This window comes from Gymnodraco acuticeps, unplaced genomic scaffold (assembly GCF_902827175.1).
Source record: "Gymnodraco acuticeps unplaced genomic scaffold, fGymAcu1.1, whole genome shotgun sequence".
Taxonomy (NCBI): domain Eukaryota; kingdom Metazoa; phylum Chordata; class Actinopteri; order Perciformes; family Bathydraconidae; genus Gymnodraco; species Gymnodraco acuticeps.
In genome coordinates, this window is record NW_022992193.1 from 2,694,838 (window position 1) to 2,755,785 (window position 60,948).

At 41.7% G+C, this 60,948-nt stretch overlaps 3 protein-coding genes across 7 annotated transcripts; 2 read left to right on the forward strand and 1 right to left on the reverse strand.

The window, feature by feature from the left end:
• The first annotated feature begins 33,036 nt into the window (after positions 1-33,036).
• LOC117539309 (cyclic AMP-responsive element-binding protein 1-like) lies at positions 33,037-39,338 on the forward strand. Of its 5 annotated transcripts, none has more exons than XM_034205428.1 (8): positions 33,037-33,213; positions 34,217-34,310; positions 34,437-34,583; positions 34,897-34,997; positions 35,148-35,287; positions 35,447-35,614; positions 35,729-35,885; positions 37,437-39,338. In XM_034205428.1, exons 2-8 carry the CDS (start codon positions 34,224-34,226, stop codon positions 37,579-37,581), a joined length of 945 nt encoding a protein of 314 aa, XP_034061319.1. In that variant the 5' UTR covers positions 33,037-33,213; positions 34,217-34,223; the 3' UTR covers positions 37,582-39,338. The 5 variants fall into 5 exon arrangements, with proteins under 5 accessions (XP_034061319.1, XP_034061316.1, XP_034061318.1 ...); XM_034205425.1 differs by having other exon boundaries at positions 33,038-33,213; positions 34,404-34,583; XM_034205427.1 differs by having other exon boundaries at positions 33,074-33,385.
• Positions 39,336-40,517, reverse strand: mettl21a (methyltransferase like 21A). The gene is made up of 3 exons (XM_034205430.1): positions 40,307-40,517; positions 40,112-40,223; positions 39,336-39,810 (listed from the first exon to the last, which is right to left on the reverse strand). Exons 1-3 carry the CDS (start codon positions 40,451-40,453, stop codon positions 39,410-39,412), a joined length of 660 nt encoding a protein of 219 aa, XP_034061321.1. The 5' UTR covers positions 40,454-40,517; the 3' UTR covers positions 39,336-39,409.
• A 1,102-nt stretch (positions 40,518-41,619) lies between these two features.
• LOC117539272 (cyclin-Y-like protein 1) lies at positions 41,620-47,336 on the forward strand. The gene is made up of 10 exons (XM_034205311.1): positions 41,620-42,450; positions 42,566-42,640; positions 42,739-42,773; positions 43,920-44,020; positions 44,407-44,442; positions 45,424-45,475; positions 45,554-45,673; positions 45,880-46,046; positions 46,143-46,305; positions 46,680-47,336. The coding sequence occupies exons 1-10, from the start codon at positions 42,291-42,293 to the stop codon at positions 46,794-46,796; spliced, it is 1,026 nt and encodes a 341-aa protein (XP_034061202.1). The 5' UTR covers positions 41,620-42,290; the 3' UTR covers positions 46,797-47,336.
• The last annotated feature ends 13,612 nt before the right edge of the window (positions 47,337-60,948 follow it).

Below are 60,948 nucleotides of genomic sequence, written 5' to 3' on the forward strand. Positions count from 1 at the left end.
CCTTGCCTTGCCTTGCCTTGCCTTGCCTTGCCTTGCCTTGCCTTGCCTTGCCTTGCCTTGCCTTGCCTTGCCTTGCCTTGCCTTGCCTTGCCTTGCCTTGCCTTGCCTTGCCTTGCCTTGCCTTGCCTTGCCTTGCCTTACCACTTGTCATATGAATCCAGCTTTAGGGTATTACCACTGTTACTAATACAATTATAGTATAGTATTGCTGTTAATACTACTATTTCTATAACTCCTACTGTTACCTCTACTCCTATTACTTTACTAATACTGAGCTGTAGGCCTACAACTATTACTGCTTCTTCTACTCCGATTGTCAATTCTAAATAATGCTGCTATTATTACATCTATGGAAAATACTTCCCTAAGGATTGTATACACTGTACACAGATGCAACAATGAAGGCTTCCTGATAGCAAATACAAACTAATATAAAGGTGCTATTCTTTACTTTTGTTTATTTATTGTAATACTGACAGTTCAATTCTGCTTGTCAAAGTCTTATTGAGTATTTTCTGCTTTGTGGTATTGTTAATTTTACATAAAATATATGACTATTCCTTCCTCCACTGACTAATATTACACCTGCTAGTACCACAACAACTCATTTAAGCACCACCAGCGCCGCTGCTACCTCTCACTGTGAATGAAGCAGACAGGAGGTAATGCATTATGTAAAAATATGCTTTAGGAATGATTCAGAAGAGGATGCATTGGTTATTAAATTCAGTAACGCAGCAGAGCCGTTAGCTAACCAAACAGACAACAAAGACAACAAAATGCCAAGACTGTGATACAAATCTGTCGTGTTGTGTCTTTGTGGATGAATTGTTTGCCCCCCCTTCCTCGTCATGCTCCCCCCCCCTCCTCATCCTCTTCATCCAACTTGAGAGACAATTCCTCTGTTCCTTAATGATGTCTGTGTGGGAGGGGCTTTTTTTTTTTTACAGCATCAAAGACAAAACACTCAAAGGCGAGTATAAGAAATGACTTAATCATTGCAGCAGCATTCAATCTCTCTGTCTCTCAACCTTTCTCTCTCCGACACACACACACACACACACACACACACACACACACACACACACACACACACACACACACACACACACACACACACACACACACACACACACACACACACACACACACACACACACACACACACACACACTTCTCTCTTTCTGTGTAACTTTGCTAGAGGCGGCGGCTTGGCACCTTCTCTCTTTCTTTAGAACATTCTCGCACTAATCAGTGGATTCCATGTCCTCGCCCAACACACAAGGGGAGCATGTGGGGGGGGGGGGGCATGAATAAGGCACCAGGCTCACAGTCATAGATTCAGGCATGTTCTCTCTTTCTCACCCTGAAATAAAAAAAGACAAACCCCTCCCCTTTGAGCCCTGGGTGAGTTTTTTTCTTCTGGAGACAGCACCCTTCTTTTTGATGTTTGACAACTGAGAGAGAGGAGAGAGGAGAGAGGGGAGGGTTTAGGGGAGGTGGGGTGACGGCACCTTTCATCCAGCGGATGCTATCCTAAAGGGAAAAGAGGGGTGTGTGTGTGTGTGTGTGTGTGTGTGTGTGTGTGTGTGTGTGTGTGTGTGTGTGTGTGTGTGTGTGTGTTGTGTGTGTGTGTGTGTGTGTGTGTGTGTGTGTGTGTGTGTGTGTGTGTGTGTGTGTGTGTGTGTGTGCGTGCGTGTGCATATTTTGGGTTGCTACTGTGCAGGCCAATGTAAAAATGACACAGGTACACTTTTAGTCCAAACTACAAACCACACAGTAGGTAAAAATTGATCTACTTTCTCTATTTTATTTAAGGGTAATTTCATCAGAATTGCATAAATGAACTGCTACTCTGGATGTATTTTCATGCAGGGATTTTTTGAGCACCATAGCAATAAAATGAGAGAGAGCAATTTGGTTCCAAGTGGCAACATCCGGTAATAAAAAATGCCATAATTGCCAAAGCGGGTTTATCCCCATAAAATACCCAACTTTACAGCAGAAATAAACCTGTTTTACGTTCACAGCCTGGTACGAAATACGTTTTTGCTTGCTAATTTATCCCTTTTTATATAACTCAGGTGGGCTGAGTGACAGGTGGGCTACATTTATGCTTAGTGTTAGCTGTCTGCTCTACTGCGTTGCCCTAGCTCCAACAACACTCCACCTCTTTGCCTCTTTTTGAATGAAGTTAGTGTTAGATGGCACTGCCAAGATGTCCACAGCTGGAGCCGCCCACATTAGGATTTGCAAAAGCTCATAAGAATGCTATAGGTGAGGTCACAGGAGCTACTTCTTTCTTCTAATTCAATATGTATTACACGGCTTGGTCTAATACTTGATTCTTATTGGTCAATTTGGACATTTCAGACGTTAGTGATACTCGCAAATACACAGCTGCTAAGGATAACATGACCATTACCGTTACTTATATGGTATATTGGTACAAAAAATGTATTCTTCGTCTTTATCCCAATATTGCCATAACAAAACACAAAGGCCAACATAAGAATGACTGAGAAAAGCCTGAATATATCAAAAACATCAATTGATCTACAAACAAGTAGTGCCAAAAATAACCAGAATTGATACCTGCAGGGTGCTCACAGCACATGTTATGAAACCAGGCTAATACATGTGTTTGAATGTGCATGCATGCCCACGTGTGTGATGCTCTGAGATGAGATGTGCAGTAATGAACCACATTCCACCACGCTCTCCACACAGCAGGGGTTAAGATGCACGGGCCGTGTCCCTTCAGTAGCATAAAGCGGGACAGAATTTAAGTCACATGTGCCCTTGTCCCCGCGTGGAGGCTCCTGTCATTGTGCAGCAATAGGCCTATGATCCCCCCTGCGCGCTAGCTCACTAACATAAAGCCCCCTCAGGCTCCTTGCTTTGCCCACCTAAGGTTTCAAGGTTGTCGCTCCGCTGTCACATTGTGACAATTCGTTTCTCTTTTCTCCCTTCCTTCCCTGCGCTGTGAATAGACTATAATCACATCCCCCTCACTGACTTCACTGTGCGCTTATCATTATGCCCGGATCAGGCTTTGGTAATGGAGTATTAAAGTCAGTTTATATATACAGCACCTCCTACTACTGTTTATTTCCTTGACATAGAGTATCCCCACTTCTAAGCTGTAAGCATGTAGCATTCGTCTTCTCTTATTATTATTCAATATCTCTGCTTACATGTCATTCTAAAAGCATATCAGTATGTGCATGATTCGGTCAGGATGTATTTCTATTCATATCATTTACATACATTTACATAACTGTACATTTAATTAAGATTTTCCCTCAGCTTTTAAAAACAAATAAATAATAATAATAGCTCTGTTTCTCCATTTTTAATCATCCAATCTCAACGCCAATTGTGTTTTTGTATGGACTTTGTATGTAAACTGCACGAAAATACGCTTTGAGTTTGGTGTTTTGCTGTTTCATGAAGAGATGCGTCGTAAAAGTATGGTTTTTTAGTCATTGTCTGAATCAAAGACAAGAGCCTTTTTTCAAACCACTCATTTCACACCAACATCCAACACTTAAAAAGCAGGAAATGCTTTATAGAGAAATAAAATTGCGCACATCAAAGAATGAGGCTGTGACATTTTTTTTCACAAAATAACTCCCACATGCCTCAAAGATCGCACAGTCATGATTTATTGCTGTATGAGTGTCTGAGGGCAGATCTGTCTTTTAAGACCCTCTTAAAATATCCGTGTATTGCTCCTCACTTAATAAACCCGGTGGAAATTGCCAGTGTCATTGCATTGAACGAATTCAAACACAGCTTTTAGGAGTTTCACAAGGTCGGCAGTGGAGTTAGGACTTGTAGTCTTTCACACACACACACACACACACACACACACACACACACACACACACACACACACACACACACACACACACACAACACACACACACACACACACACACACACAACACACACACACACACACAACACACACACACACACACACACACAGGGCCACGCACACTCTCATGTTCATAAATCCAAGCATGTCGGCCTTGGTGTAGTAAACCCAGCAGTCTCTCTTTTCTGTCTCTTTATCATTTCTTACAGAGTCGTCACACACCTCAACACATTCGTCCTCCATCTCTCTTTTTGCCCACTCCCTTACCTTCAGCTTCATTCAGCCTCGCTCAGACCTTGGAGAAGTCGTAATTGAAAGCATTCAGAAACGTCTAAAAAAAGCACAAGGTGCAGTCAAGTCGTCTTTTCATGGATTGTCCTGCATGACTCTGAGAGTGGTGCAAGATAACCAAGCGCACTTCCTCAAACTTCAAATATTGGAGGTCACATTTTGCGTGGTATGAAAACTTTTCTTTGAGAATGTTTCAAAAGTCCAGAGGTGTTGCCAATTCTCAAGCGCATGGAGGACAGTTGCTGAAAAACGAGGGCCCGATGTCATGCCATAGACCAACTCTAGACTGGTTTGCAGGCCAACCCTAACCCTAACCCTAAGGTAAAAAAACATCATGTCCTGCCTCCTTCACACTTTATCCAGCAGCTCAACTCAACCAAACACAGTATTTCAAGGAATGAAACGCCTAAACAGTGTTACTTGTGTGCTACAAGGGAAACTACGGACAATGTAGACCTAATTTTCCGGATGTTGTCCCAAGAAAAAGGCTTTAGACTTACCTCTTTTGTCAAGCTGGGGACGTTTATCCTTTGATGGTCTTGGGCTTCTGGGAGATGGAGTTGAGTGAAGAAATATATATATATATATATAAATCAGAAATATGGAATTAACAACAATGTATCCCATTGGAGTCCAACTAATGTTGAGTAAGGTTAGATTTGCATTGTAACAAATGTCAACCGGAATTTTTACGAGGTTTTGCAACACTTCCACCCCTCTAGAGTCACCTATCCTCCCTTTCTTCTTCACATATCTCACCCCATCCCTCTTGTCCACACTCGTTCAGCTTTATTTTTTACGAGGACATTTACAGGCAGGATGACATACTGCCAGTAATTGCCCATCGTCCCATATCACAGCATTCCTGCTGTTGTTGGCCAGAGTGGTGGTACTCCAATATCTGTCAGCTAAAAAAGGATTTAGGGTAATGTTCGCATCATGAAAACTGTTTTTTTTTGTTTCAACACTTGCGAAAAAATATCACCTGCTTCTGCAACACCTGCTCTGTCAGAAAAAGTGAAGCAGGCATGGTGCAACAGGACAGAAAAACCGAGCGCGGAAGAGCTTGAAGAAGGGGTTTATCTGTGTGTAGTACATGATATTTTCTTCACTTTAAGACTCTTGAGCTGTGCTGCTGTCAACATGATGGGTAATGTTTTAAGGCTAGGTCTCCTGGGAGTGATCTGTTGTCTGTATCACGGACTGTGGAGAGCGGAGACGGGAAGAGAAAGAGAGAAGCTGACAGAGGGCGGCAAGACGGAGAGAGCAGAAGAAGGAGCCCTCATTACAGACACATCCTGCTGGGGGTTGACCAAACTAGGGCGATTTGAAGTTTAAAGTTTAAAGTATTTCCATGCCTACTATCTCACAGTGCTTCTTTAACAAGGAAAAGACACACATGCACCTTCAGACAACACACACACATTTGGCGCCCTATCTCCAGCCTATGGGAACTCATTATCTGACGAGTGTGCCACGAGTTGCCAGGTTGGGCTCCTGCCAGGGTGTCATGTTGCACCGTTGGGATCAAACATCTGGATTGTAGAGACACTTGGGTGAGAGGAGACAGAAAGAAAAGGGAATGGTGGACACATGGGACCCAGCATAGGTCTTTGGGGACTCTCATGGTGCATTCGGTAGAGGTTTGGATGAGTCAGTGTTTTAAAATGCCAACAAACTTCTAACTTGAATCTATTTTTCTGCTATCTCTGGCGCAGCAGTGAGCGTTAATACGGTGACCCTGGATGGAGGTTAGCAGGTCATCCACTCACCTCCGAGCGCATGATCTACGCACCGCCTCACAGAAATAGGTCGATGGCATAAACTAAATCCAATAGGAATATTGCTTTTCATTGATTTTTTTATCCAGCTTGTGATAATACACGTATTTCAAGGAATGGTACGTGCGTGTGTGCATAAACACATGATGGATAAAACCGCTGATGATTGGTCGTTACAGTATGTGTTGACTAATGCCTCCATCATGGGCGTGAATGGAAACGTAACTCTTCTCAGGCATGTAGGAGACATAATACAGTATAAGACTATAACTAAGAGCGAGTGTGTTATTATTAGTGTGCCGGGGCTCCGACAGAGGAGAGTTATTTGTTAAATGCCACTACGACTGTACTGGGGTCCTAATTGGATTTCCTCTCTCGCTCAAAATGTCCCCTTCACTTTTTATGGGAATGACCTCTGAGTCGGTCACACACACACACACACACACACACACACACATACACACACACACACACACACACACACACCACACACACACACACACACACACACACACACACACACACACACACACACACACACACACACACACACACACACACACACTCTTGCACAAGCACTCATACTGAAACACTCCTATTCAAATACACACATATTTCGCAAATGTGTTACTTATTCAAATGATAGAACACATCCAGACAGAGTCGTCACTCGGACTTTCTTTTCAAATATCTAGGAAATAAATGACATTATGCATAATCAAGGTCACTTATTATTCTTTTTGTTCATGTGCATTTGTATGGGACTGAGAAAAGGAGGAAGAAGATTAAGGTAGAGATGATTTCGTTTCTATTATTCTTTGCGCACACATAAGACCGCATGAATTCCAGATAATGAAAAGAAAAAGATTGACAGGAAAGGTCAAGAGGCTTAGGCAACTGACCTCCCTCCTACTTAAGAATACAAAAAGAATAATACAAATAAAAGGGGGGGAAATATAAGCATTTAAATAAATAAGAAAAAGAGAAAAAAAAATAAATGACAGAAAGCACAATGAAAGCCAACCAAACATCGGGAAATATCCAACAAAAATAAAATAAATATAGAATAATTAACAGAAAAATAATTAGGAAATAAATGTGTGAGTATGAGTACAAGCCATGTTTTGTTTAAAAAAAATGATATAGATATTACTCAGACTAAGATATTCTAGCATCTATAGTACTTATGCAATTATTACATAATGCTACATCTGGCCAAATTGCTATAATAGCCTGCTTTTGGCCCAGTCAGTAGTGTTGTGTTGTACTGCAGTGCAGCTAGACTTTGGTCAAACAGACATAAATACATTATGTTCATAGTGTTTCAAAGATATATCTATTATGTCAAGATGAATTTTGGGGGGGAAATGTTTTTTAAGTAGCTAAAATGGTGCAGTTGCCATTAAAAAACCTTTGAATTATTCAGCCCGTGTCAACATCATACAGCTTGAATGAAGAGCTGGAAAAAGATATGGAATCTATAATACTGTCAGACAAATGATGAACAACCTTTAAGCTGTCTATATGTGTTTGTGTGTGCTTCTGTGGGCGTCTAAAGCTGTGCAAACAATATGTTCTTGCAAGCTGGAAAAGAAAAGAATGCTTTTTGTTGTTCGGAAGTTTTATTACTATACGGCACCAACACTCGAATAGCTGCATTATGCTGAGGTTTGTGTGCCAAGTTCACACAGGCCATTCAGGTATACCTGCATAATGTATGCCCAAGCTCCTAGGGCAAAAACACAGAGAATGCAATCGGTCCCACTCTCTTTCACACATAAAAAGGAAAGACTCTTCCTTTCTTACACGCAAACCCATAACAACAGCAAGAAAAACAATCCTCATTTATAGCATGCTGACTTTAAAATGTTTATTTATGCTGTGTTCTGTCTCATCATTGTGGAAACAAACCTGTCCGCCTGTTTACAGATGGCAGAGCTCAAAATAATCCTCATCCACACCCACACACACACCAGGCTCTTTTTTCCCCCCTGCCGCTCATACATTTTCTACACCTACTTTAATAACTGCTTCTGTATACAGGCCTCTAAACACCCACACATGTGAATGTATATGTTTGCCTATGCCTTTTATTATAGAATTCATTTCTGTGCAGCGAATAGTGAAGAAACTACAGGTGTGATAGATCGCTTTGTTTTCCTAATTAGACTTAATTAATGCTAACGAGCGTATCAACGGAGAATCATGTGTGTCGGCACTGTTTAATCACCGTATAAATAAATAAAGTGAAACGTTAACACCAAGTCAGCATATTGTTTACTGTTTGTATTTGGCCAACATGGATCCGGCAAATGTGTTAATTTACATACATGATAAGAAAATTGCCCCGCATGGCTATTAGCATGTAAATGGCCTCATTCACCACCTAGCCCATTGAGGCACCACTCAAACCACTCAGAGGATGTAAGGAATAAGCTGTTTTTCAACGCACGTGATTTAAATGCAGTTTTTTGTGCAGCACATTTCAACCACGACTCAAGAAGGAGAAATTAAAATGCTACAAAGAACGATATTATCTCCAGTGGAAGTAAATGGTGGCAGTTTTCACGTCAAATTATTACTCCCTATCTATCTTTTTCTTCCTCTCTGAAAGGCAGAATGTCACATTTGATATTCACAACAAGCTCCTCGCCCAATCCCCCAGAGTTCAGCGGTGCCAGATGACGAGCAGGCTGCCAGGGGTCACCCGGGAAACGGGTCGCTCTCTAAACACCCGCCGATTCTCTGCGGAAGTGACCTAATAACGGTGCCAGAGCCTCACTGCGCCCTTCCATCTCTGCGGCCACAGATCGTGATCTCGCCCACGCTGCCATTGAGGATTACCCCCCCCCCCCCTCCTTCCCTTCCCTACCTCAACCGCCTGAAGGAATCCTCACTTCTCAGATCCGCTCAACAGTTTTACGAGTTAGGGTTTTATGAGCTTCATCTACTTATTTTTTGCTTCTGTTTTTTTTCTTTGTAACAGACGTTCCTGCACAGCCTTCTCAGCTCATTTCCATCGGATGCCCTACAGGGAATCGCCGAGCGTAAAGTTGTGTCTATCCCCTGCCACCGCTCAACTCCTGCGCCCATAAAGCAAAATAAAAATGCGCTTTAGTGATTTGTCAACTTCTGTCCTCGGGGAGATATAATGTGAAGATGGGCTATCCTTGAAATCTCTTGTTCGGAACCATCTTTCAAAAGTGTTTGTGTGCTGAGACACATGTAATTCTGTTTGTGTGCCCCTGTGATATGATCTATTAAGTTGTTGCCATTCATCTGCAGACAACTTATCCATATGTTTTCACACTTTGTCTTTTGTCGCATTCGAAATCAAACCCCCCTCAGTCCCACCACTCCATATCCTTTGTCATTCAAACACGACTCTCTTTATCCTTAACTCTCTCCAAACATGCATCCGGATGAAAGACGGCTTCCGCGTGACCTCCCGTTATCTTCCATCCAGTCCTGTTTCCCGGACCCGCCCTCACATTCACACCCAGCCCGTTCCCGTCACACAGGCCGCCACGTGTCGCTCCCCCCCTGTCCCTCACCGCTCTGACGGGCGGCAACAATAGAGACAGGAGAGCCAAAATGGCAGCCGTCTAGCATGTCCCGGGGGGCCAGTCGCATATCGGCCAAGCCAATCTTAATGCACGTCTTCCGCAACAAATTGGCCAGTTTACTTAAGAGTCTGCTGTGGCCCATGAATATTTGATGCGGTCAGGGCTGTGGAGTGGAGGGATACAATGACAGGGTCTTATCTTATTTAGCCAGACAGAGGGGGTCGGTTCCTGGCCCGACCCAGAACACTCCAGCGAGATCTGGAAGAGCCCGATCCAGGAGAAGTCAAAACATCTTTTTTTTTCATTCGTCCACACCTTTTGAAGTCTTGAAACGGTACCAATCATGGCATTTGGATGAGAACCAAATTGAGAGCCGGCTTTCTTTTCACCGTGATTGACATTTGGGAAATGACACAATGGGCTTTTAACAGGTTTAATGGACCCAGGAGTGGTGTAACACACCCCGGAGAGCTCACTCTACTCACTTAAATAAAAATGTAAATCTCCAAACAACAAAAAGAAATGCAGTGCTCATGTTCCGGTGTCTCATTAAAGATGTGGAGATTCCAGTCAGTGTTGTAAAACGAGACCACATTGTTCAAAAGGAAATGCGAGAAGAAATTGTGAAAAAATCTAAGCATTGAGGTGGGTAAGGCACGGAGAGGAAACAAAATAAGGATAGTTTTCCCAATTATCCGTCCCCACCATCCCCCTCTTTTCTCTCTCTCTGTCCCTCTGGGCTCGGGGTGGCTGTGTGATTTAAAAAAGGCCTCTCATATTGCCTTGGCTGTGATGGCTAGTAATACTGTAGCCTCCAAATCAATGGAGCCTCTCCTAGATTTCGCTGCGGTCTCAACTCTCTCTCTATAAAGGGATCTGGAGGGCACTCTATATTTTTATTACCTGCAGAGAGAAATGGAGAGGCCGGGACCTGGATCTCATTTCACACAAACACACACACACACACACACACGGATGCAAGTACATGCTCAAAAGCAGGGTTGCATGCATGCAAACATAAATAATGTCACACTTGCATACACACACACACATCAGGCGTTCAAGCGTGGAGCGGCACACACACCAACTGTCCACCTACTGCACCTGAGACCCCTGGTGGCCGGTATAAAAAAAAGGGACCCCAGCAGAGACTGTCTCTCTTCATTAGGCGCTGAACACACACACACACACGCACACGCACACACACGCACACAGGGGCATGATGCAAATGCCACAGTGGGTTACGCTGACTACTCTGCTGACTGTGCACATTGGGAGGCTGCAGCAGGAAAGGTTGCATCCACTTTCCAGAGCGAGGGGAGGATGAGAAGGCTAGGAAGCAAAGGAGTGAGATGTGTCGTATGTCGTGTGATAGCATACCAAGCATCACCAACACACACAGAGACGATCTCCCTTCTTCAGCAGCAACAATTTATTAAAGACTTTAAGGAACGACAAATTATGTTGCTATAGTTAATAAGGCAAAACCACGAGAATAAAGACACACAGTGTGTATGTTTATGTTGTAGAAGTATGTGGACTTCTCTGTAACATCCTGAAAACAGTATTGATATGCCACATTTGTGCATTTTAAGAATAGTAACTTTCGCCAGCGAGGATTTGTATTTATTCTCCGTTTGTTTGATTGTTAGCATCTTAAGCATAGCATAGCATTGGCCTATTCTCCATTGCAGCATAGGCCAATGAAGAACCCCTTAATATTGGTCTGTATCACAGGGCAGATACACAAATTAAGTTTTATCTTCAGTTGAAATTTGAAGAAACGGGATTCTTGTTATTTCGGAGGAGAAATGTGTTTCCGGCTGGGACAATTCACGTGAACGCCTTCTAGGAAAAACAACTTGTAAAAGATATTAATGTGTTAAGAACTAAACTACCTTCTTCTGCAGCTTCCATTCTATGTTTACATAAAGCTCATTATCACTTTCCAACTTGGGAAAAAGGACCACCTAATGAGTGCGCTACCATTGGCTTTAACGGAGGTTTGCACTCTCTGAGTATCACACTAGTCAGTTGCTGTAAGTCTTCCTTTTATCCATAATGGCCATGAAGAGCTCCACGTACACATGGGTATGTGAGAAGTGTTTTGAGATTGACTGGAATCTATCCTTAAGAAAAAGATGTTGTGAAACCCTGAGTTGCACAAGCTGAATTAGTAAATCATATTTCACACACAGTAGCAGCGCATGCAAAACCTTTGCCAGCTCATCAGCTAACGCTCCTCACCCCTCGACATCGTGGGGGTGAAGGGGAACAACGCTCGTCTCCCCCCATGTGCCCCGGCGCCCCATCAGCCCACCCGACTGCCAGGCAGCCAACCTTCGTCAGCTGCTAATTAAATCTACCGCTATTCATTTGGCCCTAATGTGCTTTTAATTGGATTACAGGGCCGGTCATGGGGAGGGTTCAGGAAGGGGTGAGGAGGAAGACAGAGAGCAGGGCGCGAGGTGAGGGTACGAGGGAGGAGAGGTTGTTTGACATGAGCGTCAGTGAGCGAGGTAACCTTATTACTCCGTCCGAGGAAAGGAGGGAAAGATGGATGGGCGGGAGTAGGAGAGGAAGGATGGAGCTTTCATAATGATGCGATGAGTGTTTGTTTTTCGCAGTCAGCAGGATTTGGGCTTTAAGAGAAAATCTGCACATCTGTACCCGGCGGGGGGGACAGAGAAGGGCAGAGACGGGGGGCTCGTGCGTAGAGAAGAGACAAGGCTTTGATGTGGTGATAAGAAAGTTACAGTGTGTAACTGCACCCAGGAAGACAGCACCCAGTGATAGCCAGAGAGGGAGGAAAAGATCAGAAGAGTGCGAGGAGTGACGAGAATACGAATGGCGGAGAGAGGAACGGAGGTTTTAGCGCGGCGGTGAGAAATGTATGAGTTGTTTATTGTCAGAAGTGGAAGTCCTAAGGGTTTGGGAGATGCAGCAAAGCGGGAGCTGCAGAGTAGAACTTTTAATAGTCTCGCTTTTGAACTCCAAAGCGATAGGGAAGAAAGATGCTTTTTTTTTGCACTGTTCCAGAATAAAAAGGTCCCCACTTTTTTGACTCCTCACTTGGTATTCATGACACCGCGTCGGACGAGATTACAATTTCCAAAGAACGAGGTCAATGTTTAATTTTTGGTTGAATTGATAAATAAATTACAGTTGGATCGATGGAGTTTTAATCTGCGGGTGCTGTTGACAGGCAGCCAAGTCTCGCCCCTCCCCTTTCCCCTCCACGCTTACCGCTTGCAGCCCGTGTTGGATGCCTGATTATGGATGAAACTTATGTCCAGCAAGATGACCCTTCATCTCTGCTGCTCGGCCCACTTTCAGCATGATGGTATTGATTCATTTGCTTATTACTTCTGTGTTCTTTACACTGTTACGGAGGCTGACAGAAAACACCTACATGAGGAGAAACGCGCTGCACTTTAAAAAACAATGATTCAAAACACAAATGTGCAATATGAAAAAAAAACATCTTCACAACCTGGCAACACATGAGCAGCATTTAGAAAACATTTGCCAACTTGACGAAACATGGGTAGGGTTTACAAAAAGCGCAGCATAAACAAAAATGCATCATCCAGCGCATTTCTACTAATGTGTGTGTTTTGGGCCGCATTTGCCCCCGTACAATGGCCAACAATACAAATGCCATGTAGAAGCTGGTAATTGGTTCCATTTGTTTACAGTAATTAAATGAATGCCTCATTTAATCAATGCAGCACTGATTTATAGATATTTAAAGATATAGCAGTTTAATTTATTTCCCTGTGCATGGAGTATACGGTATGTCATAAGCCCACCAATGGTTTTGCTGTGTGTTCCTCTGCAGGATTGTCTTACCCCCCAGAGCTCGCAGCCTCCCATTGTTTCCAAAAATCCATTAATGGGTACCTTTTCGTGTTTTCTATTACAGTGCACGGTTACATACTTCTTCTGGCTGCAATGAAGTGTCAAAACAAAAACTTCAGGCAGAGTGGCAGGCAAATTTAGGCGGAGAAGTGCATTGATTTCTTTCACTTGCAGTTCCAGTAGAGTGGAGTTACTTTCAATACAAATGAAATGACTTTGTTTTTATGGAGCGACAAATCCATGTTTGGCTAAAAAAAAATTAAAAGGGTTATCATCCATCAAGTGATGAATTACATTTGCCAGTGCGGTAGCAACTGCTTTAATGCACTTTTGAAAACAATGGGAGACTGTGACCCTCTGGAGTGGAAGGAGAACCTGCAGCAGAACAAACATTAGTAGTCAGACATTTTCCTGCTTTGTTAAAGGGGAACTGACAGTTTTCAACATTAGGATCAGACTACACAAACACAGTGTTCTCTGTGGATGAAGGAACAGTTTTAGATTGGTTTGGTTGCTTTTCTCACTGGTTTTAAGAAAGCCATGCTCAATTTGAAGTTTGTTTTCTGTTTTTAACTAATCCATTCTCCCCTTCCACCTGACTTGTCTTGCTCTTAAAGCTTAAACATTTGCTCTGACTATCTAATAATGACATGGATGGTTTTACATTGGATTTGAAAGCCTGGTGCTTAACGGTGCCTCGGACAATCTGTATTTGTTGGAACTCGAGTAGGGTTAGAACAGGTTGTGTGAGCACCATGGACAAAATTCCATTGTATTTGGGTTAAATTAGAAACACCAAAACCTGCTATCACCGAACTCAGGCAAATAAAAACAGAACTATTTCCCTGACAGCTCGAGTAAAACCCATTTAAAGCAGGAGCATATACAATCATACTTTCTATACGACATTAACATAGTAATGTTAAGCTCATGAACGCAGAGTTGGGACCTTGGTGGCCCTTTAAGCCTACTGACACAAACAAGGTGACACTTTGGTTGCCTTGGTTTAAGACCCGGGCCTCTAAAGCACATCCCAAGCAGATGATGTCAAAATCAATATGGCAATGTCATCAGGTCGGCTCCAGGAGTAATGATGGTTCCTCAACCTGCTCGGAAGTCATGCACATGCACGCACTTAAACACACCCACATCACTCCCCCACTTCTTCATCATATCATCAAGCCCATCAGCAGTCTTAATGGGGATGCGATCAATACATCGCAGGGGTCGAGGTGAGGAGGCGAGTACAACGGCGGCTCGTGACACTCGTACTAATAGCGTCGCGGGCGGACACCACGCCACCAGTCACTGTCAAAGCAACCATCCCGTACGAGCCGCCCATTGTCCTTATCGCCGTCCCGCTTAAGCCACTCGCCGCCACGACGGGTGACCGATGTGTCGGCTGATAACGGGGCGAAGGTCAATCCCTCTTGATACTACTAAGTTAAGTGTAGGAAAATCTTGACATCCAAATTGGATCACTAGATTCTAGGATGGACGGAGCATGCCCAGTTCGCTTGTTGGCTCGAGTGCCGGTTTACGTTTCCTCGCCATAACCCCTCATTACAGCCGGTTTATCATGCCAAGAAGAAAGTGGCAAAAACAAATTAGTCCACGAGAGGGGAAAATAGCCGGGGATATCGATTTAGCCTTTTCATGCCAGAGTGGAGCACAGAAAATATTGGGCTATAAAAGGGAAACAAGGATATAAAGCCATTACAGTGCGCACTTAATTGATCCCACTTCCCATAACAAATTAATTGAGCGGAAAATGGCAGATGGCTTTGATGAATGTCATAAAAAAGGCTTGTCAGCAAGCCCGGTGTGTGCGACCCCCTTGCTCACACACTGCATCGCATGAAGGAGCTGCTAAGGAAGGAGGCTTGTAGCGAGTGTGTGTTTCTTCCAGTATTTACATCCCAGTGATCCTGATGTTAATCATGTTGACTTACTGACACCATTGCTAATTGTCTTCTTTCTTTTTTCCTTTCCTCATTGTCTTGTTTCATTCCTTCCACGTTCCTTTACTGCAGTTTGTGTACAGGTGCATGTTTGTTTGCCCACGTGGGAGTGTGTGTGTGTGTGTGTGTGTGTTTCACTGTATGTTTATACTGACAGGCTGCTGCCCCAGTAGCAGAACAAATGCTAATTTAATCAATTGGCCATAAATCCTACTGGCCGCTGACTCATGCGTCTTCTGCCCTGGGGACTCCAACAAAAACCCTGCCAGTGCAGTTTGTTCAGCATACACACACTCGTCTGCACACACACACACACACACACACACACACACACACACACACAACACACACACACACACACACACACACACACACACACACACACACATCACACACACACACACACACACACACACACACACACACACACACACACACACACACACACACACACACACGCACACACACACACACACACAAACACACACACACACACCACACACACAAGTACAAGCATCCATCTTCCATTCTCATGTATCCCCTATTCCATCACTGCAACATTAGAATCATTTAAAACACACATGCAGATGTTGACACACTAAGGTAATTTATTCTTCCTTCAGCTGTGCAGACAGATTAGAAGCTGCAATTGATCCATGTTAGGACTCTCTCACACACACACACACACACACACACACACACACACACACACGCACACAACTTTCCTGTTAGCCATCTTAACCAGAGAATTATTTATCGAGAGCATATTCCTCCTCATTTTCGCCCACACACACGATGCTGACACACCTGCAGTTTCATGACATCCAAATCTGCTAAAGCTGCTGAGACAGCGTCTTCAGCCGGAGGGGGGTGGGTTTGTGAGACTGGTTGTGGGGGGGGGGGGGGCACAGTGGGGCGATAGAGTGACAAAGAGACAGAAAAACAGGGATGCAGAAAGCGGCAGAGTGACAGAGTGAGAAAAAATGGCAGAAAGAGCAACAGAGCGATAACGAAAAGTCAGAAAAAAGAATGACAAGAGAGCGAGCGGGGAAGGAGAGGAGCTGCTGTCTGCTAGCAGCATGGCTGGCTGCTACCCACAGGCTCTGCTCAGAATTCTGCAGGGCCTCTGTGGCCCGCGTGTTCCCCATCAATCTCAGCCGGCTGTGGCAGACGCCAGCGGCTGCATCTTAATCTGCTGGGGCCGGACGTGAGGACGGACAGGTCGCCTGGGCCACGCAGTAAATAACCCTTCTCCTGACTGTCCCCTTCTATTCCCCTATGCATACACAGCCATGGAAACACACACACATTCTGGCTGCTCTGCCTCTGCACAAATATTTCTGCAAAATCCGGATTTTGGAAAGACAGCGGAGTGAGCGCCGTGGCAAGTTTTGAGCATACAAAATGCACGCTGCATGTTTGCAAAGTCAAATTCCTGCAGTCGAGAGGGTAAAAAGTTGAAAGTGAAGCATTTTATTCACATTTGTTTGGAATAAACACTGCAAGAAGGAAATGTTCTATTAAATCAAGTGTTAGGATTATGGATTTGTCTGAGCATAAGGCGAAAAAGCGTTATTTTGACACCCGGACTAAACAGAGCAACTTGATGAGATACTTGTTTTTCTTTAAGAAAATGAGCAGTATTTACTAAATGTAAGACAATATGTTGAGCATGAAAGTAAGATAGTAATTCAACACAATGTTCTAATCTCTTGCTCATACGTACAATCTTTTTCATCAACTATCACTATTGAAATTGTCTCCATTGGGGGATATAGTGTGTACAATATTAAACAAATGTTTAAAAGTGGTTAAAAGCTATGGAAAAAGCTGGTGAATGGACGAAAGAAATCTGATTTGACTTTACTAAAGATCAACTGGTACATTTCTGTTGATTTAACCATACCTCTGATAGCCTCACTGGATAATTTCTCAAATATCCTGACACATCTAGCATAAATATTTCAAATGTATGATATTTGCGACATTCCCTGCCCCATGGGTTTTTTAGTGGATGGGGGGGAAGGGTTTGTAAAGGCACGTCTCTCATCTTTCACTATTTTATGTGTTTTTCTTTTCTGTGCCTCTGTCTCACACACACACACACACACACACACACACACACACACACACACACACACACACACACACACACACACACACACACACACACACACACACACACACACACACACACACACACACACACACACACACACACAAAGCCGGCATCATCCTTACAAGTCGCCGTGGTGACAGCTGCAAAGATCGGACACAAAAGATGCACTATCAGGGGAACACGGAGGAGGCAAGGTGAGAGAGACTCGCGGATTAGAGGGTCGGCTATCTCGCGCGCCCAGGGGTCTCTGAAATCCAGGAGGCAGCCGGCACGAGTCTCCGGGCTCAGGAGCTAAAGGCCACTCCGCCCACAATGCCGGCGCGAGGATCAGTTGAATTTACAACCTCGGCGCGGCCCTGCTTCGCTAACCCCCCTCTTCTCCTCTCTGTTAGCGAGACCTTGACGGGTCAAAGGTCACCGTATCCTCCCCACCTGCCACACAAGCTTGCTCCGATGGCTCCGGGGGCAGAGCACACTGTGTTCCCACTGGGATGCCGGTAGCCATGGCAACCTTTGAACTCCACAAGCGAGAGGAGGTGAAGGATGAGAGTGGGGTTTGTAAACTGACGGTGTTCTGCCTGTGTGAATGACAGCTTCCCAGGGTCTAACACACATATAGCCTATATATATATATATATATATATATATATATATATATATATTTAATATATCTAAAAACAACATATATAACATATGTAATCACAAGCCCATGGAGGAGATATACGGGTGTGTTCTCGAACTGCACGGACACACACAAACACACTTGGCTTCTCTGTTTGACAGATGACCTTATACGTTGTGTGTGAGTGAGCGGCAGTCGGCCTCTGCTGGGAGTAATAGTGTCCAGAATGACATGTTATGACAGGAAGTAGCACTGCGGCAAGTCACACACACACACACACACACACACACACACACACACACACACACACACACACACACACACACACACACACACACACCTAGCCAACAATGTGTGTGGCTTGTCTTGTCTTTAACACCCTCATACCAGCTCGCCAAAGGAAGAGAAGGCATTGAGGATTTGTTTTAAGAAAGAAAACATGCTTAAATGTAATAAATTCACTATTTTTATGTTAAACTTGACACATGTCGTCAATGAGACCTTAAAGGTCACCTGTCATGCTATTTTTAGGCAATAGCAGGTCATATGTCTGCTCATGCGGGAGATTCTACCGGCAGATTCTACCGGTAGATACTGCCGTGATGAAACGCCATATTGTGGATTATCAAGGATTATGTCTGAAACAGTATGGAGCTCAAAGGCTTTCTCTCTTGCCGGTTATACCACAAGGTGAGTTACTTTTTATTTCCTGCTTCTTCCCACACATGCTCTGTGCAGTACAGATTAGCTCTGAGTGTTAGCGATGCTAATGTAAACACCGACCATATTACGTCCAAAACAGTCGGGCATTGTTTCTGATCAACCCTGTCTCCTAAAAATTACGTTCCCACAGAACTGAACTGCATTCTCAATTACGTTTAGCTAGAAACTTATTTTCTCCCACGTTACGTTCGTTATGAACGTATCTTAAAGACGTTTATTTTCTACATATCTTTGCCATTTATTGTCTTGCTTATGATAATGATAATAGTCATTTATAAATATCATTTTAGAGCACACATTTAAAATCAGTAGGCGAGGCTGTAATTTTGTCAGCTGTTACTCTCATGAGCGAGGCAGAAAATAATAGTTTTAACATGCCAAAAAGCTTCTGTGTCGTTTATTGCACCTCAAACATTAAAACAAATCCAGAGTTACGTGTTTCTGTACTTCCTCTAAGAACAAAGGACAGTAACAGAAGATCTCTGTGGCTTCAGGCTCGATCGCCGTTCAAATGACAGCGTTGGTTTCCCCAAAAGTGGGCGGGGCTGTAAAGTGACGTAGATTTCACTCCCAACCCGTCACATATTGACGGACGGTCAGGGCCCCTCCCCGTCACTCTATTACGGACAGGGTACCCCTTGGAAGTCATTTTTCAACGGGCAGGGCGTCCCATTGACTTGCATAGAGCTCCCTGAACGTTTGTAATAGAGGAGTTGGGATCGCAGCGAAATGCTCTCCGCAGATCCATTCTCACAGCGTTTATCAACCTTTTTCTTACTCAATATCAAGCCACACTTATTGTTTTTACTTCTTTATTTTAATTGAATAATGTAGGACTTTTGTTGCCGTCAGTTATGGGGAGAGTAGGGGCTCAGAATACTGAAATCTGTATTGTTTCATCCTTCTAATTTTGTATTCTCTAAACCACACACTGTTATTTACTCAACAATAACACATAACCCTTGTGTTTATTTATTTGTTTGATAAATAAACACAAGTTGGAGTCCGTCAGGACCGAGGGTCGGAGCAGCTCATAGTAGTTGCTTTAGAAAATGTTACATCAAGTAAGTATTCTCTCCGCTTCGCTTGACAAACCCTGTGATAGTCCTCAAGCTCTGCGATTGGATATTTGAGTGTGCTCCGAGGGTTACACCGAGCGTCGAACAGCACTTGAAATGGGATGGAACCACGGCAGACTGTCCAAAACTGGATTTGAACGGGTCCACCCCGTCCCCCCCTCCGTCCCCAGAACTACACATGCTGGCTATTGTGTTTCGCAACATGTTCTCTATGGCACGTCTCTACTGGGAGTTGTAGTTTTAAAAGACGTTTTCGTATTTCCCATCATAAGAAGTTGCCAGTATTAAACTGTGTCCATCCCTGGAGGTTTAGGGATAGGAAACACTCAAATTTAAAACATATAATTAATAAATGGGTGAAAATTGCTTGTGCCCATAATGGGCAGCATTAATATATATACACATGACAGCTAAGGTCAGAAGAGCTTTATTTAACAGCTGGTCTTATGTCTGTGACCCCTCCTGTTGTTAATTGATAAGCCTGAAACATGCACTTGTCAAGGTTCAGAGGCACATATGGCATAGCCATCGATCATCTTACATTACATTACATTGCATTTAGCTGACGCTTTTATCCAAAGCGACTTACAATAAGTGCGTTCGACCAACAAGATACAAACTTGAAGAAAACAGAATCATATAAGTACATCAGGTTTCATAGAGCCAAAACATTTCAAGTGCTACTCAACTGGCTTTAGATAAGCCAGTCCTTTATTAGTATATAAGTGCTTTGTTAGTAATTATATCGCTCGAAGTGGAGTCGAAAGAGATATACTTTATTGATCCCAAGTTGGAAACATTTGCGTTACATCAGCATGTGTAACAGTTGTAAATATGCAGTGGTGTTTATTTGTAAATCATTTAGTATAATCACACAAATTCTGTGTTTTATATTTAATAATTCTGTGTTCTTTATTTATTGATTGTTCAATACCTGACAAGGTCGGAGATGAAAAACTTGGGTCGCAGATTCCTCAACAGTGCATTACAAGACATCTATCAATATGTGTGTATACCTCCACCATTAAACTGTCATATTCTGCACATTTATTATACTATCTACATACATCTTACAAGAGTATAATACATATGTATAATATCAGTTAAAATAAGTGCTTAAACATACAGTAGTTAACATTGCAGGAAAGCAATATATTAGTACTTTGTCAGGCTTAATATTTATACCCCCAAAGCTTTTTTCTTATTCAAAATAAGACCTTAACCTAAAGTATTCTTTAATGTTTAAATAAAGCCTTATTAGTTTGTCTGTCTGTGTCTCCTATTAATATCTAATAATAAAAATAATACATTTCAATAACGTGCTTTAACCACCAGGTGTCCCTTTCTATCAGTTGTGCACCGTTATGGTGTACATATACCAATATACCGATTGGATCAAATATAAAAGTCAGCCGAATTAGTATTGATACTGCAAGGAGACGTATTGTGTGAAGAGAAATTGAAGAGGTTGTTTGATTGCTGATATATTTATGATCCACGTCACATATTCAGTTTCGGCGGCAGTTATTCCTGTTTGTCTAGAAGTCCTCTCATCAGGGCTCTATAAATAGCGAACTACGGCAGATATGTAATATGTAATGCAGCCGAACCGTGTATTACAATGCCGTTATGTGATGACCTTCAAAGAGAAAAGCAAGCAAACTTGGAATAAAGTATTATTTTTTTTTTTTTTTTATATTTTCGGATTTCACATCAACCCCCAACCCATAGATCCGCGGTTGAATAATAATCACCACATTACACACATCCCTTCACATTGAAATTGAAATTTACATTACAGTATTTCGTGAGGCCTTCTAAAATGTTTTTAAATATAATTAGGGTTGTAGTTGAAGAGTTTGTAAATTATTGCGTTGCGCAATCGCACAACGGCACGTCCGTTAATTCCACATCCACACACATGGATTAACATCGATTTAATACATTAATGTAGCCTTTGTTTCTGCTAAAAGAGGTGTCAACCAGCTGGGGCAACAAGAAAATTGGCGAAATCGAGTGTGACTATTCAAAATTATTATATTAATATTGACCATAACAACCGACCGTCGGGGTAGCATTTGCCGGGGAGCGTTCTCATGGCGTCTATTATCAACGCTATGGGAGGTCTATGAAGGTCTATGGGCCCGTTGAAAACTGACTTCCAAGGGGTACCCTGTACGTAATAGAGTGACGGGGAGGGGCCCAGACCGTCCGTCAATATGTGACGGGTTGGGAGTGAGAACGTGTTGTCTCATATTATTCAAAACCATTCTATTTATTCTAACGTAAATTACATGCCAGTGTTTTATCTTTTTATTACTTATATTTTTATACTTTATTTGCTATGAGTTATATCCGAAGCAAATTATGTTTCTGAAGATGTGTAATCAATTCCACCCTTCAATGTAGCATAAATGTGAACTCTCATTACAGGAACAATACCGGAAACAGACGTAGGAAAGATCCTCAGCTCGCTGATTGGATGTTTTAACAGCGAAGCACGTTTTTAAAGATATTACTGATTTTCTTTGAATATAAGAATGTAAATACTGAGTTGAGAGAATAGTCAGGGGATTTGGGTGATGGGAGACACATCTATGGAATCACAATTTCAATAGCTTACCATTAAATGACGGACATACCTTTCTGTCTGTGATGTTTTACAAATCAGATATTAATGTGTAGAAGTAAAACATGAGAAATAGTTTAGCAATATCCTGTAAAATTATGTAAAAACATGAATACAACTAAATATCTTCAGATGTTATACATACATAAGTGTCCTACACTAATAATACAAAGTTATTATTAGTATGCTGTGTGTACCTTGTGTGCACCGCCTAGTGGTTAAAGCACGTTATTGAATTATTTTTTGTTGAATAATGTTATTTGATGAAAAAAATATTAAGAGTACATACTTTCATAGGGGAAAGTAGAAGGTCAATGATAGAAATATAGAATATAAAAAATCAAGAAGATACTGTAAATGATCTCTACAATAAAACAGTACAGTGCACGATGTACAAAGATATTAATATGAGGATGTGCAAAACAGACAAACTAATTAACCTTTATTAACACATTAAAGAATACTTTAGGTTAAGGTCTTCTTTCAAATTAGAAAAAAGCTTTCGGGGTATCTATCTACAGATAAATATTAAGCCTGACAAAGTACTTAACGTCTAATATATTGCTTTCCTGCAATGTTAACTATGTTGAAGCACTTATTTTAACTGATATTATACACATCAATTATACTCTGATGTATGTAGATAGTATAATAAATGTGCAGAATTTGACAGTTTAATGGTGGAGGTATACACACATATTGATAGATGTCTTGTAATGCACTGTTGAGGAACCTGTGACCCAGGTTTGAAAACCTTGAAATCTTGAAAGGGATGTGCAAAATATCCATATACAGTATTTAATTAACTAGAGAATAACGATTAATGAATATACTTTATAGAGATCTGCAGATAAATGTTTAGTCTTCTCAAGCACCAACAATCAAATATCTCATCTAACTTGCTCAGGTAATTGGCAGGTGCATTCATATATAACAAATCACCATAATCCAGCACAGGTAAAAAGGTCACAGTGACTAGCCTTTTCCTGGCCTCAAGCGAGAAACAGGACTTGTTTCTGAAAAAGAAACCTAGCCTAAACCTCAGCTTTTTAAGCAGGTTATTGACATGAAGTTTAAAAGTGAGACAGTCATCAAGCCAGATACCCAAGTATTTGTAACAGGTAACCACTTCAAGTTGTATTCCTTGCGTAGTTACAATATCCAAAGCAGTCTCTGGTGTATTTTTAGCTTTAGCTTTCGAAAAGAGCATTACCTTGGTTTTATCCACATTTAAAAGAAGCTTAAGCTCAGAGAGCTGAGTCTGAATAATGTTAAAAACAGCCTGTAATTTAACAACAGCCTAGTTAATCGAGGGACCTTCACAGTACATAACGGTATCGTCCGCATAAAAATGTAAGGTTACTCCTTCGACATCTTCACCTAAACTATTAATATAGATAGAGAATAATAGCGGACCTAAAACTGAACCTTGTGGTACACCATTAGTGATGTTTAACCACTCAGAAGACAGCCCATCAAACTGAACACATTGGGACCTTTCAGAGAGGTAGTTTACAAACCACCCCACTGCATGGCTGGATATGCCTATACTGACCAGCCTTTGCTTCAAAATGCGATGATCGACAGTATCAAAAGCTTTGGATAGGTCAACAAATAGAGCTGCACAACTCTGCTTATTATCTGAAATACTCGTAATATCATTTACCACTTTCATTGTGGCAGTGATGGTGCTATGTTGCTTTCTGAAGCCTGACTGATGTTTAGACAGGATGTCATTGTTACATTAAAAACACCTTTACTTGTTCACTCACTAGGCGTTCAAGAACCTTGGCCAGAACTGAGAATTTAGAGATGGGTCTATAATTGTTTAATAAGGTGGCCTCCCCTCCTTTTAGTAGTGGCAGGACATAAGCTGACTTCCATACTTTTGGGATTTTGTTCGTGCTGAGGGAGAGGTTAAAAAGAGTAGTAAGAGGTGGAGCAATAAAATCTGCAGCTATCTTTAAAAAGAAAGGTTCTACGTTGTCCGGACCAGCCGGCTTTTTAGGATCTAGCTTGGTTAAGACTTCACGAACAACATCAACAATAAAAGGAGTACAACTGAAAGGGTTTTCCAGACCACATTGTTCTGAGTCACCGACTGTGGTGTTCACAGAAGCAGAATTAGAAACAGAATGAAACAGAGAGCCACAGGACACAAAATGCTCATTAAAACAATTTAGTATGGTGGCCCTATCCGATATAGTGCCAGATACTGTGGTAAGGCACGGAGGTAGCTCATTACGGATATCACCGGTGGATATCGATTTTATGGCTTTCCAGAATTGTCTAGGGTTGTTCAGGTTCTTTGTGGTAACTGACAGATAATACTTAGATTTAGCACTTTTGACATGTGAAGTGAAGCTATTCCTTAGCTGCCTAAAACGCAGCCATTCTACCTCTGAGCCTGAATTCCTAGCCTTTGCCCAGGCCTTGTTTCTCTCATGTAGGAGAATAAATAATTCAGCAGAAAACCAAGGATTGTCTCGTCCCTTCACTCTAAATGTACGCAGGGGTGCATGTCTATCTATAATTTCCATAAAACCAAGATAAAAATAAGACCATGCAGTCTCAACATCAGCACACAAATCGATTTTTCCCCAATCAAACCCAAACAGATCATGTACAAAACCCCGCTCCACAAAATGTTTTATGTCTCTCTTGATGATAATACGAGGTTTAACCTTTTGGTTTAACCTGTTGTTCTTCATGTAAATCAGAGTAGAGAACGCCAACTCCAGAGATGGGGTCGTTACTAAAAAAATGTAATATATTACATATTACTTAAAAAAAATAAAGTAATATATTACACTACTTCGTTACTATCTACATAAAGTAACTCGTTACTTTACTCGCCGAGCACGTACGAACTGTGCATGCGTGAGTGGCAATAACTTTCCTTACCAGCAGGCGGCGGTAGTGTGTATTTGTCATTCAAAACAGGCAACAACCAGAAGACAGAGAAGAAGAACAGACTATGTGATATAAACAAACAACAAATAGCGTGTGTGTTAGCTTCACCTTAGCATGTGTTCTTTGCAGACCGCTTGTTGAGGTTTGACGTGGTGTTTACAGCAGTGGATAACAGCTTCTGGCCTGGACACAGTTTGCACCTCACCGTCACATTCCTCTCTATTCTTCGGACGAACTCAAAATAATGGGCATACCTCCACTCCTCGAAAGTTATCGCTGACTCAGCCATGTTTATGCAGCACTGCACGTGGAGATGTGGACGCACAAGTCGCGCAGATTACGTACATATAAACCAACAAAGTAGCCTACTGATATAGTAAATTAAATAATTATTTTTGTGTAGTTGTATATTGCAATAATAATGTATGGTTGTCACAAAATTCCACGGACACACCCGGACTTGGCTCACGGCACACCAGTGTGCCGCGGCACACCGTTTGGGAACCACTGCCCTAGGGGACATGGAGAAGATTCATAATTAAACAAATAAATAATAATAATGCTTCTGTGAACACCCCAATCCGTGACTCTGAACAATGTGGTCTGGAAAACCCTTTCAGTTTTACTCCTTTTACTGTCAATGTTGTTCATGAAGCCTTATCTAAGCTAGATCCTAAGAAACCGGCTGGCCCGGACAACGTAGAACCTTTCTTTTTAAAGATAGCTGCAGATTTTATTGCTCTTCCTCTTACTACTCCTTTTAACCTCTCCCTCAGCACAAATGCAATTCCAAAAGTATGGAAGTCAGCTTATGTCTTGCCTTTGCTAAAAGGAGGGGAGGCAACTATTTTAAATAACTATAGGCCAATCTCTAAATTGTCAGTTCTGGCGAAGGTGCTCGAACGCCTAGTGAGTGAACAGGTAAAGGTGTTTTTATGTAAAAATGATATCCTGTCTAAACATCAGTCAGGCTTCAGAAAACAACATAGCACCATCACTGCCACAATGAAAGTGGTGAATGACATTACGAGTATTTTAGACAATAAGCAGAGTTGTGCAGCTCTATTTATTGACCTTTCCAAAGCGTTTGATACCGTCGATCATCGCATCTTAAAGCAGAGGCTACTCAGTATCGGCATATCCAGCCATGCAGTGGGTTGGTTTGTGAACTACCTCTCTGAAAGGTCCCAATGTGTTCACTTTGATGGGCTGTCTTCTGAGTGGTTAAACATTGCTAATGGTGTTCCTCAAGGTTCTGTTTTAGGTCCACTTTTATTCTCCATATATATCAACAGTTTAGGTGAAAATATGGATGAAGCTACTTTACATTTGTATGCTGATGATACCGTGATGTACTGTGCAGGTCCCTCCATTAAGGAGGCTGGTGTTAAATTACAGGCTGTTTTTAACATTATTCAGACTCAGCTCTCTGAACTTATTTTAAATGTTGATAAAACCAAGGTAATGCTATTTTCAAAAGCTAAAAAGACACCAGAGCCTGTTTTGGATATTGTTACTATGCAAGGACAAGTACTTGAAGTGGTTACCAGTTATAAATACCTAGGTATCTGGCTTGATGATTGTCTTACTTTTAAACTTCATGTCAATAACCTGCTTAAAAAGCTGAGGGTTAGACTAGGTTTCTTCTACAGGAACAAGTCCTGTTTCTCGCTTGAGGCCAGGAAAAGGCTAGTCACTGTGACCTTTTTACCTGTGCTGGACTATGGTGATTTGTTGTATATGAATGCACCTGCCTATTGCCTGAACAAGTTAGATGCCGCCTATCACAGCGCACTGAGATTTGTCACAAATTGTAAAGCACTTACTCATCACTGTATGCCAAGGCAGGTCTGCCATCACTTACTGTAAAGAGGCTCAGTCATTGGTACACGTTTATTTATAAAGCTTTGTTGGGTAAACTCCCATATTTATCTGCTCTCTGATAACACAGAGAGTTGCAAGCAGCTATTGTCTGAGATCGCATGATGTAGTATTGTTAGATGTGCCAAGAGCAAGGACTGTCTTAGGTAAGACAGCTCCACTTGCTTGGAACAGTCAAGAATTCCTCTGCATGTTTTTAAAGCTAGGCTAAATGAAATGCTCGTTGATACTATGGCCACTTGTAAATGTCTATAACTATGTAAATGTATCCTGTAAATATAATGTATAATGTCCTTTATTGTTTTATGTTTCATGTGGAACCTATATGCTGCAGGTCTCCCTTGAAAAAGAGATCTATGATCTCAATGGGACCAATCTGGTTAAATAAAGGTTTGAAATTAAATTAAATGAAATAAAATGTTTTGCGAGATCTCGCAATACTTTTGCGAGATCTCGCAAAACCCCTTTGCGAGATCTTGCAAAACCCCTTTGCGAGATCTCGCAATACTTTTCATTTATTACTTCCTGGTCAGTTCGGCTGCTACGGCAACACAGAAACCACAACAATGGAGTGGTTCATCGATTTTACTTTGAGCTTGGCCTTAAATATAAAGATATAACATCAGTGCTTGGCAATAGGCACGGGTTTCACACATAGACTGTATATAGACTGTATATATAAAGGGTTTCACATAAGTGAAGACACCTCAAGAGAACACTCAGAGCGAGGGGACATGCACGTCCCTCTGAGCTGAGTTATTGACAGATTCGAATTTCGCGGATCAATAACTCATGAACATAACGTTGTAAAAATACAAACAACATGACTTTACAATCATAGCAAGGTAGACAACGAGCTACAGAGTTGTTTTTATCAGAACAGTTCGATACGCGCCGTCGTCCGAGCTAAACATCAATAATTGGTCACAATCTGCAGCTGGAGGAGGGAGAGGAGTGCTAAGGGACCGTCTACAAACTGCAACGGGGTTTTACGAGATCTCGCAAAAGTATTGCGAGATCTCGCAAAGGGATTTTGCGAGATCTCTCAAAGGTTTTGCGATATCTCGCAAAGGTTTTGCGAGATCTCGCAAAGGTTTTGCGAGATCTCGGAGATTTTAATTTTTTCAAATATTTTTTTTTTTTCTTCTCCATGTCCCCTAGGGGGCTCCGTAAGAATGCAGTTTAGTTCTGTGGGAACGTAATTTTTAGGAGACAGGGTTGTTCTGATAGCAACGTTTCTGATAGTGCTGTGGGTCTGCATTGCCGATATGACGTCATATCGGACGCATATCTGGATCTGCTCCGTTGTACCCCCGTTTTTAGAGATTTGGGTACAGAGGAAAAGAGAGAGGGTTTTATTTTCTGATGCTGCGTGAGTTCCCTGACACACCGGGGACACATATTTATTTATGTATAAAAGACATCAAAAAGTGCATTTTGCATGATAGGTCCCCTTTAAATCGACTTGCTTGGCTGCATCATAGAGTATTTTAAACATGTAATATCTACGTTGAAGAGCTTCTTAGGTGTTTGTTTGAATACCTGAATGAGCAGTTATCTCTCTCCACAGAAGCCCAGTATCAGCCGGCACTTCCTCACCAGACGAGATGGCTTCAGAAGTCCAATTTCTTTGACGAACGTGGCAAAGAGTGGGAAGAGCCCGTCTACCTGTGTGAAGACAAACACGGCCGATAAAGAAACACCTGAGACCAGCTTCAAACTCTGTGGCAGTCAAAGGAGAAAACTACACATGCTGCAAAGCTGAAAATATTGAGAGTGACAGGATGAACAATTCAAGTTTGCACTCTTCACTGCCAAGTGTCTGTTAGGCTTCTTTTTTTTCTTAAATATATGTTATTCTTATTTGCTATTTGTATCTGAGATGTGTTGGAAATATCTTAAATTAGAGTATCTGCCAATACCGACACCTATTGTGGTCATTTTCAGGTTCATATTTGTATTTAGTGTCACTACTGTGACATGTCTCCATGTTTTAATGTTCAAAAAGCTCTTTATTTTTCTCATACTACCTGTGCTGGTGGATTTGTCAGGGCATCTTTGTTCTGAAAATCATGAATAAAATACCCTAACTTCGGAAGTGTCCCTCCTTATTTGTCAAACTAAGACTGCAAAAGTTTCATATTCGGCAGAATTAATTTTTGCACAGAACAAGGACTGTGGATTTAGTTGGAGGAGGAATAATCACAATGACCAAAAACGATTTGCAATGTACTTAAGGGCATGTGTACAGAAGGGCCAGACATAAGGAGAACAAAGTGAAGAGCAAGATTTTGGTTATTTTGCACTTGGAGAAGAAAGTTTGAAAATTAAGTTTACATTTTTTTTCAAAGAAGAAAGTTAAAATGAATGTTAAAACATGAACCGTTGGAAAAGAAAAGAAAATACTACGTAAGCCAAATATAACTAAAGTTTGACCTAATACTTGACATTTTGTCTGGTGAAATGCCAATATTAAAAAAAGTCTCCATCCCCTTATTTTCCCCCCCTTATGCCTGGCACAAATAGCCTTCCGTACATGCGGGTATTGTATCAAGAAAACACCCTTAAGTATAACCTTTGAAAAAGAAAGGGGAAGAGAAGGCATGGTTGGCTGGAAGGTGCAGCAGGGGGAAGGGAGCGGGTGAAAAATCCTTGCAGGAGGCAGAGATAGCGAGGGGAGGGTGGAGCTGACACCTTGACGGATTGATTGAGATCGCCCAACACACGGTGTTGCCTCCAGCCAAGATTAGCAAGAGGTCTGGGTCAGCACAATCTTGGTGTATTAGATAACTCCTGCCTCGCAGCTGCAGCTCCATACTGCACCTCAAAAAATTTCCCTAGATATCTCAGAAAACTTCAGGTTTGAGAAGCACGCTTGTGTGTGCATGATAGAGAGAAATAGACACACTGTGGGGGCCCGGTATCCATGGCAACGTCTGCCAGGTGCACTGGTTCATATGCGATTCAGGTAATTCCACGTACAAAGAAAAGCATGCATATAAGGTCAGTGGTATTCAAATGCACTGCATGTTTTCCCCCCTCTGTATTCATATTCCCTCCTGCACATATGAACCCATATCTCCCATAATGCCCTGCTTGAGTGGCAGGTATGATATTTCCACAGGGTTTGATTGAAGACTGCATTTAAATGTTGACGGAATATGTCATGCATGTTATTGTGTGTGCTTGTTACACACACCCAAGATGATGATTTAGACAAGGTCGTGATTTAAAAAAAAAATTGAAACATATGGAAAGAGAAAATAGGACTTGAAGTGAAAAATTGGGGGAGAAGAAGTGTCATAGGGCTTGCTGTCGATGGGGTTTTGGAGGCTTGTGTTAAGCCAGGGGCTTTGACAGCTGGGTTTAAGGGGAAAGGAAAGGGCTATGGATTGGAGTCAGGTCTCTACTTCATATTCTGAAGATTAAACTCCTATCCTGCTCCTCCTCCTACACCATTTTGGACGTCTGTGGCATGATTTTTACTCGGCTGTTTGTGGGTGTTTTCTGCAGTGATTTACAGCCAGGGTTAGTTGCTGCTGGTAAAGCGTGCAATCAGATATTCCGTGCCAGAACTCGCCAGCATTAGCAGTCCGAGTCGTACATTTGCTGTAATCACCAGGCGCGCTGACAATGTTGATATGCACTCCAATGTGATGGTGATGTGATAAAGAAGTGAATAATGCAAGCACGGGCTGATTGTGTTTGTGCGTTCATGTGATTTCAACTGAGAAACATGAAAAGATTTGGATTTAGAGACAGAATTAAAATGTATTTATACAATATTCATTGCGGAGAAGATTAGTGGATACACAGACAATTAATGGACTACATTTTAAATAAAACACAATGGCCAAAATATGACAGATATGTGAATATGTTCTGTTTTTTTCCATCTTTTACATAAATAATGATAGCAGATGTACATTAATGAAAAATTGCAAAAGCTTTTTAGATTATGGTATTATTATTATTATTGCGGGCAACCTTGATATAAGTGTATCTTGGGAATAAGAATTGTGCAAAATTGATCAAATGTGCACAACATGCATATAGATTGAAGACTTATTTTCACATGGGAGGGAAAAGCAACACTGCAAATGATCTGAATGTGCACAGCTTGCAGAGCCAAGTGCACATTCAGTGATAACTAATGACACCTCCCCACTCATAGGCTAATTATGGTCTGCCTATAGGCTATCCTAGCTGCTGGTCATTATTAAGGGGAATCAATGTCCAATCAGGTTATTGACATGGACTCAGAAACGGATAAGAAGGCTGGATTGCAACACATATATATGATATTTGCTATAAAAGGGTTTTAATGACGAGAAGACGACTGCACGGTACATTATTGGTGCTTTACTTTGATAAGAAAATAGCAAAATGTAATACTTTTGTTGCCTACACATCCAGGTTTTATGGTAGAGGACACAATATTGGTTGGGTCACCAGTGAGTATGCTTGCACCAGTGGTGTAGTCAATCACTCGATAGGTGAAGATGGGTATGTTTGACTTGTGTGTGTGTGTGTGTGTGTGTGTGTGTGTGTGGTGTGTGTGTGTGTGGTGTGTGTGTGTGTGTGTGTGTGTGTGTGTGTGTGTGTGTGTGTGTGTGTGTGTGTGTGCGTGCGTGCGCGTGCGTGCGTGCGTGCGTGCGTGTGTGTGTGTGCGTATTAAAAGGCCTCCGAAATGACCTCGTACATAGAGATGATGGTCGTAAATTGGGTTGAAGTCTCATTTTCCCCGCAGGATTTTGACCAGCTGCCACAGCTTAGAACCCATTTGGCTCCTACAGCACTGGTCCTCCTCACATACACCAAGTGACACAGTTAATGAGTACATTTTATGGCCAGCTTCGACGACCAAGGAAAAGCAAATGTAATGTGAATCACGAGGGCAGTAAAGAGAACACATAATAAGTAATACAGGGCTGTAGCCCACTGGTTTGTCATTAAAATCACAATATGGTTTGGTGGGACAAAGCCAGTGTCACAGTTAAGATCAGTGCCATTCACAGATCATATCAGGCTGGGATAAATGAGACATGTGCCAAGTGTAACATAATGGGGCAATGCTGACTATCATGGAATAAATAAAGAAGGATTTTGCTGCCACCATGTGGATTATAAGATAATTGCAATTTCAACAATATGCAAGATATTTACAGAAAATAAAAATGTTTTAAAATCGAACATGTGATCATGTACACGTGACATGAATTGACCTATTAAAAGAATAATTCTAGGTACGATATTTCATGTAATTTTGAAATGAAATGTTAGTGTATTTGTAAACGTAATGGTACATTAGTTGTTGAAATCAATATGGGTGTTTAGGTGCCTCTGTTTCACATCTCTTGATTAACAGTATAGTCAGAAAGCTTTATATGTTTGAATTTCAGTAAATCATTTTTGCAAGGTTTTAAAACATTCGCATTGTTTAAAAATCTATTTGCACACAAAAATCATTACATTATTATAAAAGTATAGTTTCTCATATCACAGTTAAAAATGATAGCAGTGAACTATGTATTACATGTCCATGGTTCTCCAAAATGCCTTATATATAGATATATGAGTTATTTTGTTTTTTAAAATAGATTTATACTTAAAAACTTGGCGCATGCTCAGATGAGTTGCACAAACTCAAGCACTTCTCTCGGCTACCTCCGTGGTTTTTCAGCCTTACCTCGGCAACTTCCGTGACTTTCCGGATATCTCCGTATCTCGGTCGGGTCCTGTCGACAAAGCTGATTTTCGCTGTCGTCGTCTCCCTCGTCCTCCTCTCCGTGTTGTTGTTCTCGGTGACGCGACGGAGGTGTAGCCTGACGCGGTCTCTTACGTGTCGGTCTGAATAAAAGTGGAGCTCCGTAGACCCGGGAGTGACGAAGCGAGTCTGTGTTGGTAAGAGGATACGCATCCGATGTTTGCTAAACAGATAGATGGCTGCCCAGAGAAGTTATTTTCGCCTAATATCCGCTCAATGCCAACAAAGAGATCATGGCGGCGGTGTTGCAGAGGCTCTCAAAATGAGTCAGTCTCTCTCTGCAAGGCTCGCAGCACAACTGAGACATAGGTATTAATATGGGAGTGGGCTTGAATGTTCTTTTCTTTTAATACATTGTTTATAAATAAGTCACAGAAGCAATTATTCAAGCAAATGCATGTATTCTAATACTAACCTTACGTGAACATATTCCAACCACTGGTAAGTGAAAGTGGGAGAAAAAATCTCTAGTTGCAAACATAACTGGCATTCAATGCATGCACACATTTCCCTCCATAAATGTTCACAGCTAGCAACCTAACGTTATTAATTAATTCAATGTAATGTTAATTTGAAAACCTGTGTAATTCCACAGCAAATTGCCATATTGCAAAACAAGCTGTTAAAAATGGAAATAAAGAGTTGCAATAGAGCCTTGATTAATGTTTAATAAATGTACTAGCATCCAATGCACTTCCATTAGCTAGCTGGTTAGCATGCTAACAGAATCAATGAAGCTCATACTGCTGAAGCTAGCTAGCTACATGCTATCTGTACATTGGTAACACTCGAGAACATGGCTAGTCAGGCACTTAGCTTTAGCATTCTGTGTTTATGGAATGTGCGAGCCTTATTAAAATGTTGTATCATGTTTAAAATATGCACATGTATGTTATATTGTTGATGAACGTCAATACAACATGCGACACATTATTTTACGAAGACGTATACGATGTTTTACCTATGAATTGTATGCTAGCATGTTTAGCTAAGCCACACCCTCCTTTACATCATCAACAAGCCTGGTGGACAGGGTACAACCTCCTGAGTGTTTTCTGTACACCAAAGACCTCTTTCTCACTGTTTGTGCTGCACAGTCCTATTTAAACATGATGACAAGCAGTTTCTTACTTGTTGCAGATTTTAAATGACAATGGAGGCTGGTTCAGACACACAGCAAAGTGGTGACACAGTTGTCTCGGAGTCTGAGACCCAGCATATCACTCTGGCCCAGGTAAATCTTTACAAAATAAATGTACACGTTTCAATATAAGAAACATAATACCTGATGTAAAATAATTGATTCTTGTGAGAATTTTGTACACAGATAGGGAATGACTCAGGGTTGTCATGGTTGCAGGCTTCTATAGCAGCTGGCCAGGTGACAACCAGTGGTCCTACAGTGACTCTAGTGCAGTTACCGAACGGTCAGACAGTGCAAGTGCACGGGGTGATCCAAGCTGCTCAGCCCTCAGTCATCCAGTCTCCACAAGTCCAGACAGTACAGGTGAGAGAAAACCCCTATGCATTGATATTTGATTTGTTACAGTTCATAATCATTTAGCTTTAAAGAATGTTCACTATTTTCTAACATGTTTGATCCGAATTCTAAAAGTTGCTTTGCACCTGAAAACATTAATTTGTATGATTTGAAAAGCGCAAATATGGACTTTTTGCTATTGTTTTTAAAAAAAGGCGCTCAACACTGTGCATTGGTTTAACAACGAGTCAGTTGTTATTAATGACAACTGTTCAGGTAACAATGTCCCAAAAAAATAAGCTGTTAAAATAAGACTTTAATGATTATTGTTTGCTTACAGATCTCAACTGTTGCTGAGAGTGAGGACTCTCAGGAATCTGTTGACAGCGTGACAGATTGTCAGAAGAGGAGAGAGATCTTGTCCAGAAGACCTTCTTATAGGTCTGTGTAACATCTTATCTTTGGGGTTTTTATGTCTGAATTTAGAAAGATAATAACTGATGCTTTTTAATTTAATCCAATTATTGTTGCATTTATGCAAAAACCTTGAAAAGCTTGTTGATATATTTCTGCGATTGTGCCGTTCCACAGGAAGATTTTGAACGATTTATCGTCGGACCCTCCCGCAGTGGCTCGAATCGAAGAAGAGAAGTCAGAGGACGACTCAGTCCCTGCCATCACCACGGTTACAATGCCCACTCCCATCTATCAAACCAGCAATGGCCAGTACAGTGAGTACTTTTACATACTGAGAAAACAGGAAGTGGTTTGTGTTGAAATATGCAAGCTTCCCTGCTATCAGGCGCTGCCCTTTCTCTATCCTATGCAGTGGATTTGTTGAGTTTAAGTTAATTTGAGACTGATTCTAACACTATTATGTCCCTCTGCAGTTGCCATTACCCAGGGTGGGGCCATCCAGCTGGCCAATAACGGCACAGATGGCCTGCAGACGCTGACCATGTCCAACACGGCCCAGTCGGGGGCCACCATCTTGCAATACGCCCAGACCAGCGACGGGCAGCAGATCCTGGTGCCTAGCAACCAAGTGGTTGTACAAGGTGGGGAAACTATTAAAAACATGTTCTGCTGAAGCATTATAAAGGAGAATTCATGAGTTTTGAAAAACTGTCAAAGTGGGGTTTTTTTTTCTTTCTGTGACTCTTCTCTGTCAGCTGCCTCTGGGGACGTCCAGGCCTATCAGATCCGCACAGCCCCCACCAGCGCCATCTCATCGGGGGTTGTCATGGCGACCTCGCCTGTAATGGGTACAGGAGGAGGCGGCACTGAGGAAGTCACGCGAAAAAGGGAGGTCCGACTAATGAAAAACAGGTAAGGGTGTCACGAGGTTCACTTAATACTAGGGATGCACGATATTGTTTTTTTGAAACCGATACCGATAACTTCCTGCTTCTCAAGACCGATACCAATAACAAAACATTTTTTACGCCACTAATTATTTTACCGCGATTAACGCATGTGTATTTTTTTCCCTCGGCCGCCCCGTAGTTTCAGAGCGCATCGAGTTTAAAATACCATCTACAAGCTGATGCTGACAGCCCCGCTCCTGCTGCCCGCTTGTGGCAGACCACACTTCCACGCTCACCGGCAGGCACCGACCGGCCATCTGGAGGACCGGGAGGGTGTGTGTATGTGTGGCCCGAGCGAGCGAGAGAGAGACCTTACGTGCATTGTTGTTGTTAGCATCTGGTGCTAGCTAGCTGCGCTAATGGATATATGGAGCTGCTTAAATGAAAACAGAGGAGCGACATTTCGCCACAACTGCGCCGAGCACTTGACTTTATGCAGGAAGCCAGACAGTGGGACATTGTACGAAAAGTCAGCACACTCAGCTCGGATAGTGCGCAACATGATTGCAGCGTCCAGGCAGCTCCGGTTCGAGCATATGCCTTGAGTTGCACATAGCTCCAACGCCCATACCACCGACAACATGTTTGTTTACTGTCCTGGCTTCACGGCCGCACACCATTTACGTCACAGCCAGGCATGAGTTAGGGAGCGCTGGATTTGTGAAAAACTCCCCTCTTCCTACACCACTAATACCACAGTACTGGCAAAACGGGAGGAGCCGAGTGAAAAACAAGCGCCCCTCATCCCAATCCACCCACACCGCAGTATTTTTGTCTTTTTTTTTACCCAAAAAATATATTGTATATTATCGGGGCTATTAATACTGTTATCGGGATGACGTCATAATTCCTAATATCGGACCGATAATTATCAGGCCGATAATTATCGTGCATCCCTACTTAATACTTTGTACTTTTCTTTTTAACGCTGTGTTGTCTCCAGGCAAACGGTTGCAAGTCCTGAGATGCTTCAGTGTCACATAACCATCTTTAGGACAGGTTTCAGCTGACTGTCAATGTTGGCTCAGTAAATGAAATGACACCAGGTGCTGCTCTGTAAACTATTATTGTCAGATGGTAAATGCATTGTAGTTGGTGTGATTCATTCAGGATGGTGTGACAGTTAGGCCTGTCACAGTAACTGCTTTTGTTGGACGATATCTTGTCCCAGAATCAGTTTCGATAAACAATTTTATTGTAATTTCTAGACAATTACAAGCCACGATCATTATCTATTTATAATCATGAAGCAAGTACACCCTATTTTGAATTAAATGTGGATCTTAAATACATTATAATACGTCTCACATCCACATAATTGCAGCATTTGGAAATAAATTCAATATCAGCAAGTTTATTTTATTCAATTTTATTTGTATTTCATGTAAATATTGCTTTGTTTTACTGTTATAGCCAATGCAAAATATAAGAAGCTAGGCCATACAGGTCATTGTAGCTTATGTTTAGACCTTAACCACAGAAATAAACTCACACATATCCTACTGTCACGCAGGGAGGCAGCCCGCGAGTGCCGCAGGAAGAAGAAGGAGTACGTCAAGTGTCTGGAGAACCGTGTGGCCGTGCTGGAGAACCAGAACAAAACCCTCATAGAGGAACTGAAAGCCCTTAAAGACTTATACTGCCACAAATCGGAGTAGAAACATCAGCAAGTGCCTGCCAGAGGGGGGGCGCGGGGCAAAAGCAAGCGTCTGTCCCCATGTACAGAGACTCGGCACGGGAGCCATGCATCTCGGTGCCACGCCCCCTTTTTCTGCTCTTGTGCTTTCTTTTTAAAAACTGCAGTAAATTGACTCGCCGGGATTAGAAAACACACATGAAAAGTCGGAGGAATGTTCAGAAAGGCAACAGGGTCCTTGAATGAACAATGAGGATGTTCCTTTCTTATTGTTTGCGATGTCACCAAAGGGAAGCATTCCAGTCACCGGTGCCTGGATACACACCAGCAACAGGGAGCGGCTGCACTACCATCGCCAAGGACCTTTTCACAGGTGAATCTCCCCAAGACTGTTTGGGAGAAGCGACGTTTGAAACCGAAACCGCTCTCTATCACTCGCATTAACGTCTGTTACTTACTAACGCTTTGAAATGTAGACGGGCCAGGTCATGGGACATTTGATATTTTTTTAGCTGCGTTTTGTTTTATGCATCAGATGATCTGCTTGCATAATGCCATTTTATTTTTTAAATGGACTTTGCCTTGATACGGGATGAACACAAAATGTAACCAGTATGTTTGGGTTGTAACGACACATTGCAAAGTAGTCAAAAGCTCTCATTTAAGGTTACAGATTTCTTTCTGATGCATGTTCACAAACATATTACTGAAGGCTCATTGTTTTTGATTTCGGGACAGATTAATTAAATCGAAATGCAGCTCATGCAAGTATGTCAACCAACAAATGGTTAAACTACAGTTTGTGATAAAACTGTTTTCAATAATGTTTTTGTATGAAGGATTTTTTACAGACTAATGACTTTAAAAAACGTGCCTGTTAAGAATGGGCATATCATCCGGGTTATTTTTAGACCACTTAATAGGGCTTTCCCCCCTAATACACTAGTGTTCATAACACTCAATATATTCTGTAATCCTAACCAAGTGTCGGAACATCATCGGAAAACACCGCTTTTTTAAAGTTTGATTTCATTCATTCCTAGATTCTTTTTTAGTGCAAATCAAAAACAATGAGCCTTACTTCTTTACAAAGAAATAAATACTTTGTCTCCATATTTCTTAAACTCATTGCCCGTCACTGGAATCAGAGATTGCTTTATATGTTGGTTTATTATACTGTCTTTGAACATGTAATGTCACATTGAGAATTCTGTATAATTGAAAAGTCCTGGGGTTCAGGTTGGTGTGTAATAAGAATATCTGGACCTGTCTATGTACAGTAGCGGGTCCAGGTCTCTGAAGGAATAAGCAAGAGGCTGTCTCCAAATTCTGTTTACAGGAAGTGGGATGCACACTTTCCTCGCTTAAGCAATCCTACCACATTTCACACCAGGAAAACACTGCTAATCACAAAGTGTACATGGGTGTTTTGCTGCTTATGAATGATCAAGGCGTTATCATTCATTTGATTGGACGGTTTTAGTTATGTGGAGCTTCCAATCTCATCAAAAACGTCTGGATTGCACCTATCAAGAAGAGGATTAAGTGCGAGCAATTTAAAAGGACTTCTTCACCGTGAATAAATGTCATCACAATGGAATGCCATGTTGTATTATGTATAGTCATGACATAGTATGCTTTTTTTTTATGTTGCTTATCATTAATTTTGTATTCACACTTTCTAAATGTCAGCACCAACTTGTATAAAACAGTGCATTATGTTAGAGCTATTCAAATATTGACATTGTTGGCAGCTCTTAATAAATGTGTTTCTGGTAATATTTGAATATTTTATTGGATTATTATGCAAAAACAGCAAATTATTACAAATGAATGAGTGAAAACTCATGTCACAAATCCCTCCGAGGTGGCACTTTCCAAGATTTATACACATGGATGTCCCTCTGTTTGTCGTAGTAGACTTCTTCTACTGTGAAACGCTGCTTCAGCATGCTCAGAAAGTCTGTGTCTCGCTTGTAGCGGATCTTGCAGGCCAGTAGAACCACAGAAGTGTCCGAACACAGGTGCTCCAGAGTCTGCAGCAGCGGCACAAAGGTGTCCTCCAGGTACACGATGTCTGCTCCCAGCACCACATCATACCCCCCTGCTGTGTAACGTTCAAGGCCCTCTCCCCAAGTCAGCTCAGACACAGCCACTGATCCCTGGGTGTCTTGGGGTAGGTTTGCCTTCACATTTGCAGACAGGAAGTCCATGGCCTGCTCTCTGTCAGTGATGGTCACTATTTTTGCACCTAGAAAGGTTGCACAAGAAGAATAACGATTTTAGAAAAGGACAAAGTGCAGACTTAAGGGTTGTACTGTCTCTGAATAATACATGACGTCTCAATGCAATATGTATTATTGCTATATAATGTTTATTGTCTCGGGCCCTATTCTCAAGCTTCCTATAGCTTAGGGTGTCCCATTTCACATGTCTCCATTATGTCTTATAATTATACTTGCATCTCATTTAAAACGTGAATAAATGATGATTTAGGCTAAAAATGGGACATTGAATGACCAGTATTCATATTTCCTGGACAGTGAACTCACCAAGCAGTGCTGCAACAATGCCCACCAATCCAGTGCCAGCTCCGAGTTCAATGACCTCCTTCCCCTTCAACTCCACCTTCCCCATCTCCAGATAAATGCACATAACAACAGCCTGGGAAACAAAACGTAATATACTTGTAGTCAAATAATAAAACGTTAGTAGGCTATTAATGTTAACACCAATGTGTCACTTACCGCATCCCAAACAACCGCTGCTACCCCGAGTTTCTTCCAGTCCTGGGTAAGATGGAGGTCATGGTTAGCAAAGCGAAACTGTGCTGATGAATTATGGAGTTTAGAAAGCGCAGGTAACGGATTTTCTACGTACGGAACCAGAGCCATGCTTTTATAAAAGGGGTAGAAACAAAACAATGGTGTATTTTACCGACTTCACGCATGCGCACTATGGTTCTTCTTCTTTTGATTTTTATGGCAGTTGGCAACCAGCGTTAAAGGTGCATTACCGCCTTCTACTGCATTGGAGTGTGGACCAGAATTATCAACCTTCAAAAATAAACAAATGTATTTTTATTTTATTTTTATTTTTTACTTGAATAATGTAATAGTCTCCCTGACCCAATTTCTAACATTTCATTTGAGATTCGGTTGTTCAAAATTCCAAGCTTCCTGATTTCTGACTTTCTTTGGAAAGGCTTCTGGCACTTTTACTCAGTCAATACCTCCATCTTCTGGTGGTTTGCATGTACTTCAGTGCCAATTTAGTTTAAATAATTCCGTCGTCTGTTTCTTCTAAATCATCATAACATTTCCTGTTTCTTTTAGGAACAAGCAACTTCAGAGGTTTTGCGTTATTAAACATTGTAGCGTATTTGCAAGACTCATTTCCCAGCCCACTCCTCATCAATGAGCAATTTCAACCAATCATGTAACAGCTTTGCTAAAAGTGACCAATGAGCAAGCCTGGTTTTAAAATGGGCGTACACGCAAAGGATTTTCTCAACGGCCGTGTTTTCTATTTAATTAAGGGGGCGGTGCCTGCAAAGCTCACAACCACAACACATAGCACCAACACAGTTTCCGTTTTACCTGCGTTCCTGTACACAAAATAAAAGCATGGCAATCTGGAAATAAAAGCTTCATCACATAAACACTTTTGAACCTAACATGAGGGGCGTTTTCTATTCAGAACCATGATGCATATTGTATTGTATATATTTTTTTACAGGTTTTTAAGATAAGATAAGTAATACTATTCTGAATTAATGTAAAACTTGAACAAAATAAGCAAATTAACTTAATTAAAAGCTGGAGAAATCAGGATTTTTATTTTAAGTATAGTTTTTTTATGAATAAAATGTCCTTGCATGAAGTTAACGGTTTTAATTTTGAACTGAATAATTAGCACACACATTACCAGATATAAAATATACGTCACTCACTAAATAAGAATGTTAAGACCATGACACCATCAAATACAAGAGGACTTTTACTTTGAAAATCAGTAGCCGGAAGTTATATCTGAACTTTCAGTGCTGCGTTGAATTTGACATACAAGACGTGTCTCCTGCAAATGCGACGAGATGAGAGCTAACGTTGGCTACCTCTTAAAAATTCCAAAACTCGTTATCTTTTCACGTATTTATTGATCCAAGGAGTTGTTTCCAGTTGGGTAATGTAAAGTGTATTCTTGTAGATAAGCCTTTAAGTGTGACAGGGACTGTAACTGCAGTAAAATATGAATTATTCCATGCAAGCCAGGAATGGATTGAGCTGCGGAAGCTAGCATTAGCCGGCTAGCTATGGAGGGAGCTAGAGGAGCCTGTGACTTTGTATGTTAGCTTTTATTCAATAACATTAGCTAATATTAGTCATTTAACGCCCAAAAAGTATTAAGTTCACGCGTGTTGTTGTTATTAAAGTGCACCAGTGCTATGCTGCGCACACGCCCTGAAAATGTCAGCTGTCCTGCACATACTGCAGACACCCAGTTGGCTGTCATTAAATCCCATTCAACTCTGAAGCAGAATTCTTCACTTTGCTGCCAAAAATACAGGCTAGATTGGGTCCTAGTAAACTAAATGCTTTATCTGAAGAGTCAGTCAGCTTTAGATTGGGGTTTCTTTCATTGACTGCCACTTAGAGGATTTAGATTAAACCTAAGCTGCAGGAGTTGTATGGGAAACATTGCTGGCTGTAGCAGGACTGTTGTAGGTCAAAGATGGGAGGTTCAGTGTCTTGCTGCATCTCTCCTGGAGAGAGTCCCAAGATCCACAGGAGGGAGGTGGAGCTGGAGGAGTGTCCCATCACCACCACCGAGGACGTGAGCGAGGACACTGGCACCTACCTGCAGCACATCAGCGACAGGGAGCTCCCGGACGGTGGGTGATGAATCATTTGGCTTCTTTTTTGGGACACTTGGCAACATAGCATCATTATGGAGACTTTTGGGACAAACCGAGTCAGTATTTTAATGCTTTCCACTTGTTCTTACAGAGCTGGCCCAAGAGTCAAACCCATCAGACCACCCCAGAGCCAGCACCCTCTTCCTCAACAAGTCGCAGACAGACGGTCAATATTCCCTGCTAAAGCCATCACCAATAGTCTGTTTTACACCCTCTGAATCTCCTAAACCCACTGACTTCTTATTTTATTTTTTAATATTTCAGTGCGTGAGAAGAGGAAAAGCAACTACTTGAATCATGTAAGTGACAGGTCTGCGTGTACTTGATGCTTACGTTTTTCTTACACTTGGGCGAAATTTGAACCAGAAATGCCATTCGCTTAATTAAATGTTTAAAAGGATGTATTGCTGTGGGGCTCTTTAAGGTACTTATCCGTAATCTGAAGCTAAGTAATGTAATTTGTTGGGATGTAACGATATATCGAATATCGCGGTAAATAAATATCTCAATACCATTGTGAGACTGACAAAATCTACCGCAATTTATTTATTTATTTTTTAAACCTTTATTTAACCAGATGGTCCCATTGAGATCATCGATCTCTTTTTCAAGGGAGACCTGTCCAACTTGGCAGCAAGTAGGTTACAACATGAACATAACACAAAAGGACATCGTATTTACAGGGCTACATGTACATACCTAGAGACATAGACAAGTACCAACAGTATATTTATATCTCGCCCTGTCAATAAGCCTCACCTTCTTGACAAAAACTGTATTGTTTTTGAAGTGGTGGAGAGACAATGCACAGTTTGACCCACTGCTGTCACCCATGGCCAAAGCATATCTCTCTGTCCCAGCAACATCAGTACCAAGCAAGAGAGTTTTTCCACAGCAGGGGATATTGTAAACGCCCAAACATCCCATCTTCTACCTGAAATGTGGACATGCTCATATTCCTAAAAGATAACCTTGATGATGTGTTAGTGAGTTAGAATTGAGTTAAAAACTAAAGTGAAACTTGATTTATTCTATTGCAGGATCTGATTATTATATTGTTGACACTTTAAAATACTACTATTCTACTAAAATGCTGTACAAATCAGATTTATTATTTAATAAAGAAAAATAAAATCAAGAAGATTTTTCCCTTTATTTTTCAATATCGCGATAAATATCGTACTTTTTATCGCGATAAATATCGTACCGTGGACTTTTTATCGCGATATTATCGTACCGTGAGTTTTTGGTATTGTTACATCCCTAGTAATTTGTGATGGTGGGAGCAGCAATATCAAGACGCAGCACATTCCCAATTCCAGCATCTGTAGGTAAAACACTGAATAGGGTAAAGTACCTCATACAGCCCCACTTTAAAACATCCAAACTTTAACAGGTATCCCTCCACTCATTGTAAGCATGCTCCATTCCCTCCTCCCTTGCAGATGTCCCCTGGGCAGCTGACAAAGAAGTACAGTTCCTGCTCAACAATATTCATCGATGACAGCACCGTCAGCCAGCCCAACCTCAAGAGCACGATCAAATGGTAAGTGACACTCCCTCGCCTCTGAAATATCTTCACAGTAGTAGTTTATCTTTTGTAATTTAGTTTGCTGCTTTCCTTTTGAGCAAATTGTGGTCATGGGACAAGGAAAGAGTCATGGGCTTTGTCCCTCACTTCTCAAAACATTATTATTTCAGCTATTCTGCTTCGAGCTGACACGCTAACCCGTTGTTAGCAATGTCTTACATCGGCCTCTTTACTAAAATGCAGATAAAATATCAATATGTGCTTCAGTCCCATTCCGACAAACGTGATACATAGCAGCCGGTAAAGTTACGGCGGATATTGGAAGACATTTCAAACGCAGCCAGGCTGAAATCACAACCAGTGGTTCTCTGCTTATCAATGTCGGTTTCTCTTTGTTCCAGTGTCGCATTGGCCATGTACTATCACATAAAGAACAGGTAAGAACAGTTTGTTATATATCATACATTCCACTGCTGTTGTGTTTTTAATACTGTTTCATCTTCATCTCTATCATAATGGGACCATTTTGTTAGGAGCCGGCTAGTCAGTGAGGCAGGTAGCTAGTCAGTGAGGCAGGTAGCTAGTCAGTGAGGCAGGTAGCTAGTCAGTGAGGCAGGTAGCTAGTCAGTGAGGCAGGTAGCTAGTCAGTGAGGGCAGGTAGCTAGTCAGTGAGGCAGGTAGCTAGTCAGTGAGGCAGGTAGCTAGTCAGTGAGGCAGGTAGCTAGTCAGTGAGGCAGGTAGCTAGTCAGTGAGGCAGGTAGCTAGTCAGTGAGGCAGGTAGCTAGTCAGTGAGGCAGGTAGCTAGTCACTAGGTAGCTAGTCAGTGAGGCAGGTAGCTAGTCAGTGAGGCAGGTAGCTAGTCAGTGAGGCAGGTAGCTAGTCAATGAGGCAGGTAGCTAGTCAATGAGGCAGGTAGCTAGTCAGTGAGGCAGGTAGCTAGTCAGTGAGGCAGGTAGCTAGTAAGTGAGGCAGGTAGCTAGTAAGTGATGCAGGTAGCTAGTCAGTGAGGCAGGTAGCTAGTCAGTGAGGCAGGTAGCTAGTAAGTGATGCAGGTAGCTAGTCAGTGAGGCAGGTAGCTAGTCAGTGAGGCAGGTAGCTAGTCAGTGAGGCAGGTAGCTAGTCAGTGAGGCAGGTAGCTAGTCAGTGAGGCAGGTAGCTAGTCAGTGAGGTAGTCAGTCAGTTTGAAAACAAAAAATAATTTGTACCATGGTTTATCAACCTATAATGGTTTTCCGATAAGCCATAGGCAGTCAGTAAGTTAGATAGATAGATGTGTTCATCATATAATTGAAATGCCATTTAGTGTAAGGCTGAAGTGAGAAAACCAAACACATTTAAACCCCCACAGGTATGCCTTTTGGTACAAGGGGAAAACAATCCTATAATATTTAACTTTGCTTTATGTCCTTCTCCTGCAGAGACTCCAACCGCACGCTGGACATATTCGATGAGAAGAAGCACCCGCTGACGGTGAGTCGAGGCGTTTGATCAGACCGAGAACATTTACCGTTTGCTCTGTGCCGATTGACTAATGACTCTGCCCAACAGCGGGATAAGGTTCCAGACGACTACTCCGTGGTGGACCCCGAACACAAACTCATCTACCGCTTCATACGAACGCTCTTCAGCTCGGCGCAGCTCACTGCTGAGTGCGCCATCGTCACTCTGGTGAGTTTACAGCAGATTCAGAGCCTCTAATCTCCATCACTTTTACTGCAACCCTGAAATTATGCAGACATTACCCAAAGGAGCTGCATGTGAGAAGGCAACTGCGCAATCAAAATGTTCCCTGCAAGCTTCCTTGTACAAAGTCCATTCAATGACCACTTCTTGCCCGGATCATTCACAGCAACTGAGCATGTGTTCTGTGTTAGGTATACCTGGAAAGGCTGTTGACGTACGCTGAGATGGACATCTGTCCCTGTAACTGGAAGCGGATCGTTCTCGGCGCCATCCTGCTAGCCTCCAAGGTCTGGGACGACCAGGCTGTGTGGAACGTCGACTACTGCCAGATCCTCAAAGACATCACAGTGGAGGACATGTGAGTGTTTTCTTTCAACCATGAATGAACCATTCTGCTGCTGCAGTCCAATGCAACTAAACTCGAGGAGACTCATTTAATGTCTATTCTCTGCAGGAACGAGATGGAGCGTCACTTCCTGGAGTTGCTCCAGTTCAACATCAACGTCCCGGCCAGCGTCTACGCCAAGTATTACTTCGACCTGCGCTCGCTGGCGGACGAAAACAACCTCAGCTTCCCTCTAGAGCCGCTGAGCAACAAGCGGGCACAAAAACTGGAGGTGAGGATGCCCAAGGCTGCATTCCAAATCTGGCATCATGTCTCCTTGTTTTGTATAAGTAGTAACCAGGGTTGGGAGGGTTGCTTTAGATATTATAATGGATTACATATTTGGTTACATATCATCAGAAATCCTTTTAGTCCCACAGCTGGGAAATGTTGTTACAGCAAAAAGGCATAGCAGGTTAAAAAAGCATGCAGTAATGAAGATTCATATAACTTATGAAATATAGATAAGAAAAGCACACATGAATTAAACTGTTAAAGACAAATGAGTGTGCAGCCATGGCTAAAATGATGAGCAACAACTTAGTGGCATAGGTGTTGAGACATTATAAACAATTTTCAGTCATTACATTTGTTTTCTCTCTCTAGGCTATCTCCAGGCTGTGCGAGGACAGGTACAAAGACCTGAGTAAATCGTCTATGAGGCGGTCTGTCAGTGTAGACAACATGGTCGGAATCAAGAGCTCCCATGCTGTTCTGTCTTAAGCCTCTGGAAGTGGAGCAACGAGCGGAAAGTCAAGATGGAGGATGTCATTGCACATTCAAGAGACATTTCCAAAGTATATCACTAACTGAAAAGTGCCATTACAAAACTTTTCGGAGCTTTAACATATCCCTAAAGTATAATGAATCAAGTCTGTGTTCATTTCAAAGAACTTCAGCTATCCACCTTCAAAGCATGATCATTTCTCGAAACATGTTGTCGCGTTTCTTTCAGAAATAGACTTTGGAAGGAATCTGCATGAAAATGCCTCCTGAGGTCACAAACTGAGGACCTCATCTAATTCTTTTCACATCAGTCGATCTTTGGAGGAGTACTTTTTTTTTTGCCCACAGCTCTACCCCCTCACCTATATTCACATGACTGTCTTGAGCTACCCTGTGGAGTGGTTCTGCACACGGACAGAGAGTAGATTTTGTTTTGCTTACTGTGTAGGCACCTATAGCTGTGAAATGTACAAGACTTTATTTAATTCAAATAAAAATATCAGTCGCTGTTTAAATCTTGAGGCTGCCTAGATGGTACAATGTGTTGCTTTTCTTTGCTCTATTTTTTTGTCTTTGCAGGAGCTTTTTGAATTGCGATGCTTGGAAGAAGAGTGCAAAAGGTCAGAAGTGCTATGCCATTTATGCCAATTTGAGCACTTGCAACCTCTTTTTACATGTTCTTTCATGAGAAATCAGCAGTTGCGTTTAAATTACCTTTCTTGTACAGATCCATTTAATGATTCTGTGACTTACTTGATTTCCTCACAGCATGAAAAGTCACAGAAATGAATGACATTAGAATTGAAGCCGAACAAATATATGTCAATTTTCATCAATTCAGATGCAATGTTCTGGTATATTCAAATGCATGACGTACAATAATTTCCATATGTCCTTCAATATGATGCTAATGCACTTTAGATGCCTATGTATAATTCAGGGAACCAAAGTAAACCATCACTACAAAAATATGCCTTTCCATTATATTTGAAAGCTAATGACAGGTATTTGGTAGGAAATCACGATTATACCTTTTGAATATAAAGGTCAAAAAAATACTTATGATGAAGGAATTTTTTTAAGAGCATTTTTTTCCGATGACATAATTTAAACATGCTCTCCTCAACGAGCTTTGATTCATTCATGGCCCCCTCCTCACAATTACTCCGTTGAAGACCTCCATCCTCTCAAACAGCAGCTTGTGTTCTACCTTGAGTGATGGCTGAACCTCTGAATTCCTCAAACGGCTCTATCTCCAATACATCCAACGAGACGGCTACAGTCGGCTTTAATGAAGACGTGGATGAAATGTCCACCTGTCTCTCCTGGGACTTCTCTTTTTCAGACAAAACTTTCCTGGCTTTTATTCTTGTCTTTCTTGCAGCCAACGGATTCCTCCTTTTTCTGACTGAGATTCAAGCACCTCTTGTGACAGCCACAGTTCCTTCTGCTGAGAAACATATCGGCTTGTGGCATAGGGCTAACTTTTTTTACCGCTTTGGTTGTACTGACTTCTATCGTGCGGAAGCAAAGTCAGATCTATGGATGCTGGTGCATTGCACAGTTCTGTATCATACGTTGTTTTGTCCTCACGGCCCAGATGACCCTGGCTCTAATGGCCGTGGAACGCTACATATTTATTTGCCACAGCATCCACTACCTCAGAATGATCGACACCTGCAATGTTCACGTTAGCACGGGACTCATTTGGTTGGTCAGTTTGGCAGTGAGCCTCCATGGAGGGATAGTGGTGAGCTTGCATGAGGGGGGCTTCCTACAGCCAACCAGTGGGTTCCTGTGTGATGATATTACCACCATGAGGGAGCACATCACACTTTCCCACAGAGAATTCATTCTGCTGATTGTTCCCCCAACGGTCATTACGAATGTGTGCATATTGTCTGTGTGCTACTGCTACGGGTGCATGTATTGTACTGCTCTCAGGGTGAGCATGACCCTCAAGCGCAGTAACCACAGAGCCAACCGCACTGTGGGTTTCTACTTTTTGATGTTTCTGCCCCAGCTGTTGCTGGCCTTATTATTCTTCATTCTCATGATGTCCGAGAAGAGAAAAGCATCCTCCTGTGTAAAAATCACTGCCTTGGTGACACCTCTTCTATTAATAATACCGTCATTAGTGCAGGCAGCATTCCATCTCATAAGGACCCCGCAGATTAGGCGACTAATATTTCTGACAAGAATTGAAGAGGAGGAGGTGTTTCACGGGATAGAAAATCACAAGAAAGCTGGGCGGGAGAACACATCTGCTTCACCTGCTTGAGTTTTACCTTCTATTTCTGGGGACTGATAATCAATCAATCAATCAATCAATGTTTATTTATATAGCCCAATATCACAAATGTTACATTTGTCTCAGTGGTCTTCACAGTTTGTACAGAATATCAGTATGGCAATACGACACCCTCTGTCCTTAGACCCTCACATCGTACAAGGAAAAACTTCCAGAGAAAACCCACAGTTTAAAGGGAAAAATGGGAGAAACCTCAGGGAGAGCAACAGAGGAGGGATCCCTCTCCCAGGACGGACAGACGTGCAATAGATGCCGTGTGTAAATTGAAAAGATAATACATTTGCAACATAGGTAGTCCAAATGTTTGGAAATGCATGTGTGTATAATAGGAAGATGAATCCACGAGGATATCCATCCAGGACCTATGATCCAGGACCACAGCCACGACTCAAGATCCAGGGCTCGCGATCCAGGACACAGGACCGCAGGATCATCCATGACTCCGGATCCCGGCGTATATAGACACCAAAAAGAAAGACATTTGGGGAAGCTGGGTTAATCGGAACATGAGAGTACACAGGTATAGACAGAGAGAAGGAAGAAGTAAGATGTCCCCCGACAAACTAAGCCTATATCAGCAAAACTAGGGGCTGAATCTAATCAGCCCTAACTATAAGCTTTATCAAAAAGGAAAGTCTTAAGCGCATAATAGTATCAAACCGGTTTCAGGTGTCATCAACACTGCTTCAGTGTGATCATTTGGTCATATTTATGTCAGCCTGCTTATTTGGATCATATAAGAGGTATAGAATGGTCTAATTATTAATGTTATTTGTATCAATAGTGGTAATATATGATGTGTAAAACTACATAATGTGCCTACAATGGTGTTACTTTGACTATACAGTCACCAAAATCGATTGTCAGGAGGATTTGTGTTGCTGTAAATATTTTTAACTCAAAGATCACAAACACAAGACTGTTTTATCGCCTGTCATTGCATGTCAATGAGCTCACACTTTAATCCAGAGAGACTTACAATAAGTAAACGGTTCGGTAAATTAGTACTGTAGGTTCAATAGAAAAGTGCAGATTGTGCTAATAGTATTGATTGATTCCTAAGGTTAAATGTATCCTTATTTTTTATTTGGAATAACTTTAAGTATTATTGACTTTCTTTTTGTCAATGTGTGAATTAGTTGACATCAAAGTTTTGTTGTGACTTCAATGCAGATACATAATTAAAGGCATTTTTTGGATCAAATTTTTGTTACGACTGTAATAATTGCCCCAAGTTCATCAACATCTATTGTTTCTTCTTTCCCTATCCTCAAATACCTTTTCAGAAGTCTACATCCTTGGGGGTTTTCTTTTCTCAGTGTACTTTCTTTTTGCTTTTTTCAGTAGAACCCTATTACTGGTAGATGCACAATCGTAGTACCTGTTTGTAGCACAGAGAGGCACTGCTGCAGTTTGTAAGGCATCCGGTCTGACTGCAGGCATGAGATTAGTCCGTGTGTTAATGCGACACCCTCTCCACTCTCCCAAGCTCTGGTGCAGTTTGCTTGCATCTTTGCCAGAATAAAAGATAGACACACTCAGGCGTTTTTCATCTGAGCTTTTCCGATAAAGACTCCTGAAGGTTTGAATCAATTGGCATAATGCTGAATTAAGAGAAGGTGCCATCTAAAAACAATCACATTTTATATTCTATTTATTTCTGATGGGAGAAGCCTAATTAGATAAAACTGTAGATATGTATTGTTGAAGGTCCTACTTCCAATTAAATGCACGTTCACTTCTAAGAAATCCAATGTCCATATGTCGGTGTACCTCAGTGTAACAAACACTTGACTCGCATCATTGCAGGTACATGAAAACTGTCACAAGGCGAAATGAATAGTGTGTGTGCATGTACGCTTGTGACTGTGTGTATCCTGCAGGGATCACTGTGTCAGCGCAGCTTCATTAATCTCTCGGCATCATGGGACTTGTCTGAACTCTAAAAGAGGGCTGGAGAGAACAAGCTGCCCCCCTGGGGAGTCACTCCGTTTACCCTCCACACACGCGGGTCACTCCTCCTATCACACACACTTCAACTATACAATGTCAAACACTCCAGTAGGCCCTTAAAACGAAGCTGTTGTGCTCAGGATGCGTATTGGCGTGTGCATATTTGTGTTTGTCCATGCGTGAAGAGTGATAGAAGGTGAGAGCAGCGTATTAGACAGTGAGACTTTTTTTTGTTTTGTTGTTGCAGTATGTGGGTCATACTGGATGTGCATGATGTCTTCAAGTAGCAAAAGGCAAAACTGTGCCACGACTGTATCATAAATATGTATTTCCCCTCAATAATGCATAGGAAAGCACATATACTGATTACATTACAAAACATACTGCTATACATATCTCAAGGATAAGATTCACATGATACGGTTACTAAACAGATTAGAGTTAAAGCAACATAATTGTATCGGGACAATATTTTCTTTTAATAAAACTGGATGCCTTGTAGTGACAAAAACATTTTTGTAGCTTTGAGCATGATGGCTGACACAGTAGGATTCAGAGGAATACATCAGTAGCTGTAGTACTCTTGAAATCAGTCATGATCCAATCAAATCGTTTGTTTTCTTTCCCTTTTAAAGCGTTGCACTCTGCACCGCAGAATTGTCTCGAGTGGATTCACCACAAAGGCTTCTCCCGACAGGAACGTGGTTTTCCCCGTGTGGAAGATGAATGGGAAAATAAATGGCACTTATAATTAAATTAGCCTGGGAGGATGTAACACGTTCGGCTTCCATGCTGCTCCAGCTAGTCCCCGAAAAGGTTCCTGCATGATTCTCACTTGGTGTGTCATGGTGTACACTGACAGCTCTGTTTAATGGCATTCACACGACAGCCGCATGAATTGGAAAATTAGCTGTATAACTCATAGAGAAGGAAAATTGATTGCTTACGATCTGGTGAGTTCATGGTACAGCTAAACTACCAATCATGGATATCACTGACATCAAGATTGCACTGTATGCTTTATGACTTATTGACTCGTCATATAATTTACCATTTTGGAAGTCAGTCTTGGACAAAACTGCAAAACCGCAGATAATCTGTCAATAGGGAAAGCATTATTCGGTTCCCGATGTTCTCTATCTTCTCAGGTTTGTTTGAATTAATTTCATCTGAATATCCTACATTCCTTTTGTGTCAGGTTTTTTTCCCACTTATCTTTTCGAAATCAAGCCAAAGAGCTCAGTGTTTCTGATGGTTTTCTACATTTATCTTTGTGCAGAATGGTACAGCTTATGTACGTACTTTAACGCGGAACAAATTCACACCAAAACATGCCGGTACATATTATTCTATCCTCTTTACAGCTCATTTGAAAGTGAGGATGTATAAGCATGTATTAAGTTTGCATATCCATGTCTTGGTCTCTGATCCAAGCTCCTACCGTCTCATGGCAGGGCTTCCATCACAACTTTGCCGCCCCACTGATGCTACTGCTGAGCTGGCACGTTAATGGTGGTAGACTGCTGCTGGTTCGTCTCTCTAATGAGCTTGGTGTAAGATTTAAACCTTGTTTTGCACCCCTGGCTCCTGGCATTAGGAACAAAAATACCAGGACTGCCAGTCTGTCAGTATTAAAGCAGACATTAGGCAGATGACAACTTGGTCCAAAGAGGGTCAAATGCACTTTGACCTTTTTAATTTGAGAAGAAGGGAAGTTGAGGAAGCTACCTCCATATACCTTACTGAAGGTTTCCAGTAGGTACAGGACACAGGGTGAAATGTAGTGTTGTAGTCTTTATGTTGCATTGACCTCTGCGTTATACATCACTGAGCCGCTGTGCTGCACCTGCTGGTACCAGTCCTTTTCACTACAGCTCTTATCAAAAACACAAAACTGCTTATTCATATAAATGTTTTAATTTGAACAGCAAATTCTCCCTGCAAGCTGAAAACATTCCAATACGATTTGTCCTGAGTTTTGCTTTTTGTGGCACAGGGCGTTCAATATGCAGTCATTGCAGTGTTTTCCAGCCCGTAACACTGTGACAGCAGTATATTGCACACTGATGGTATTGTATTTAAAGTCTTTTCCATGAGGATGCTGGTCAAAATGGTCCTGCCAAAAGTATTATCAGCATTAGATTGTGACTTAGTCTTTATAACAAATTAGGTTTTTTAATTTGAAGTCAGGCAATCGCCTTGTTTTATGTGTGACTTATAAAAGCCTTAAAGGTTTTTACTTCTTTCTTGTTCCAGTATCACACAAGGAAGGGGGATTAGGAAGGTTTGAGGCCAATGCCCCATGTTCCCCTGGTGTCTCGCAAAGCCTGTGTTTTAATGTTCCTCTGCGCACTGTGATCATCGGATGCATCAGAGTGATGATGACGCGCTGAGTAGAACAAAACTGTGTTTAATGGGCTACAGGCCCAGGCTGCTGTGCAGTGCTGGCACTGAGCAGAAACAAGAGGTGGGGGGGGGGGGGTGAGGTGAGGCACGTGTGTATGTGTGTGTGTTTGAGAAGGCTTGATTGCCAATCTCAGTATTGTCTCATTTACTTTGTAAAGTATCTTGGGAAATTGTTGTATTCTATATTTGGAAGAGCTGTATGTGTAAGATCTGATGTTTTTAGATCTTGACCCTTATGTTGTTGGCAGTGGCGGACTGGCCATCGGGACGTTCGGGACGAATCCCGATGGGCCGGTACTGAAGTGGGCCGGTCGGACGATGTGGGCCGGTCGGATAATTTCATTTAATTTCAAACCTTTATTTAACGAGATTGGTCCCATTGAGATCATAGATCTCTTTTTCAAGGGAGACCTGCAGCATATAGGTTCCACATGAAACATAAAACAATGTTTATAAGTCACTAGCACTCCCCCGTCGACAGTTTACTAGCGGTATTTACTTGCGGTACCGAGGTGGGCCGGTCGAATAAGTCACTAGCAATTGGATTGCCATCAATTTGGTGCCGTTGGTGTTAGATTAAAAGTCAGGGGATTGCAGAAATCTGTATCGACTTGGGACCATGAATGTACCATCTTTCAAGACAATCCATCCTATATTCTTTGAGTACCAAAGTGTCGCAAACAGCCCTCTGACTGACATTGTGTTCCTTAAAGCTAAACCTTTGGAGTTGCTCAAAATCTACATTAGCCTGAATGATTTACTATGGATTATTTTTGCAGTTAATCCTAATTTTCATTTTCCAACATACATCTATTGAACTACGTACACATAAAAGCTCCACCTGATCTGTGGCTTTAGGAAAACCCCTTATACTAACGGCAGAACGGTATCAAAACCACAATGGATCTTTCGTTGACCTTCATGATGTAGTAACAGTTCAATAGCCCAATTCCTCAGCCAAGAGACTGTAATAAAGCTAATGGAGCAAAAGAGAGTGAAGGGAATGGGGGAGGAGACCAGCGATGCATAGGTTCCCTGTCCAATCTCTTTGTGAGGCTGCATGTGTGCGACTTCCCATCATCCACGTCTGATTTTATATGAGCTTCCATTTCTCTGTTGCTCTATCTTCCCCCCTCTCTCTTCTTTCATGTCTGTATAATCCTCTTTTGTATGACTCGTTCATACTCTCTGCTTTTTAATCGGGATAATTAGGCTTTGACTTCTCCCTTGCCGTTCCTTTTCTACAGAAGATGGCGGAATACACTCATAATGTTCATATTATTGAAGGGTAAACATTTTTTAAAGGTTATATTTTTTATGGCAGTGGTGAAGGTTGAAGATAAGGCAGTGAGGTAGGGGTTTATAGTCCATGATGATTTAGACTGCCCTGCAAAAAAAATCAATTCTAGTAACAGCTCTTCAGTATGAGATGATACAATGCTGCATTACAGGGTCTTGCTCAGTTTTGCATAACTTCTGCCTTGACATTTATCATTGTCTTTCCTGTTCCTGACATATAGATAAAGATCATCAGTAGTGTAGGTCAATAGAAATGTCTGGAATATACTGTATGTCTTTTCAAGGCGCAGGCAAATCGTATGGGTGTCAATGGGGGATGTTTCCAAGAGGAGAGTGTCCCAATTGTTATTTATTTTAAACCAAAGATATGTTATCAGTTTGACCATGAAAGAAAACGTCCCAATCACTTCTCCGTGTTGTCTTCTCCCCAAATGCCTAAAATGATCTCTTCCTGTTTCCCTTTTTCACTTGTTTCAAGAATAAGTAAAACCCTGGTGCTCATTGAAAGGACTTAAGATAGACAATTTTTGCAGTGCAGCATTGCCCAACACTTTTGCTGCTCAGCAGCCGCAGTAACAGTTAACAGGATTAGGCATGGCTTACATAAACATCTCCCATGGCAACCGTGCACCGGCACCGGGCAAAGGCAGTGAGAGGAGCCGTCACCGGAAAACATCCTCATCGTTCTGATCAGTGTCAGCTGGCTTTAATGCATGATCTTTACAGCTATGTGTTTCCTGTGCAGGAAAAATGTGTCCATCTTAGTTCCCCTCTCAGCAATCGTGCAGTAAAGTCTTTTTTTGCAGCATACTATTGTTAATTGTGGTCACTAAAAAGTAATCCTTCAAATTGGGTCATTTATATTTGCCATATTCTGTGAAATTCATATTGCCCCTTTAATGTTTTAAGCCAAAAGACTGCAGCGCAGAGGCTCTTTGTATGTTTTCATAGCTTCTGTGTGTGTCTTTGTTCGTGTGCGTCAGTGTTTTGCGGCCTGCCAGTGTTGTGACACTTTGGCAGCGATGCCTGAAGTTGTGTCCCGTTGGATATACTAGGCCTTTAGAACGGTTCATTTCCCATTATTCCCTCAGGAGAGACACATTGCTCACTGCCTCTCGTGGCTTTGGCTCTGAAGGAGAGTAGAGGTCTATGCATCTCTCGCTGTTTCCCTCAAAATGTCTCTCCTAATATCTGCCGGCCATTTTCTGTCCACGAAAGAGGTCAGGTTTGCCAAGAGCTTTAAAGGGGACTTCAACATTTGGCAATTTTCTTATTCTAAACACACTCTTACAGTTAACACTGACAGACATATAAACACACATTTGCCCTTGCAGCTGTACAAATGCTCACAGTTTCGGGTTTAAAGGAAGGTTGATCGGTCAAAAAAGAGACCAGTCAAAAAACAATGAATAATAAACACCCACAAAGGATGCAGTAGTGGGTTTTGATAACCTTTGTGCTTTATTATTTAAAAAATGCCAAAAGAACAGTAAAACAAGCAAAAGAAAACACTCAAATGGGTAAATCCACCTATGTCTCCCCTACCTTGAAGCCAATTGGCTAGCGATCGGACGACAATAGGCTTCTGGGGAAAAAAAGGGGCAATATTTTAGGGGGGTTCAGGTGTAGCTATCACATATGCAAGCTAAGATTCCTTTTCCTTGTGATAGTCAATTGTTTGCAGTCAGATTAGGAACTTGAGATGCAATACTAGAGTTGGAATTGAGAGCAATCCACATCAGACGATAGCAGATATGTTCTGAGACTGCATTTCAGCACTTTCTTTAATCCCAATGTTTCCTCTAACCATGACCATAATTATCTTAACCAGTTGGTTTTGTGCCTTGAACAACAAAAGCCTAGTTCCCAGTAAGGTAGCAACATGGAGCTTTAGCATTTTCTCTGACTCTGTCTCCTGTGCTGTCTGTCCTGCCCTATGTGTTCCTCTCCCCCTTCCCTCTGCCTTTCAGCCGAGATACTGCAGGAGATTTAAAAGGAAATGAACTGCTCCAGTACCTGACAAGTGTTTTGCTCTTGCTCCTTTCTTTCTGTCCATATCACCAAAGTTCTTATTTCCTTAAGAAGCCGACAGACTTTAGTGTCTCAATGTGAATTTAATGTCACTCATGGCGACAAGTTTAGTACTGGTCAATGTGTCCTCTTTCTATCATATCTATATATTGCTTTTTCTCATCTAAAAAGGCCAAAATGTACTTGCTGCCGAAACAAATTCTAGGTCTGTAGGTGTGTCTTGACAAAGGACACATTTGAATAAACATGAAGTAATACCTTGCCCTTCAAATCATCGTTTTGTAAGCTTGAATCATTTTTCAGACCTTTTAATTGGTATTTCTCCCCTTAATGGGAAAACAAACAATCTATACTTGTTCATAGTGGCAAGAACCCTATTGCCAAAGATCATATTGTTAATTTTCAGCCCTAAAACCCAATAAGGCAAGGTCCAGACAGATCTCTGTATCTTCCCGCCGCACAGTAATTGCTGGGACTAAAGCATTTTCTTGGCTTCAAGTGTGTGAATGAATTTGATCTGCCTCGTCTCATATGAACTGAAATGTTCTGTGATTATCCAGAAGACATTCGGCCTCTTCTCTTCTGTTCTCTTCCATTGGTCCGGTGGTTATTTGCTCTGATCCTTATCCTCAGCACTGCAAATTGCTCTAGTCTTGATTTACGGATGAACTGGAGTGCGGTCGGACTGTCACTTTGCCTTACAGTACAACTGAGTCTCAGCGGTCAGTATTCAAATCCAAGGCTTTGATTGGTGATAAATGTGTATAATTAGACTGAGTAAGGGCCCGGAGTCGTCCTATTGATTTCCTTGCTCATTTAGGGAATTAAGGGGTCTGCAAATTCCTAAGCACAGCAGACAGGAATGGGGGATTAAATGGAGAAAGTCAATTTTTCAGGGGGAAAAACCCACTTTCGTAAATGTGCTTTCAGTTATTTATAGAAATGATTGCGAGAAGGATGCACAACCTAGCTGCAATAAGCAATCACATCTATGCCATTTTTCTATATATATCTCTTTGGAATGGATAAAAACCCAACGTGCTTTTTCCTAAGACTATTTGTCATGGCTTAGTGTTTTTTTTGTCATGTACCACTCAGAATAAATCAATCAGAGCTGAAATATGTCTCTCATGACATTGTTGTCCTATTTATTGTCGCCGCCACCTCTGAAGGGAGAGTGTATGATCTGAACAGTGTGTTCACCTTGAGATGTCTCCCCTGGCACTGGTGTATTTGTCGACCACGAGGGGGTCTTTAACCTACATAGGTAGCTACATTAGCGGGGCTAAAAGAACGCCACAAACCCTACTGGAAAACAGCCAAGTCAGCAGCGGGATATGAGCTATGAGCTGGATGTTCGGACAGAAGGGGGGGTGGATGGGTACCCTCAGGCTCTTTCTAAGCTTGTTCCAAATGAAAATAGCCACAATCCTGCTCCCGTGTACCAGGCACATATCCTGTGATGACTAGAAGGAGGACAACGAATTCAGATTTAATAAATGTCCTTTATTCCACGCATCAAAATCATTTTCAATGTCAAGACGACATTGAAAATGACTGATTGATTCTTTAATTTTTCCCACTTTATTGCAATTGTATGTTAATTGTATTGCCCTGTCGTTTGCTGCTTTGCTAGAGGGGCAGCGAGGTAACCATTGGCAGCTTTTTACCAACCAATTCTTAGAGTTAACATTTTTGTTCTTATTTGTGAAGAAGCAAGACAAATATGTGTCCCATTTGTGATCTACAAAGCAGTGTTTTGCTCTTTAACATTTTAAAAAGCTCATTTATAGGCCTCCTTTTATCTGTATCAAAGTGTGCTATCAATTATAATAACTGTAATTCCATAAGTTACAATTATCATCTCACTCTGCCGTCTACATTTCAGTTTTCGTCCGTTATAAAAAAGACAAACAAAATTCGACCTTCCCCATTTGTATATGCCTCGAGAAGGCGAAAGCAGCGTAGCGCGGATGATTTAAAGGAACATAGGAGAGAGTCAGAGGTCGATTCTAATTTGGCCTCGGACCGCAGCTGATTGCGACGATAACGTGTCTGTTGAGTTGCATTACGCTGCTGTCGTCTGGCTGATACCTGATTGCAGCTTATCAGGGCCATTTACATCACTGATTACCTTCTGCCTGCTGCCGCTGAACCCAGATCAGCTGTCCGTATCCAAACAGTAAAACTGACAAAAGACCACAATGGATTATTGATACTGACAACTATGTCAAAGTATACATGATAAAGGTCATCTTTAGGGATTTAAAAAAAAAAGTGTAAATGAAAAATAAAAATGGAAATTCCCTTGCTACTGAATAACTGCATTTCCGACACTAGACTTTGCCAGGTAAACTACTTCATTGGAATTACTAAAAATCATAGGCGTCATTTGCACTTTTGAAATGACACATTTTGTCCCCACCACTTTTTACCAATAAATGTTCTCAAAAAAAGAAATGTAATAAACAAGAACACTGGTTTAGTGTCAAGATGTGCAATTTGGACATTTAATAGAAAATGAAAAAAATAAACATTGCTCTCGCTTTGCAGCAGCAGGGCACAGGCACTGCAATTTAAAAAAAAAGTACTTGTAAAGGAAAAACTATGGTGACTCAGTTTTCAACTTCCATCACAGCTTAAGGACCAACTTTCTCAATAGGCCAACATGGCTAATCATTTGTTTTATAATGTGCCTATATATTTTAAGCACAGTTCCCACACCTTAGCTTTTACTCTAACTCTCAAAAACACCTAAACAACATTGTATATGTTAAATCTGGGTTTCCTTTAACATCACATCCAATTGGTTTACATTTTGCAAAGAAATAGGAAGTACAAATTGATGGTGTTGTTGCTAAAGTACTGAGAGTGTTGATCCACTTTTCTGTCAATAGCCTCATCATCACCCCATACCTCCTGTCTCTCCTTGTCCCATGGGGTCGGAGGGAAAGGTTGAAAGTCGCTGTGTGTGTGTTAGTGTGTGTGAAATGGGGGAGGGGAACAGACATCTGTGGATAACTGAGTTTACCTTGGCAGCAGGCCCCGGAAGTGTCACCGCTCATAGACGTCCACACTAAGCGCATCCAAGTGCCTCCCTGTCCCTGCACATCATTTGCTCCCGCTAAAGATGAACCTGTCACCTGGAGGTTTCCCCAAGCAGCTTGACTCCATATGAGCGTCATACCAAAGAGTCTTTATCTAAGCTTTTTCTGTGAACCATTTGTTTTGAAGAAATACTAAAGGTCGGACCCAAAAATATGACCATTTATTTATTTGTTCCTTGCTAAAAAAACACGTCAAACCTTTTGGTTAAAGCTTTTATCGTCAATAATAACAGCAACAAAAGCGACTGGTTGCAATAAAACACCTTAAGAATCTACCTTAAAGGTCCCCTATTATACTGTTTTTTATCAATATATTATAGGTCTCAGATATATACAAAACATGTCTCTGAAGTGTTTGGCTCCAAACACCAAACAGATCATTGCAGCATCCCATAATCCTCTCTGTTTCAGCCCTGTTTCAAAAGTGCTGATTCTCTGTCTGTTACTTTAGATGAAAATAAGGAGCCACTCCCCACGCCCCTCTGAGAGATATTTGGTTAAAAAGAACACAATAGGTGCTTTCACACCAAGTACTTTGCTGTACTTAGTTAATCAGAACTAAAGAGCAGATCACAGGCTTAATCGTAGGCAAATGAAGCCGCTGACGTCACTTCTTCTTCTTCTGCTTTGGGTTTACTGGCAGGCCGCAAACAACTTCACGCCGTATACTGCCACCCGAAGTCCCCGGCCGGAAGTCCCCGGAGTTGGGGACTGACTTCAGTAGAAGCTGCTGGGACTCCAAGCCAATCAGAAATGGAAACCTTTTTCTCCCATGAAAGTACCTGCTCTCTAGCAGGGACTGAAAAGGGGGTGAAAAGGTTCTCATGAACTAAGTTCTAGTTCCGGATTTTTTTGGTGTGAACGCACATTTTCTGAGCTATATTGGAACTATACTGGGAAAAGTACTCTAGGAGGGGGGTTACCTTGGTTGGTTATTAGCTAATGGTTACACAAGCCAAAAAAATCGTTATGACATCATAAAGTGGCCAAAATTTGATCAGCTCATTTTCAGACAGGTTTTTTATATAAATGGATCAGGACA

What these genes read in the sequence shown, in the direction of transcription:
- LOC117539272 (XM_034205311.1), top strand. Translation starts at nt 42,291, where the DNA reads ATGGGAGGTTCAGTGTCTTGCTGCATCTCTCCTGGAGAGAGTCCCAAG. An exon ending in CTCAAGAGCACGATCAAATG is followed by an intron (nt 44,021 to 44,406) that starts GTAAGTGACACT and finishes TCTTTGTTCCAG; the next exon opens with TGTCGCATTGGCCATGTACT. An exon ending in AGAAGAAGCACCCGCTGACG is followed by an intron (nt 45,476 to 45,553) that starts GTGAGTCGAGGC and finishes TCTGCCCAACAG; the next exon opens with CGGGATAAGGTTCCAGACGA.
- mettl21a (XM_034205430.1), bottom strand. Translation starts at nt 40,453, where the DNA reads ATGGCTCTGGTTCCGTACGTAGAAAATCCGTTACCTGCGCTTTCTAAA. An exon ending in CAGCGGTTGTTTGGGATGCG is followed by an intron (nt 40,224 to 40,306) that starts GTAAGTGACACA and finishes TTTGTTTCCCAG; the next exon opens with GCTGTTGTTATGTGCATTTA. An exon ending in CATTGTTGCAGCACTGCTTG is followed by an intron (nt 39,811 to 40,111) that starts GTGAGTTCACTG and finishes CAACCTTTCTAG; the next exon opens with GTGCAAAAATAGTGACCATC.
- LOC117539309 (XM_034205425.1), top strand. Translation starts at nt 34,224, where the DNA reads ATGACAATGGAGGCTGGTTCAGACACACAGCAAAGTGGTGACACAGTT. An exon ending in TCCAGAAGACCTTCTTATAG is followed by an intron (nt 34,998 to 35,147) that starts GTCTGTGTAACA and finishes GCCGTTCCACAG; the next exon opens with GAAGATTTTGAACGATTTAT. An exon ending in AACCAGCAATGGCCAGTACA is followed by an intron (nt 35,288 to 35,446) that starts GTGAGTACTTTT and finishes GTCCCTCTGCAG; the next exon opens with TTGCCATTACCCAGGGTGGG.